Source organism: Phoenix dactylifera, chromosome 4, assembly GCF_051530095.1.
Source record: "Phoenix dactylifera cultivar Ajwa chromosome 4, Ajwa_hap1_PhDact_Kaust_v1.1, whole genome shotgun sequence".
Taxonomy (NCBI): Eukaryota; Viridiplantae; Streptophyta; class Magnoliopsida; order Arecales; family Arecaceae; genus Phoenix; species Phoenix dactylifera.
The window spans coordinates 1379562-1451036 of NC_143193.1; the positions used below are offsets into that span (position 1 = coordinate 1379562).

General features: G+C 37.6%; 4 protein-coding genes and 1 long non-coding RNA gene across 35 annotated transcripts; 3 read left to right on the plus strand and 2 right to left on the minus strand.

Moving 5' to 3' along the window:
- Positions 1–3804: 3804 nt before the first annotated feature.
- On the minus strand, positions 3805–10434 carry CPL3 (C-terminal domain phosphatase-like 3). 2 transcript variants are annotated; one of them, XM_088719482.1, is made up of 12 exons: positions 9475–10434; positions 9158–9296; positions 9002–9057; positions 8836–8896; positions 7312–8751; positions 5931–6518; positions 5688–5834; positions 5300–5568; positions 5108–5219; positions 4750–5007; positions 4560–4606; positions 3805–4331 (listed from the first exon to the last, which is right to left on the minus strand). In XM_088719482.1, the coding sequence occupies exons 1-12, from the start codon at positions 10104–10106 to the stop codon at positions 4271–4273; spliced, it is 3810 nt and encodes a 1269-aa protein (XP_088575608.1). In that variant the 5' UTR covers positions 10107–10434; the 3' UTR covers positions 3805–4270. The 2 variants fall into 2 exon arrangements, with proteins under 2 accessions (XP_088575608.1, XP_088575609.1); XM_088719483.1 differs by having other exon boundaries at positions 9400–10430.
- Positions 10435–19023: 8589 nt separating this feature from the next.
- On the plus strand, positions 19024–21071 carry LOC120113016 (uncharacterized). Of its 2 annotated transcripts, none has more exons than XR_005514753.3 (2): positions 19024–19857; positions 20801–21071. It is a non-coding gene; the product is annotated as an uncharacterized LOC120113016 (long non-coding RNA). The 2 variants fall into 2 exon arrangements; XR_015976955.2 differs by having other exon boundaries at positions 20913–21071.
- A 1580-nt stretch (positions 21072–22651) lies between these two features.
- On the minus strand, positions 22652–25992 carry LOC103708065 (acyl carrier protein 1, chloroplastic-like). Its single transcript, XM_008792828.6, has 4 exons — positions 25772–25992; positions 23241–23339; positions 22982–23104; positions 22652–22911 (listed from the first exon to the last, which is right to left on the minus strand). The coding sequence occupies exons 1-4, from the start codon at positions 25841–25843 to the stop codon at positions 22780–22782; spliced, it is 426 nt and encodes a 141-aa protein (XP_008791050.1). The 5' UTR covers positions 25844–25992; the 3' UTR covers positions 22652–22779.
- A 1188-nt stretch (positions 25993–27180) lies between these two features.
- On the plus strand, positions 27181–30020 carry LOC103708124 (GDSL esterase/lipase At5g03980-like). The gene is made up of 5 exons (XM_008792903.5): positions 27181–27822; positions 28497–28709; positions 28798–28946; positions 29220–29493; positions 29664–30020. Exons 1-5 carry the CDS (start codon positions 27564–27566, stop codon positions 29897–29899), a joined length of 1131 nt encoding a protein of 376 aa, XP_008791125.1. The 5' UTR covers positions 27181–27563; the 3' UTR covers positions 29900–30020.
- Positions 30021–32959: 2939 nt separating this feature from the next.
- Positions 32960–54892, plus strand: LOC103708067 (Tetratricopeptide repeat (TPR)-like superfamily protein). 29 transcript variants are annotated; one of them, XM_088719495.2, is made up of 8 exons: positions 32968–35901; positions 38101–47495; positions 50361–50461; positions 50670–50722; positions 52309–52569; positions 52788–52868; positions 53888–54002; positions 54653–54892. In XM_088719495.2, exon 1 carries the CDS (start codon positions 33151–33153, stop codon positions 35644–35646), a length of 2496 nt encoding a protein of 831 aa, XP_088575621.1. In that variant the 5' UTR covers positions 32968–33150; the 3' UTR covers positions 35647–35901; positions 38101–47495; positions 50361–50461; positions 50670–50722; positions 52309–52569; positions 52788–52868; positions 53888–54002; positions 54653–54892. The 29 variants fall into 29 exon arrangements, with proteins under 29 accessions (XP_088575633.1, XP_088575621.1, XP_088575628.1 ...); XM_088719502.2 differs by having other exon boundaries at positions 38101–38391; XM_088719504.2 differs by having other exon boundaries at positions 38101–38374.
- Positions 54893–71475: the final 16583 nt, after the last annotated feature.

Consider the following 71475-nt stretch of genomic DNA (forward strand, 5'->3'; position numbering starts at 1 on the left):
GAATAACCCTCACTAGCATGATGTCGATATACCAGCGAATAACCTCCACTGCCAGGGTGTCGATATACCAACAAATAACCCCACGGGCAGGGTATCGATATATCCGTGAATAATCCCTACTAGCAAGGTGTCGATATACCAGCGAATAAACCTCATTGGCAGGGTATCTACATAGTCTAGCTGCGAGTCCAAAACCGTTTCAAAGTAAAAACTCATTTACTCAAAGTATATTCAGTGTTCCAAATCATAAGATACATAAAATCATACGATATTGAAATTAATCGAATATACCCATATTGAAATCAATACATTTAATTAAGAATCATACAATATTCTAGAAAGAAGTATATATAACACCATGTATCAAATTCATAAATCAAGAATAATTCGATTTAGAAAATATTTATAACCTGCCGATAAATCTAAAAACGAGTTACATTACTTACTTTGTGAAGGCAATCCAATTTTAGGTCCAATTAATTCCAAAAATCTTTCTCAAAGCCTAATATTCAAAAGTTATATTTTTTTCTTAAAATTGCATAATAATTATTTTAAAAATAAAAATCCTAAATTCTAACACCTTCATAGGGTTGACCAAGCAGTAGTGCCCGATATCCGGGTTGGTTCGATCAAGGTGATTACATCGAACCATGCTTGCACTAGGGCATAGATGGTTCAACAGAGATCGAAGGTGATCAAATCTAATAGTACTTACAAAGGCCAGGATGGGGGTTGATACACTATCCGACGACTCTGAATTAGGACCCTTTGCCTAGGTCGGTCCAAAAATCATTGAGAGCCATACTTACGAGGTCTAATCAGCCCTAGAGAGCGAAAGTATACATAAAGAGAGAAACTTTGCAGAGAGATAAATAAGAGGGGTGGATTCTCTCTCCTCATCCTCTTCTTCTTTTTTCTTTTTTTCTTTCATTCTTTTTTTCTCTTTGGTAGCATAGGGGAAGAAAGGAGTGGATGATGGCTGGCCAGAGGTAGTGCACGGCCGGCAGATGAGAAAATCCAAGAAAATGGCATGAAAAATAGGGGAACCAAAGCCCTTCCCTTGATTTTGGTCGTTGGCCACTCATTGGCGGCCATGGCTCTACCAGAGAAGAGAGTAAGGAGGCCATTGGACTCAACTAGAGGTCCGGTGCCAAGAGGTGGCAGTGCCGATAGTCGAAAAGAAGAAGAAGAAATTGGTTAAAACAGGGAATGGTGAACAAGGAAGTTCTTTTATTGATTTTCAGTTGATTTCTCGGCTGGTGGCAGTGGCTTAAGGCTATGGAAAGAAGAGGAAGAAAGGGAAAGAAGCTTGGGGTTTTACCTCAGTTTCGCTGGCGTCCAACAACCCCCATTCCCGGCAGGCAGAAGATCAGGCAATGGTGAACTCAATGGAAACAAAGTAAAGAGAAGGAAGCTCGATAATCATCGGTGAAGGGCCAAGAGAGGTGGGCAGGAGCTCTAAATAGAGCTCAACTGCGACCGAAATTCGACCCGGAGTCGGATTCCATTTGACCTTCTTGGAGAGGAAGAAGACTCTGATTGGAAGTCTCTTCTCTCTAGGCACATGCGTGGCATGTGCTAAAATTCTTTCTTTTTTTTTTTAAGCTAAAAATGGCTGGGCCGGTCAAATGGACTGGCCCAGTCTATTGGGTTTCACAGAGCGAGCAAGCAAGCGAGAGAGAGAGAGAGAGAGAGAGAGAGAGAGAGAGAGAGAGAGAGACTAATGCTAGATATTCTGGTATATCTTCTATTTAATATTGCGCATTTTGGATAGACACCGTATTAGCAGGCTTTGTTCTGATGATTAAGTTGAACATGATCTTATGGATAGAAATCATGCTGTTTCTATCTTTGATAAAAAGAGAAAAGAAAGAAATTGCGATAGCTAGGGCTAGAAATAGCATTATTTTCTATTGTTCTCTTTCTTTTAATTCAAAATATTATTGATAGAGCCCAACGATTCTACCTAAGATCGTTATAGCTTGGTATCAGCGCATGGGTCCTGTGCATGCCCTGACATGCAAGCAAAAGGAGAAGTTTGGCATCACCAATCTCGCATTCTACACTACGACTTCAAGGGATTTGTCTCAACGTGATCATCAGCTTGAGGTGCAGATTGCTTCAATTCATCAACAGATCATGGAGACCCAATAAGACTGACTTCTTTCTTTAGCCAGTAGGAGGAGACTGGAGGGAGGCTGGGTGGATCTAAAGAGAGGAAGTTGTGAAAACCTGAGTTTGTGGGTAGTAGGCAGATGTTCTTTGTGAGCCCTTGCCAAGAAGGGCACTTCACATGTTACATTCAAGCGACTGATCATTAAGTAAAAGTAAAAGTTGCAGGCCAAAGTAGGGATGAGGTGGATTGAATTCAATTCTCTGATGTCTAGCAGCCTTTGAACAACTGAGATTATTTTTTTTTTCTTTTTGATCAGAAGTAATTACGCATAATAAGAACTAATAATTATGATTTTTTTTTATAGATTATAATTTTTAACATTTTTAAATTGATTCTTTATCTCTAAATGAGAAAGATGATATATGAAAAAAAATTTGACATAGAGAATACAAAAATGCATGTGTGCCCCCAAAAGTATGAAACTTTAATAAATTACCATACTGTAAATAAATATTAGAATCCTTTTTGAGTTATTGGTTTGGAGGGGGACCACAGCTAAACTCAAACCAATAGAGTTTATGGTATCAGCTCTAGATTATTGGGATGTCAAGCTATTAGGTTAGGTTTCAAAATTGTCAAAGAATGAAAATATTTGCTCATGTTCAGTTATCAAACTATAGGGTTTTGTCTACAACCTATGTTAAATATATTTTCATCTACCTGAATCAAATACAATGCCACTGCAAACATGTGGCTGGTAATATTTAGTACAAGCAGCTTCCACAAATGGGCACATGCATGCCTTCCAAACAAAGGTAATATCTGCAAGGGAAATGACACGAAATATGTTAATGCTAAAGATTATTATCATCTTTTTATTATTCTGGACAGTTTATAACTTTTCTAAAGGGACATTATGAGTTTTTAACTGAAAAAATGATTTTTATTAAAGTTGAATCCACCAAATTAGGTGGCATTACTTCTGATGATATTCTAAATAGAAGTCTTATGAAGCAATATGAAGTCAGGCACCTACTTTTCTATAAAAATTATATAAATATTTATTATACTCTTAATAAAGAAAAAAAAACTTATTCTATTCTATTCTAATTTTCAGCCGGTTAAAATTAAACTTTTTCTCCTCCCAATCAAACGAGTCTTTGATATCTTTCATTAGGTATATGTGATGGTTATTGGCAATAAATTCTAATTAACTTAACTTTAGTTAAATCGGCAAATATGATCACTTTTCCTTTCTAGAGGCAAATATTAACCTTTTTTTTCCTTTTGCTAGAATGGTTAGCGTCTCCAACAATTTATTTCTTTTGCAACAAGTTGTCTCAAGTGAAAAGTAAAAAAAAAATCAAACCCCCCCCTTTGACAATTGTTTAAGTACTTTCCTTCAGTTACATAGACTTCAGGAAAATAACACTGGATTTAATAATTTTATGGGTAGGTAGGTTTGGCTGCGGAAAACTTGAACAAGCCGGTCATCTGAAAGCACTTCAACATTTAGAAAGGCAAAGGTCCCATTTAGTCCCCAAGAGATTCACACTCTCTTGCCCAACCTAACCTCAGGTGCCTCATCCTGACACGTGCCGCATCACACTCCACCAAACCCGGCCTGCAATCAATGGTTGCCACCTAGAAAATTTTACTGGTATATTTAATTTCTCTTAGCCTCCTCCTGTTTCAAAATTCAATTCTTTTGATTTCTCTCTCCAGAAGTTCAAAAATTGTTACACTAAAACAAAAAAAAAAAAAAAAGAAGACATCCAATGCAAGAGGCTCCCCCTGTAGAATCTCACAAAAGGTCGGAGGTTACATCGTTTTCAGCTGGCTTAAAAAATTCTAATCTCTTTTGGGCGTTGGTTATGCTATCAAGTATAACCAGCAGACAATTTTTTAGGCCTTCAATTTCTTTCCTCCATTTCAGTCTTGAGGTTCTGCACCATGTTGTTCCTTCCCAAATTACCCTCTTTGGCTTCCAAAGAGGATAAATGGTAATTCCAGGTTTTACTGGTGTTGATATTAAATTTAAATATGTTTGTTGTGGCACCAATCTTCATCATTTGTTATCCACCATATTTCCAAGCTTTTTAATTACCATGGGCTTAGTGGGTTTGAGTGGCGGAAGGGGGGCTGCGTTGGTTATTATTTAACAGCAAAGTCCTGCTCGTTCACCCGGCGATACAGAAGAGCTGAAGCTTCCACCCTGTTAAGAGAGACCTTGGTTTAGTCATATGAAATAGTGATCTAATTAGTGTAGACTATTGAGATAAAAGCTGCACTCAAGCGCCATAAGCTTCTACTGCAATAAACATTGTCCGATGGATGATCAGACCATTCAATCCTCGCAATGCGGTGCTGCGTGCGCACGCGAAATATTATGGTATAATAGAAGCAAATGCTTAATTAAAATACCAAAGGATGCATCTCTCACCAGCTAGGATGGACGACAAATCTTCCTGTGGAAAGAGCCCAATTCACCTGCAAGCCATAATGGATTAGGAAGAAAAAAAGGAAAATAGAGAATTTAAGATATCGACTTCTAAATTTTGTTCAGGGAGATTTAAGTTCTGACTTCAGGGATCAACTTCTAAGTTTCATTGGAGTTTAGAGACGATAAGTACCTTGTCAGTTCCAAGAGAATTGGCAACAACGTGAGTGACCTGTTCATCAATCTGGTTGGTGCACGCAGCACCAAACTGCTCAGCCATCTGCCACAGCGGATGCAAATGGGGATTGGCTTCCCCCACCGGGAAAACCCGGCTGAAAACTATCTTACATCCTGCGAGGATCTTACGCTGCTCGGCTGCAAGTATGTTTCTAACATCCACATCGTTTAGAGAGCGATGAGAGAAGAAGTCGTCGTGAATTCGCTCGATGACCTGTTGTTTCATAGCAAAAGCAAAAGCAAGCATCAGAAGGATGAACTTTCCAACAGAACTTGTGAACGTTACAAAATGTCATTGAGGGAGTCGTCATTACCGTTAACGAAGAAGCAAGGGTCCCATCTTCTGGCCTCTCATCATGATCAATCTCAAGAAGTGAAGGCCCAAATAGTCCAAATTGTCGTCTACTACAGGGAAAGTAAGTATATCTGCAAAAGATTACAAAATTAAGTACCCAAAGCATATGAATTTTACCTGGAGAAAACAGGAACAAGGTAATCGAGGATACCTCTCTACAACAATCAAGTTGAGTTTGTTATGAGGCCAGACCCTCACAGAATCATCAATGATCACGACAGCTGATTCCATACCCAAAACCCCATCTAGATCCTTGCTTTTGGGTACCCTCTCATCACCATCAAAAGGCTCGCTGTCATCTCCTCTTGAGATAACTCGGCCAGCAAACAAAGTTCCTGTTGGATCAAGCACCTTTGCCATTTCGGTAGCATATAACTTGTTTCCCATTGTGTATAGATGCATTTCATAGAGCTTACTAGCCTACACCAAGGAAAGACGAAACATGAGATTGCCATTTGATTGTCATTGCTCACGATAAATTGACACAAAACATAGCATCATATATATATTTAACCGAAAATCTCCACAAAAAAATTAACCTTCTCCAGAAAATTCCAAATTCCTGGCCTCAGCTTGGTCCACATTCCCATGTGCTGGAAGCGGAAAAGATGCCGTTGTGGCTTCTCTCGGTCTTGCTCTTCTTTCTTTCTTAAAATTTCTTCATGAACTGGATCTACTTCTACAAACTACAGAGGCAAGGGAACAAATCAATAATTCTAGTTTATTATGCAGATAAACTGTAGTAACCTGCAAAGTCCAGGATTTACAAACAAATATGATACCTTGGCTGAATTAAGGAGTGTGTGATCCAGATCAAGGACAAGACAAAGCTTCCGAGCAGCAAACATCTTATTTTGTTCTGCTATCCTTCTTGCCCTCTCTCTTTGGATGGCGGCTTTCTGTTGATCATCATACCCATCCAGTAGATGGTCAACATCTCCCCATGCGTTTGTTGATTGTGTAGCAACTGTTGTGCTGCCTTCGGAAGCCACAGTAGATAGAGTCTTTGGATCATTCACCACTGCTGCAGCAGGTCTTAGGTCCACCTTATTTATGTTAAATTGAATTGGTTGGGAGATGATTTGAGGAACTGCTAGGGGAGTAGTGGTCAATTGCAAAGGAGAAGAAATATCCCCTAGATTCTTGGGATTCTTAGCAAGCTGCAGAGTAGGCAAACCAGTGGCCTGCGCCTGCTCTCCCTGCTCTCCAATTGCTAAATGGTCCTTGCTACTCTGAGGATCCGATGAGAGTGTTCCATTTGGTTTTGCTCGTTCTGAAACTATGGTCTCATTCTTCTGGACCATATTATGTAGAATCCGGCGAGGGTCACGAGGTTTCATACGAATTCTTCCTACATCACTCTGAGAATTCTGCAAATTTGAGAAGAATAGCATAATTGATTACCATGAATTATAATGCTTGGGCTCCAAATCAGTAAACAAACCAGATATGCAAAAAAAGTGGAGATAATCACTGCATGATTAATATCTGTACATATCCTTAAAAAATTATATACATATAAAAAGAAAGCACCAAAAAAGTTAATAATGATTAGAAAAGCAAGGATGTAGCTCATTAGGCCCGACATTCAACCAATTTATTCCCCAATAGTTGGGACAAGGCTTGACTGCTAGGGTAGAGGCTACAATGTTTATTCAAGAGGAAGGAGAATTTGATGGATAATTGTGATACCACCAATCGTGATTTTGTTTGGAGTGGATATGATAGTACCCTCCCCTTCAATGTACCTGTTTTCTTCTTTCTTAATCATTTATTAAAAGAGTATTCATTTACGAAAGAGAAGTGTACTAACAGAAGGGGAATGAGATGCACAGCCTCTTATGCAAACATCCAGCTAGCTATGCTGGGCATTTGTTTAGCCTTCTACAAGTTAAAATCACCAACCATTTATTCATTCCAATATTTTTTAAGAAGGTCCATAGATTAATGTCGTTAGGTTATATACGCTAAGCCATGAAATACTGATGTTCAGATCACTTGTGAGCTGTCTGCAGCAAGTATTAAAATCTTCCTTAGTTCTACATAGCAGTAGGATATAGGCAATAAGAACAAGAATATGAGACAGAATAAGGATATTGAGACAACTCAGAGAAGACAGGAAACTTGTACAGCAGAACGAACAATCAATGTGGTGGACCTCACCGTTGAAACTGTTTGGGCAGTCACTTGAGGTCTTCCGGATGGATTGTGACCAACGTCTGCAGACTTCATAGAAGCAACATTTGCTGAAGAAACAGCTCCAGGTAACATATTGAGACTTGAAGCATGTGCCATATTATGCATCAAACCAACAGTTTTCTGCTGTGCCTCTGCTGATAATCTTTGTTGTTCTATTTGAATTAGTTGCATAAGCATTGTAGGGTTTACAGCAATGTCCTTCAATAAAGAAGGAAAAGAAACAGAAGCAGCAGCACTGCTAGATGGAGCAGTGCTACTAGATGGGGCAGTGGTACTAGATGGTATCATGCAAGTTCCAGTATTTGTTACCTGGATGTTAGGGTTAGAATCCGGTCTTCTGTCAGACATGACTACATTTCCTGGATTCTTAATCTCAATTTCCATGTTTTCATTTAATCGAATCTTGTCACTCAGTTGAGAGCGCACCGAACTGCTGTCTTCTAACCACCCACCTCCTCTTCCTGGCGTCATCTGCACATCAGATGAATTTGTAAGCCCATTTTTTTGTCTTTTCAAGGTATGATTCTCAGGAAAAGACTCATCCACAGCCTTATGCTTCCTAGGATTGGTTATTCCTCCAACAAGGTCATTATTTGGAGCACTAGAGTCCAAAGACATCGCTCGTCTGTTAGGATCTGAAGCATTTCCACTTTCAGAGTTAACAAACCTAAGCCTTGGGTCTCTGCTCTTCAAAGCAGGCCTTATAGCAGGGTTTGGTGCTGAACCCAACTGCCCAACTGGTTTAACAGGACCTGGCTGATGTCTACTTGAGCTATCTGTACAAGCAGCACTGTTGGTAGCAACCTGAATCTCACTGGTTGTATTCACACATCCAGCATTACCATTGGCTGAAGAACTAGAGACTTCATCGTGAGCATCATCTTTATCATCACACTCCTCAGAAGGTGTTGGGCTTGGGAGCTTGTTACTTGTGAAAAAATACTTCTGCTGGTAGGATGAAACAGCCTTGAAGGCATCTGTTATGTAGGGATGTGGAGTATCATCTTCAGCTTCGACATTCTTGGTAGTTATTGGCTCAGTGAATACAACTGTCCCAGTTCCAAAACCAATTGGTTTATGTATAGGCAATGGTGGTGCATTCTCGCGTGTGGGCGAGGGAAGGCTTTCTTCATCATATTCTGCATGAAGATCCAGCAATGGACTCACTATTCTACCTCTCGAGATGGTAGGTGTATCTAACTTAGGCAGACCAGCCTGAACATTTTTGCTGCCTATAGAACTGACCACATGTGAGTTCCCAGATGAAACCAAACCAAAAGAAGAGATATCAGGCTTTTCAGGTAGATGAGTTTTATCATTTGTATTGGTGCCACTCCCAGCATGTAACTTGCTCTCTTTGTTGCTATCATCCTCAAAAACCAATGACTGCACTCTGGTATCTATCTGTTACATGAAAAGACTGACTCTAAGTTTCATATAAACTGCCATCAGTGACTCTTAAAAAAACTATCTGAAATCATAACCGACCTCTTTCACCTGCTCAGGTGATAAAATATTAGAGTATTGGTTCTTTATGTGGATTAACAACCTACAAAATATCCAGCAAGAGAGTTTATTGTTCAGAATATTTCCTACTAAAAAAACCAACAGGATGATATTTCAATGAATGTTTTGAATAAGAAACAGAACTAACCTCAGAAGAAAATCTTTATTCTGCTCCTTTTTCTTTAAATTCTCGGACCTAAGCACCTGTTGCATTAGGATGATTACGAGATTTTTATGTTGAAACACAAGATAAAGAACAAACCAAGCCAGCCACAACCAATGTGAAGAGTTCAGATCATCTTACAGAATGGACTGTTTTAATTCCTTCAAATGCCTGCTGAACAAGAGCATCTAGCACCGGAACAGGGCTCTCTGTCTCCGCAAACATTGGCTTCAACATTTCAAAAGACTGACGCAGTCGCAAACAGACACCGTCAAATGATCTACATGGAAGAACAAAACCAACAAAGTCTTAAAAAACCTCTCCAAAAACATACTTTTGTCATCATAACAAAAACAAGATATCATCTTTTTGTTTTAACATACTCAAAATTAAGCTTTTATTTCAAATTAGAGTTCTTTCTTCTTCTTCTTTAGGGTCCTTTCAAGGTTTAAACTTACTTCTCCGCCTCTTCTTCAGTTACAGTCTCTAACTCCTCTAGAATTAAGCTTACACGCCTATCAAATTCCCCAATCTCTTCTGTTTCTTTCCCACCCAATAGCTTCTTCTCTTCTGATTCCGAGCCGTCCTCCTGTTTATCAGACGAAAGATCGATAATTTCGCCGCCTACCGGCTCTGACCCGAACCCAATCTCCCCTTCCTCCAATTCACCTTCCTCCTTCTCCGTTCCCCCGCCAGACTCCTCGCTGCTATCTACCACATTGTAAGCCTCCTCCTTCACCGGCTTGCCGCCGGCGCTCTTCGCCGGGGGATCGGCCGAGCCCACCGGCTTCAAATCCAAACCAAGAGGCTTGTTCTGCACGGCCTGCGCCCACGCGAAGCTATAGAGATTTGGGGCGTAGTTCCTCGACATGGGGTAACCCACCCAGACCTTGGATCCCGGGGGATCCCGGGCGTCCTGCTTGAAGTCCTCTGCAGAGATCTCCTCCAGCGACGCCGACGAGTCACCGTCGGAGATCTCACCCTCCCCCGCCCGGTTCGCGCCGCCGCGGGGCCGGTCCCTCGCCATCCAAGTTAGGGTTTCCTTCTCGCTAGGATTCAAGAAAAATCGACTAGATCCGGCGACGCGCATAAGGGCCGTCGGCCGCGGCTCCGGCGATCCCAGGGGAGCAATTCTCGGCGGATCCGGCGATCTCAGTCCTTCTAGGGTTAGCTTTTTAGGGATTGAGACCTTCTAGGGTTCGAATCGGGGCGCAGAGAGCGCCGGTTGGAGCAAAATAGAGCTCGTTATGGAGAGCTCGGCGAGAGGAATCAATCGAGAGGGGTTTCTATCCTTGGAAATCGGAGGTTTTGAGGACAAATTCGTGAGAGGATCGCCTCGATCAAGCTCGAGAGGAGGAGAAAAACGAAGATTTACGGACGGTAGGTGATGATTAGGGAAAGGAAGAGAGCTCGTGGGTTCGGGACTTCGTGGGCATTTGGTTTAATAGCGATTGCTTTAAATCTCGGCCGTACACGTCACCGGTGACCGCAGCTCTCCGCCGCGGAGTCTTTGATTGTAGGAAGGAGGACCTTGTCCGAATTAGTTCGAGGATTATTATTATTTATTATTATTATTATTATTATTATTATTACTATTATTAATTTCGGATATATAATGATTGTTTAAAAAAAATATGTACATTTTAATTAAACTATTAATGAGTGGGTTGAACCAATTGAATTGGGCTTGCTTAGGCCCTGTTTGGGGGAGCTGTTGGCAGTAGAGCTGTTGGAAGTAGAGCTGTCTGAAGTAGAGCTTTTATAAAAAGCTGTTTGCTGTTTGGTAACTACAATTCTAAAATGCTGTGGCACTTTAACATGTGTTTGGTAAATAAACTGAAAAAGTACTTTTGTATGCAAAATTACCATAAAGGACATTGCATAGTATTATACAATAGAGCCTAATAAAACATAACATATATTAATACATAATACACGATATAGTATAATATTACTGTAATGTAAAATAATATTATTATAGAGTAATATGACATTGCATAGCTAGCATAATAGTAATATAATTATTAGAGTAAATTAATTTCCCATAATATAACATAATATTAAATTATTTAATATAATATATTAATATATTATGATATAATGTAATATATATTATATTTATAGTATAATACAATAATAAAGATATAAAATAATATAATTATTAGTATAAATTAATTTCTCATAATATAACATAATATTAAATTATTTAACATAACATATTAATGTATTATGATATAATATATTATAATATTATATTTATAGTATAATACAATAATAAAGATATAAAATATTATAATTATTAGTGTAAATAATTAATAATGTAAATTTTTTTATTTATTATTTTATTCATTGAAATATATTAATTTGTTATCTTATTTATTCATTCATTCATTCATTCATTCATTTATATAAATATTTATTTATGCATTTATTTATTTATTTATTCTTTTTTTCTTTTCTTTTCTTTTCTTTTTTTTTTCTCTTTTTTTTCTTTCCTTTTCTTCTTTTTTTTCCTTTTCTTTTCCTTTTCTTTTTTTCTTCTCTTCTTCTCCTTCCTTCCTCTACCCCGTTCTCCTTTCTTCTCCTCCCGCGGCCGGCGATGCCGGAAGGGGGCCACGCCGCGGCGGCCGCGGGAGGGGGCCACGTCGCGGCGGCCGCGGGAGGGGGCCGGGCCGTGGCCGGCGGCGGCTGTGGCAGTCTCGGCGGCCACGGCTGGCCCCTTGGGAAGAGCTCTCCTCCCGCGAGGCCGACGGCGCCGGAAAGAGGCCGGGCCGTGGCGGATGCGGGAGGGGGTGGGTCGTAACCGGCGGCGGCCGCAGGAAGGGGGAGGGCGCCCCCTTCTTCTTCCTCTTCTTCGGCACCTCCCCACCGTGGGACCTCCTTGTTCGGCGCCTCCCCTTTCCATGACGGGGAAATCGTGGCCGGCGGCCGCCGCGGGAAGGGGAAGACTATCCGTCTTCCTCTTCTTCGGCAACTCCGCACCGTGGGAGAGGGAGGGGGTGCGGCGCCGGGGGAGAAGGAGGGGGTGCGGCAGCGGGGGAGAGGGAGTGGGGTTCGGTGGAAGAGGAACAGGCAGCGAGAGAGAGGTTTTTGGGAGGAATTTTTTTTTTGAATGGGGGTATTTTGGTCAAAATTACAGCTTCCCGACAAAGCTGAAAACAGCGTTTTCGGAAAGCTCCAAAATGGAGCTTCTGCCAAAAAGCTGTTTTCAGCTTTCCGCAAAAGCTGAAACAGCTTTTCTAAAATTTTACCAAACACTGTTTTTTACTTAAAAGTACTTTTGGATGGCCAGAAAGTGCTTTTTAGCCCTCCAAAAGCTCCCCCAAACAGGGCCTTAGTGTCCAAGATTAAGAGAATTATGTAATTGGCCGCGGGTAGTGCCTCGGACTCGGACGGTGTTGGTGTTTTTTTACCTAGGAGCTTCTGCCTCCGAGTTTTCTCAAGATCAATTTCGATAGATGCATATGCTAGATAGCGGCAGAAGAGGAGGTGCTGACTTCGTCATCAGAGGCTCGGACTGCATGGTGGTTGTTACTGGTGGTTGCTAGATTTTTGACACTTTGGTGCCGAGGATTGAGTTAAAGGCGGCATGGGTCGGGCTAGGCCATGCTCGGCGTGTGTTGCAGGTTAGAGTAGCTATACTTAAGGGTGACTCGGCCATGATTATCGGCTAGATCTAGGAAGGCACTGACGGTGTGTATGGGCGTCATCCTCTACTTTGAGATATCCGGGCCATAGTTAGTGGCGGCGTGGAGTTTCAGGCCAGATATGTTTACAGAGACGCCAATGGGGCTGCGGATTTGGTGGCCTCGTACATGGCCAATCACTTTAGAGATACTCAGTAGGTCGGACTGAGGGAGCTGCCTAGAGCGCTCTGAATTTTTTTTTTACCTTTTTAGATATGCCCGTACTAGAATAGTATTAATTACACGTCTTAGCGGAAAAAAAAAAAACTATTACCAAGGGTACATATCTGCCTGGAGTTTAATTTTTTATTTTTTTTGGCTTTTCTGAGAATATTCTCGCATACCTTTTTTTTTTTAACTTCTTGAGTGCACTACTCGCTCCTTGTACGACTACTTGCTTATATTACATACTTGCACATCACTCTATACGGAATTCCTCTTAGCTTTTCTTTTTACCTTTCTAAAAGTACTCCCCACACTGCTTATTTCTTGTCATATAGCAAAGATCCTTCGTTTATCTTCTCAATTGCAGAACTTACTCAGTGTACAACTTCACAAGTGCACATCACATGTAAGGTTCCAGTAGGAATTAACTGAAGATTGGATAAAATATAGTTTTTTTTGACTAATATTGTAGTAATTTTAATTTTAAATTAAATATCTTTCAGAAGTATTTATTCTTGTATCAATCAAATACCAGCTAGGAGTTCCAACTCACAGTGGTCTCAACAAGAGAGGCAAACTCAATAAGGATGGGTTTGATCAACCATATTGGATTCTATTAAATATTTTATCTTACTAGGTTTTAATTTCAAGATCTTTGTACCTAGCAACCAGCCAAGCAGAGGTGCTCGGTTTAAATGGCTCATTTCCAATTATTGAAACCTAAATCCTCCCTTACTCTCTAGCCAAAGAAAAAAAAAAATCAAATGATTGTCTTTTTTCTATTGGTGATTCCCTTTTTTTTCTTTTCATATGGTTGGACCAAGGAATTAGTCCAAGTAATTCCTTCAAAACAAAAAAAAAAAAAAGTCTAAGAAAATGAATGACTATTCTAAAGTCCAAGGAATGCTGCCAATACTGAAATGCTGATGCAGTGAATGTCGGCTTTCGGATTTAATTGTTTGTCTTTGTAGAACTATGTATGGGCTATGCTCATTTCTCCCAATTAGAAGCATCCACATTTATAGTTGGGGACTTGGGATGGTAGATGATAGGAACTTCTTGAGGATAAGAACTGAGTACTTAGGTTAGATATGGTTTCAGCATTGTCTTGCTAGATGTTAGTTCTAAAGGCTAGTTCTGCTCCAAAACCAATCCCACATTTTTGGAACACTATCTAAGATTGGCATGAATTTGGTAATCAGTTTTTTTGAACCCTGCTAAGAGGGTTCCCTCTTTCTAATTTCTCCTTTAATTGAACCAATGGATCAATTAAGGTTTTGTTTTTTTTTTTTGCTAAAGTAGATATTGCATATAGTACATGTACGAATATACCCAATAAAGTCAGAAAATAAAAGATCACAGAGTGCCCGGAATAACTCTCTCTCTATCCAGCCCACATGGTACTCCCGGAATGGTTGGCCACGTAAGCAACTACCCAATCTGCAGTCCTATTAGCTTCTCTTAGTATATGCCTGGCCTGAAAGGCCCCGCCATCCCTAATCATCACCCAGATATCTCGGAGTAAGGGGTGATCCATGCTAACACCTCTCGGGACCCCTGGATCCAACTGATCACCATGGTCGAGTCATTCTCTAAGATGACTGAGCTGGCTCGTAGCACTTGCCACGTATGTCGAAAGCTCGCCCAGGCAGCCCTCAGCTCCATGCTAGGGATCGAGATGCCAAATAGCTAGCAGTCGCCCGTTGCCATCACCCTGGAGTTTGGGTCCCTGATGACAAAATCCGCACTTCCCCTCATGCCGACCTTGAGGAAGCTCAGGGGTGGGGGCTCCCAGGTGAAGAACATCATACAGGCAGCTACATAAGCAATATGGGAACCCCAGATATTCCTAGTTGTCAAAGGCCTGTCTGAACTAATGTCATGACTGATCTCTACAGCCTACGCCCAGGCGCGCTCTGCTACGAACCTCGGTGACATGTTGCGCTCTTCAAAAACTCGAGCGTTCAAGTCGCTCTAATAGCTTCCCGGCGCGTCCGTGGACTACTCACTCACTGACGGATGGCCTGTAAGAACTGATCCTTTTGACTCCAAGCATCCGGTGGAGTCTTTGTGATCCGCCAAGTTCCTCTCGCCCTCGCACAGTGGTATAGTACATGGTGTACTGTCTCATCAACACCACATATCTTGCACTCTAGAAAAATCCTCAAGCCACATCTACTGAGTACCAAACTCGTCGGAAGGCACTCCCAGACCACCTATCATAAAAATAATGCAAGCCTCATTCAATTAAGTTTGAATGAATAAAATGATTTCTAAAGTGTTACTCCTGTTATATGGATGTCTGCAAATCCAACATGTGATACTTAAAACACAAAACTAGTAGTGAACTTGAAGATCCTGTGCTCAGTGACATCATACAGAGGTTAATGCACTAAAATAGGGTGGTCTTTTATCTTTTTAATTTCTAACAATTAGTTGAGTTGTAAGCAAACCTTAAGGGAGTGAGCCACAATATGTCATATTGGATAGCTAACTGAATGGCTGCATTAATGGAGCTATCGAGGCACTTCATTTAGGGTATTTTTGGTTGTTCCAAGAAACTTTGGAAAAGAAAAAGAAAAAAAACATTTAGAAAAAGAAAACATATAGCCAAATATTCCTGAAATATTTACCTATATTCTTGGGCAAGTCCTTTTCCTAGGTATTGAAAGGTATATTGAAGTTCTTTTTTAGGTGTTTTAGCATAGGGTCATAGCATTTGACTTTGCGAAACCACGTGCTTATTAAGATAAGTTGTTTAGGTATATGTTGGATCGTGAAATTCATGATTAAAGAAAATTTTCAAATTGTAGAATCTTAAAAGAAGGCAACTACATAAACGGGACATGCTTATACTAACGTAAATTGACATAAAAAATATTATTAATAATACTAATAATAGTAATAATACTAATAAGAGTAATAATAATAGTAATACTAATAATACTTATAACACTAATAGTACTAATAATAGTAATAATACTAATAATATTAATAGTACTAATAATATTAATAATATTAATAAAAATAAAAATTGTAATAATGCTACTAATAGTAATAATACTAATAATAACAATAACACTAATAATAATACATATAAGACTTATAATACTAATAATAGTAATAATTTTAATAATAGAAATAATATAATATTATTATTTTAACTATAATGTAATGTAATATATATAGTATATATAATAATATAATATTAAAAGATATGATAAGTTTTCGAGCAGCAAACATCTTATTTTGTGCAGCTATCCTTCTTGCCCTCTCTCTTTGGACGGTGGCTTTCTGCCTTATTTTAGAACAGACCCTAATAAGAGAGTTTGTTTTTTTTTAATTTCACCTTCAATTGAACCAATGGATCAATTGAGTTTGAATGAGTAAAATGATTTCTAAAGTGTTACTCGTGATATATGGATGTGTGCAAATCCAACATGTGATAATTAAAATGCAAAACTAGTAGTGAACTTAAAGATCATGTGTTCAGTGACATTATACAGAGGTTAATGCACTAAAACATGATGGTCTTTCATCTTTTTAATGTCTAACAGTTAGTTGAGTTGTAAGCAAACCTTAAGAGAGTGAGCCACAACTATGTCATATTGGATTGCTAACTGAATGGCTGCATTAATGGAGCTATTAAGGCACTTCATTTAGGGTATTTTCGGTTGTTCCAAGAAATTTTGGAAAATAAAAAGAAAAAAAATCTAGAAAAAGAAAACATGTAGCCAAATATTCTTGAATATTTATCTATAGTCTTGAGAATAACAGTTATTTTTTTGTATATTTGGTTGACGATGAAAAAGTGGTACATCTTAGAGTAACTTATGTTTGGTGACATCTATTTTTCTGAAAAAAGTTGTGTAAAATAACTGATATGCTCTCAATAAAAAAAAAATACCTTATCTCATTCTATCTAAAAGCTTGAGGACATATTTAACAAAAAAAATTATCCTAATTTCTAGCCGGTGGGATTCAAACTTTTTCATATTCAACATGAATTTTTCTTTTCCATGAATCTTATTCTTATAGAAAACTTAAACTAAATATATACCTTAATTTCTTCAATTTTTTTCATTGACCACCCTCTTTTTCATGTGAACTAACCTAGTGCTAAAACTATTTTAAGATTTATTTCCTGTTAGGACTCGGTCCTCCAGGCACGAATCCTAAGACACCTGGATTTTGAGGGAATGTAGGTTTATTGAGAACCCTCTCCATTTCCGTTTCCTATTCTACTTGGTAGTTATAAAGGAACGTCAAAGCTCGGATAATTAATTTGGAACAAGATATCCAATGTACGGTTGCTATCCACAGTTTGGAGTGAAAAATCTGATATTCCTGTTAGGAGTTTGCTGGAATTTGGAGGGGTAGGCGTTGATCGTGATTAGTATACCCTCGACATGGATCTTGCTGCATGAAATCCACTTCGATAAGAGAAGTAACATGCTCCTCGGATAACATACCCAGGGTAGAGAGTATTGCTCGTCTCTCTTGTCCATCTTTTCCTCATTGGATAACTTGGACATATAGTATTTTTGTGGAAAAAATGGGACACAGCTTGATTAATTATAAATTATGGAGGCTGTTTTTTTTCCCTTTCTTCAAGTACATCAGTAGTTGTTGGAATAAAAAATGCACCTGAAGTCTAACATGTACATATCGCTCTAATTAAAAAAAAAAAAAAAAAATCTACTCTTATGGTTGCCATAGAGAACTATGATTTTTGAACATCCTCTCTCAGATACCATACTAAGATCATATCTAAAAACTCAAGCATTTAGATAGCTGAGCCCAAGAGTATATTAGCACTATAAGAGTTTTTAACTTATCCGGTATGGGGCTATTATTCCTCGATAATTCAAAGACCTAGCCATCTGATGCCAATAATGGGATATTCTATCTCTATATACAATGGTGATGTGATACCTAATCCTGCAACCACTTCATTTGGAGGATTCTTATGCAATAAGTGATCCAGAGTTGGCGAGCTTTTGCTTGATCAGTTCCTATTGTCATGTTATACACTGCCAAGAATTGTTTCTCAAGCTGCCAATGTGTGAGTTTAGCTGCAAAGTATGTCGATGGACTAACCTGTAGATAATCCGGGCTTGAGCCCACAAAATAAGCTAGTGGGCAAAGTCCGGCCCTAAAGATGTTCAAGCTCAAATTTTTATTAAACCCGGCTTTAACCTAGTTAGAGAAATCTAGCTAAGATAGAAGTCCGCAAGACTTCTATTCATCGGTTCGAAACCGATTTGTTCCTACAGCTCCATTCCATCCATCCTTTTGTTATATTATAAGTAATTAAAATGCTTTATTAGACGATTATCTAAAAATTTATGGAAGTAGAGAACTCTTTCTGATTTCAATTTGATTCATATTTCTATGTTAGGAACCCTAACGAGCTCGATATACTTTTACAACTTGATGACTCCACTAGGGAAAATGGATTCAAGCCTTAGTTAAAGGCAGTTTGTCCTAGTTGGATATATATACTAAGCTTTCATAAATAAACTATATTAGATTCTAGGTGGATGGTGGGTCCTAGGTCCAGACCTACCATCCCACCGACGCTCTCTCATATTTTCCCATGTCTTCCTTTCCACTTGTTGATGATAAGACCCGAATTACCTCTTAGGGATTAAGAAAGAAGGAAAAGTCCAATAAAATGGACAGCATTCATCAACCTCACCACTTTCATTAGAAACTGATGTGTCCTCCAAAATAGATAAAAGAGAGAGGAAAAAAAGAGATTGATGTGATATTGTGATACTCATAGCCTAACCCCACATTGCATCAAGCTCTCATGTTAATCCTTGCCAGGAAACACAACCACTTCTTAAGGTAATTCAGTTCTTGATTCGTATACAAAATGAATCTTTTGTTCTTAGTCTTTTCCTTGATATCAATATCGATCGACATGATATTCATCGACTTTTTCGACTTATTAGGATGGCTTATCATGCAAAAGGTAATAATTAAAAGGTGGAGCAATATCAATATGGATATTAAGCAAAGATCGCAGTAATTAAAATGCATCGATATTAATATCGACATCATAATAATTACTTAGGATGGCTCTAACTGCTTTTGCTCGACATGCAAAAGGTCATAATTAAAAGGTGCACGCATGAGATAATTCATCAAATATCATGGAATTCTATGGCTTTCTCACTAGGAAAGGCTCAACAGGATGGAACCTAAAATAGAAAATTTATTCAGAGTGAAGGAAATCATGATACAACAAATTGAACTTAATAACATCCTAAGTAATTATTATTGCACCATGTCATTTTCCAGCAAAAACTAATTATTTTGGATGACAAAACAGTAGAGCATGGGAATCTAGTAAAATGTGAATCATATTTCTTGCTTTGTTGTCTGCCACCCCAAGATTATTTGTAATAAAACAACAGCAAGTTCCACTTTCCAAGTGGCCCGCAAGAAAACAATACTGTATTCTTTCAACTATTCCTTTAGCCCCTCTAAGGCTGGACTCACTAGGCATCTTTTCTTTATAAAAGAGGAAGGGAGAAGTGGCTCACAGATCATTGCTTGGCTTATATAACTTTAGATATCTGATTGCCTGCGAGCTAAGACCAAGGCAATGAAGTTCTTGGTTCAATGCCCATGTTGCTCATGCTTCTGCTTCATGAAGACCAAGAAGAACAAGCCCAAGGGAAAGGAAGCCAAAGGTGATTGAAAGCATCAACATAATGCATTCATTTTTGCTTTGATAACGCGACAAGCTTTCCTAGATTATTTGAAGTTTCCCTGGATTGAATGCTTCAAATGTACTTCATCAAGTGAATGTAAAATGATCTGAGATCTTCTCTCGGATGTAATGTATGGCTTGTTAGTTATTTGTTTCTTAGCCCCTTGATAAATTGTCCATCTTCGCCTCTTATTGTTTGATCAATAACCAGACTGAGCTGCAAAAGAAAATTTCAGGAGGAATTGAGGTCAAAAATCTCAGAAGAGGTAATCTTTTTGCAATTCTATACAATGGTTGGATGCTGTTTACAGTTCTGGTTTTGCTTAGTTAGCTCGCAGTCTGAAATGGTTTCTAAAAGCCAAAAGCATGATCTATGGGATATTACAATGAAGAAGGGAGAAGATAGCTATTTTCAGCTAAATTCTTTTTGCCAAATACATAGAGCTGCATCTCTGATATTAGATTAGACAGTTCATATACCAAGATTTTTAGCGTGAAAATTCTGTGTAATTCGCGCGATTTCGTCTTTCCCAAAAGCTTAGAAGACTTTGAGTTTTGTTTTGGGCACGACATGTCATGAATACCATTGCCCCGTGTTTTCAGTTTGTTATGATCACTAGTATGAGATGAAATGAGAATAAGATCATAAAAATCTAAAAACTTTGCGCCAATTTCTCCAGTTTCAACACAAGGACAGCAAATTATGCAAACAACTCCTATTCCAGCCAAATTTTCTTTTTCCAAGAGCCAGTGAAGATAAGATGAAAAGGCAAGCAAGGAATAGAGCAGATGCAAGATCATCAAATACAATGATTGGAATAAATTCCTTTCACTAATCTAACAACAACAACAGGAAAGAAAGGAAAAAAAACTCTTTTCACAGATTGGCAAAATGCTATGTACACAAGGAGAACTTCATGCAAGCCTGAATTCACAACTGCAAACTATTAGCATATTTTAGAACATGCAGCACCAGATAATGATGCTAAAGAATGTCGTTCAAGTACAATTATAGCATTTAATTACTTTCAAGCAATTTAACAGAACCTTTTTTCTTTTGTAAGGGAAAAAAGATTGGACAGTGTCCAATCTGCCTCTAATCCTTTTTTTCCATTACTGAAACTCCCAGAACCTTGATTTACCTCTATGGTTGACTGGAAGCTACAACTACCATGTTTACTATGTTCTTATTTGATTGGGATCTTACAGTGGTTTTTGAAGTGGAAGGAGAAGCTTTGGCATTCTTTGTCTTTAGAGACACAGGGAATGTCTCATCCACCCACACCAGACAATAAAATGACAACTACCTTTCCTCCAGCAGAAAGCAAGAAGGAAGATAGGGGACAGAGCAAAAGCATGGCAGGCCTTAAAATCAACAACTTCAGGGATAAGGAATATAAGCACAAGCACCCTATCCCACATACTGTGAGTTGTGAACACTGAAAAATATTTAAAAGGAAAATAAACAAGAAATTATCTATGCATGCGGATGCGCATGGAACCCCAATTTTTCATGGATTAGCATATTTGGTCGCATGTCACAGGACCACCTGCAAGTCAGATTACTAAAATTGTCTCCTATATGGAGTTTATTTTTTTGCTGTAACTAGAGAATCACATGTAACTCCACCTTCAAAGAGTAAACTAGATGCTGCAACCTAAGACTCGAGCCGAAAAGCTGGTGGTTGAGTTTCGCTTGGGGCAACCTGTAGCATTCTTTAGAGATTGCTTCAGGTAAAGTTCAATGTAGTTCCAATATCCCATTTGTCTCCAGTTACAAAGCATCTTTAGTCACGACCGCCGAACAAGCCTGAAGAAGTACAGTTCAGAAATATAAGTTTCATTTCAATTGTCAGTTGTGTTCTCATATGATATGCTAAAACATCTTCAAAGATCTTCATGAAGAAAGGATTGTCTCGTTGATAGTTTCCACAAGGGCCTCAAATATAATTTCCTTAGTACAGACTAATAATCTAAATCAGAAGGCATTGCACTGATCCAAATAAGCAAGCAAAATAATTAGCTGATGCCTAAAAAATGATCCAATAGGAGCAATGGAAAGAATAATATATAATTTTATTAAGAAGCAAAATTTTCTACCATACTGTGAATGGTAAAAAAGACGATTCCAAGAACAAAGAGAAAAAGAAGCACGATTGTCAATAGCTCTATTTCTGAATCCACAGTTACACCTATAATAAGCTCCTGGCTTTGGGAAAAGTTATGATTCAAAATTCTTAACCAGCTTCAGATACAATGCAAATCAAGATGTTGTCAGATACTTGATTAAGTGTTCCCTGCTTCCAAATTCGTGCTTCATTTTTGAAACTCATCTCTCCATTCTGACAATGAAACTCCATTGTTGTATCCCCCCGCAAAGGGGTGTTTTACATGCATTATTCAAGTCTTTATCCCCCTTTGTAAAAGATGTTGCAAATCAACCAACAAATAGCCAAGACAAGATTTTCAGCCTTTTATTCAGGACCACAGGTTGATGTAAGCTGTCTGTTAATTTCAACTGCAGATCGTCAAATCCAGCACCACATGTTATTGAATTGTTCATTCATCCTCAGTGGTCCTTCATGGTTTATTGAAGACATATGGATCCACCACAAAGATCCATAACAAGAATCATACTCTGAACAGAGGATTTTGTTTACCTTCGCCGACACCAAGAATAGGGTCCAAAGTGGGCAGCAAGAAGAACAAGCCAACTCATATTACAGCCCCACACAAAAATATCAGCCAGACAGTTGTCAATAATGCCTTCCACTCATGCAATAGAAGAAAATCTGTCCCTAGTGTCCGGTAGCAACACATGATGCTTGTTCATATGAACAGGCAGTGCCTACCATCACTACCATGACCCTCTATCCTTCAAAAGCCATTTGAACTTCTGTGTAACTATTGCAATACTGGGTGACAAAACATTCAGTAGTTAGCACAAAAAGGAGTTAAGCAGATGACATTTGCATGAAATAGGTTTAGTTCCCCCTATACTAGCAGCACTCACCAAGCAATCATAGTTTTCCGATAAAGACTGAGGGCCGACAACTCTCAGACACAAAAGAATTGTTTAAATTCCAGAAGAATGTATGAATGGTTAATAATGTAACATGTCTATGAATCACCATGAAACTAATCCAAAATTTCCACTATAACCCTCTCTACAAATTTTATATAATTCTCTATGCCTCGGCTTTCTGCTGAACCAACTTCTCTATTAGGTCAGCTGCTTCCTGGATTGTAGTGATGTTCTGGGAATTATCTTCCTCCACAGTGATGCCAAATTCCTCTTCCAGACCCATCACAATCTCTACCTGCAATCCGTTATATGGTGTGTCACAGAGGGTGGATATATGTAAAGAAATTGAGATGCAAATGAGATACCGTGTCCAGAGAATCTGCACCGAGGGCAGAAAATTTGGAGTCAGGAGTAAGAACTATCTCATCTTTCAACGCCAACTGCTTTTTCACGATCTCACAAACTTTCTCCACAGTTTTGGGCTTAGCCTGTAAACACCCCAATCCAGCAATTACATATGGCATTCCTTTTCCCACTTTCTCATCAATATTTGTTCACCAGTAGTCTGAAGGAAAAGAAATATGCTGAATGTGGAAACAACCAAGCTAGGAGAGAAGAGGATACCGCACAGCAAATGTGGAAGTGTGAGGACCTCAAGGAGGGTAAGATCCTCTTTGATATGCCCATAGAGACCAACTTCACATTTGAAATCCTTCCACCTGTCTGCATTAGTTAGATTGGTGAGTGACAAAAGATTTAGGAGCTTAAAAATGTGAAGTATGAATTTTAATTCTCATCCTGCTAGAACATGCAGCACGTGTCAGCTGCTAAATTGCCGCTAGCTACAATTTCTTTCCTTCCCCTTTGTATAAGATTCATTCAAACCAAGGTTTTAGGGTGCCTGATTTAATGAGACGAAGAAAATGGAACTTCCAGAGGAAAGAAAATAAAAATCACGAGCTATGTCCTTCAGTATATAAAACATTTCAATAATAATAAAAATAAACAAGAAATAACAGATGGGGATATCCTGCCAATTCTTTTCATGAGAAAATGAAAAGAAGAACACCTTTGTCGCCACTAGTTCTTGTGGAGGACCACATCCTTTGTTTCCGCAAAGCTATCAACTTCCATTCCACTGCTTCTGTCCATGATAACCTCCAGCATTGTCGTCATCTTTCCTATCCTTTACATAAACTCGAACAACAGTAATTATCAGGATTTCCAAATCTCCACTACTTTATCTTCAATTATAGCAATTTGTATGCTTCTTAAAGTACACATTTATAAAACTATGCATGTTGTTCTACCATACACGTATGTCGTCAATACTCTTTGTCTTTTTTCTCTTGAGTGGCTCAACCTTCTTCATTTCCCAGCAATATGATCCATGGTATAGGCCCTACAATTTTTTATAGAATTCTTTTAAGTCTCAAATGTACATAATGATCACTTAACTCTCCAAAAACACCTCTTCACTTCGACACCATCATATTCTAGTTCCTCTTGAGTCTTCATATGCCTTTGTTTATTTACCCATTATTCAGTCACAGATCCAAGATGACATATATCATCACATTATAGTGTCTCTGAGCCATCTTAGCCATCAATGAAACATTTGAAATCAATTCAATTTTTTTGACAAATACAGTGGGGATGCCACCACCATGGTTTGAACCCTAGACCTCTCCGAAGTGGAGGGAGAAGCCAACCATCTGAACTAAGGGTCGATTATTGAGCATAGTTCAAATTTAAAAGCACACAATAAAGCTCTGCCTATCTGTTTAGACTTTTCTGGTTTGGATTTATTAGTGCCAAAACAATGATATACTTAAATACATAACCAAACAGAAGCAGGATCCTGGTGCATCAACCCCTTACAAAAGGATTCATTAAATTTTGGAAATGAAAAAAAGTTCAAACAAAAAGAAGGGAAAAAAGTCTGGAAAGGAAAATGAATTATGAGACAAAGCCCAGGGTTTCAAGAAGCAATATATTATCAAGAAGAGATATAAACTAAGGGTTCAAATAAAGCAGGAGAAGATGAGATCAGGTACAGTAATTTTGAGAGGCTGCTTGAGACTCGAATAGACATGAATATCAATATTAAATCTTTTTTATCGCCAAGTGTTCAATCACAAAAAACATAAATTTTAAAGGTAAAAGACACACAAATGGCTTAAACACACATTAAAAGAAATGCAGAGTTACTAAAAGATTATGGCCTTTAAAGCTTCTATCTTTTAACCTTTCACAGTAAAGAAATATATTCATATTTTCATCTCGAACTGAAGATAACAGTCTTTATAACGCTACCAAATACATGACAGACATTATAAATCTCTTCACCCACCGATTTTATCTTTACCATATAAAAATTTGACAGCACAGAAAATGTACAAAACTGGAAAGCTGGATAAGCAGGAGCATTTACACTAGAATTTCAATTTGAATTCTGCAGACCCACTTTTTTGATACATATCCGGATCCTCTATATTGGCTCTGCTGAATATACTTCACATTTTGTATCTCTAACATTTTTCATTCAATTCAACTATGTTCTACCTCAATTGTGCAATTGTTTACGCATCAGAATAGAATTCCGTCTGTACAGTTCTTTCTTTTTCATTTATTTATTTTGCTACAACAGTCAATCGAGTTTTAGAATTCATCCTAGACTATCTACCATAATCAACCATCAACTCCCTCCGTTAGCATTAGCAATCACTTGCTAAAATGCCAGACGAAGTAAGAAAAAGACTGAGAATAGAGTCATCTTATGGAAGCAAGAAACCCTTAATTCCAGGAGAGAGAAATGAAGCCAGCTTTAACACACTGAGTGGGTAAAAAAAAGCCAAGTTTTTTCAATTGGGAAAACGTTTCCCTGATGAGAGTTTACTTTCATTGCATCTTGTAACACAGACACGGTAGATTCTACTCAACAATCAGAAAAAAGAGCCATAAACAAGCCTAAAATTCAAAAAGTTCCCTTAAAATTCGAATCTTTAGCTCTCCACGACGCTAAAAATCACACAAAGGATCATATCACAATCAGATTAAACGATTAAAATGTCACAAACTCCCTGAAACCTTCTGGAAAATATATCTCCAAACTGAAAAATCCCATCTTTTTCGTCATAAAAGTAAAATTTCACCTGGTTACTGCTCCAGCTCGCGGGCTTGAAGGTGGATCCAAACCTGATCGAGGTGGCAGAGACGGCAGCCATTGGGTTCAATGCAGAGAGTGGAGAAGCCTCCAGAATTGGGGAACGGAGAAAACCCTAAACCTAGATTTTGGAGGGAGTGGATTAGATTCTGTGGGGATCACGTTTGAAGTACGAGCGGCGGGTGTCCGCCCGCTGTGTCGGAAAGTTTATCCACCCGATCTCAACCTTTATCCCCGGCTGGGTCCCGTTCTATGTCGATCATCCAGTGGTTGTAATCTGCTCCAAATTTTATTTCGCCTAAAAGTAGTTTTAACTTTGATTTCAGAAAATTTTGAGAAAAATCTAGTTTATCTTTGTTTATGTGAATACGTCGCATTTATGTTTTTACATGGAGGACCGGTTTAGATTTTTCCTTCTAATTTTAAATTTTAGGTTCTATTTCTCTTTACTTTTTCTTATAATAAATTTTCTGCTTGATTTTTAATTACTTTTAATTTTATTGTAAAATTAATATTTTATTTTTAACTTTTTTTGTGGACAAATTAGCATTTAGCTTTGTGGAGTTGTTCTTATGCTGCTCTTTTTCAAATTTGTAAAGCTTTAGCAACTTAGAGCAATGAGCATTTGGATGATCAATTGAAGATTTTATTTATTTATTTATTGATATTTTTAGAATTGATTTTCTGCATTATTTTTGGGGTACATATTTAACTTTTTATTTTATCTTTTGAATATTGATATATCCTTTTGATTCACAAGTCTTGTCGGGCTTTGATCGTATTCTTTAAATATTGTAAGCACTAGATATGATTTAGGTGGAGACAAACAAAAATTATTATTGGATTGAGAACGGTAAGATTTTTTCCCTTAATAGTGAAGTTAGATGATTATAGGGGTCATTACTTAATGTAATGATAAAGGCTCGGATTGACAAACGCAGTGGCCCGAGTTCAAGTCATGAAAGAACAGTCTCTTTGTGCAAGAAAGAATATGCCAAAGAGTATGCCTTTTCTTAGTTTGTCTCTCCTAGGATTACGGATTGCTGAGATCATAACTGGATAATAATCTTTTATGAGCCAAATTAGGTGATGGTATAAAATTTGACTCTGCATGGAAGTTCTTGTTTCTTTCTTTGGTGCTCAAGTTTTAACGTGCTTAAGTTTTAAGTTTTAAAGCTGCAGAAGATATTGATAACTGAGTCCAGAATGCAGGGAAACCAATGTGCTGACCTTATCCATCCTTTGTCATGGAAAATGCATTGCATCTTAATCTCATCCATAGTTTTGAAAAGTTTCCAAACTCATTAATTTATGAGATGTTGGTGAACCGTACACTACCTTTGCTATCTGGTTACTACAAAGTTAGCCTACCCTTTCAATTATTGCAGCCATTTTCTTATCTCTAACTCCAAAGTCTACGGCCAGTATGCCCACTTCAGTGTGATTAAGTGAAACCTTGGAGAAAACCATCTGATTTCTAATGTTGGCCTCATCAAGAACAGGTGGACTGGAATGTTTGAGGAGGGCCCCTAAAGCAGATGAAAGTACCATACAGATAATGTTGTAGGCACCAAGCATATCTATCAACTCTTTCTAGAATCAATAAGCCTGTTTCAGTTCATTTCCAAGGACATGGGTCCTTAATATAGGGCTGTTCTTTGGTTTGTTTCCTGTTGACTGCCTGCAAGTCATGACATAAGGAGAGTGAAGTTTCCCACCAAATTTGAAACACCCCACTTATAAGAGTTCCTCAGTCTTCCACTCATCAGTACTACAAGCAAATGGCCTCTCTCAGCATCTACTTTTCTTTCCTGCTATCTGTGTTGGTAGTGTTCCAAGGTTTCTCAAACCTTGCAGAATCAAAAGAGTGCTTCATCAATGCCATATACAGCTTTGGTGACTCCATAGCCGACACGGGCAACCTTCTACGCGAGGGACCGGCTGGGTTCTTCGCTCCCATTGGCAGCCTTCCCTATGGAAAGACCTTCAAGAAACCCACAGGCCGCTGCTCCGACGGTCTTCTCATGATCGACTACTTTGGTCTGTCATCACTTCTCTCCTGCAACTCTTCTCTCAGTGTTTGATGCCTCCTGACTGTCTAGACTTGCATGATTTCCTTGTTCTTTTGCTATATAGATATGAGAACTGATAACTGAATAGCATATGCTAGATGCTATTTAGAGTTTTTCATAAAAAGCTCTGTTTTTTTTCATCTTCTAGCCTACCTTTTAGTTTATTGATGGACCAACCCTGTCTAAGGCACCTTATTGCCACATATTTAGACTAGAGGAAGGGAGAAGAAATTTGGTTCTCTTTGTTTGTAATCTTGAGATTAACAAATGCAAAAGAAATTAGAGAAAGGGTCAAGTGAGGAGGCTGCCTAACCTAGAAAGGAAACAATTGCAGTTCTGAAATAGCTTCAGAAGTTCTACTACATCAAAGATTGTATGGTACTGTGGAAGCTAACAATTCAATGTCCACTAGAGTTAAACCCGTAATGGTTAAGGACTTATCCCTTCAATAAATTATGATAAAAAGCTTTCATTTCAACCTAATTAAATGCCATAAGAATAACTTCTTGATATTAATTTTGATCACAAAGGAGGAAAAGCAATGAAGTCGATTCCAGTCATATTCTTTTAGAATATTTATGCCTGATTAATCTTAATCTCATATGACTTACTGTGTTCTCTTTGTTACTATTGGCATCTCAGCCTTGGCCCTCAACCTCTCATTCATAAGCCCTTACCTTGATAGGACTGCAAACTTTGATAATGGAGTTAATTTTGCTGTTGCTGGAGCTACGGCACTGGACAATTCCTTTTTCCTGAAGAGGGCTACTTTTCCAACCGTTACTAATAGCCCTCTCAGTGTTCAGCTTGAATGGTTCAAGACACATCTCAACTCAACATGCTCCTCGCAAACAAGTAAGTCGATATATATTAAAACCATATCCATGCATACTTGTTATTAGCATGAGATCATTTCATGATTGTCTAAATATTTTTCCTGTAGAGTGTGCTAAACTTCTTAAAAGGGCACTCTTCCTTGTTGGGGAGATTGGAGGCAATGATTATAATTATGCTTTTACCCAAGGAACATCTATAAAGAAGGTGATGACCTATGTGCCACAAGTTGTGCAAAGCATAATAAAGACTGCTAAGGTATGTTTCTCTCTCTTTTTTTAATTAAAGCATTTATGGAAACCTCTTCCTCCTCTTCTTTCTCCAATGTAGAATTTGGAACCTTTATGGAGAGCAAGCATGAGGAGGTAGATGTCCCACAATTATATAATTAATTCGTTCTTCTCTTAGCTGCAAATAGAAAGAGTTTAATTAGTGCTCGACTCGCAGTCTGAAAATATAATCAAGACAACCATAGTTCTATGAGACAGTGATAACTCATGAGTTTTATAACTTGGTGGATATTTTGTTTAGGAAGTCATTGATGTGGGAGCTGTTCAACTAGTTGTTCCTGGAAATTTTCCAATTGGATGCATGCCAAGCTACCTCACAATGTTCTTCTCCCTGGATCCCGGGGCTTACGATGAAAAAAAGTGCTTGAAAGAATATAATGCATTCGCCATGCATCATAACAAACAACTTCAGGCAGCACTTGAAGACCTCAGACATGCATACCCTCATGTTACAATCATGTATGCAGATTACTACCAAGCTTTCCTTCATCTCCTTGACAAGGCCCCAGAATTGGGTGAGTTCAATCACTAAACACTATTTGTAAACTCTAACAAAGAAGATGCTTCATATATTTTGTTAGTTAGTATACCCTATTCTTGAGAGGAAGCTACTTTGATCTCACTAGCAACCATTTTAAAGATTGTGAACTCTTCCTAATGCTCATACGAAATATTCTTCGACCAGGGTTCGACAAGGATTCATTACTACAAGCATGTTGTGGAGTAGGTGGTGAGCACAACTTCAACATGAATATCATGTGTGGCATGCCTGGGGCTTCAACATGCTCTAACCCAAGCAAACACATCAGCTGGGATGGCATTCATCTTACACAGGAGGCATATAAGGTCATGGCACAATCACTGATAATGGAGGGATTTGCTTACCCAAATTACAGAGTCCAGGAGGAATGGGGGTGCTAGGAACCCATCAAAATGTGATTGAGTGTGTCCTGCATCTCACATAATATCATGTGCAAACATGAGCATATGTATGCTAAGAGCAAGTAAACAATTCACTGGTGGTTGCACATTTGGGACTAAATTGAATGGTCACTGTTGCTGCATATCGGTCAACTTTATTTTGAACTTCATTTTCATCTTTCTATTATTAAACTCCTTAGAGAATATCACACTAGGGAGAACAAAAACATGGGACCATTGCAACCAGTCATCATATGCTTAAGGCCTATTTGGATAATACAGTAGGATTAGATTAGATTTTCTATTGGATTCATGGATTAGGCAGTCCATTTAGGCATAGCCCCATATCGACCCACCACGCCTGGCCCGAATCATGCGAGAGAAAAAGAAAAAAAAACATTATGATTTTTTTTTCTTTCTATATTTTCTAATGTCTTCTCATTGTCGCCGATCTTCCACCCTTGTTCCCTTTCCCTTGTGCCTTCTCTCTGCAAGATATTCCTATGGGAATACCTATACAAGCTCTTAATGATCCAGTTTACCTAGTCCTTGCAAATGTAAAGACTAGCCAGTCTAATTAGTTAGGATGTTTATGCTCATTGTTCTTCGATTTTTTTTTACCAAAAATTAATAAATAATAAATTCAATTATGTATATGCATGTCGTTATTCAAAAAGTTTTTTTACCCAAATTAGTATATAATAAATTCAATTATGTTATTGTTATATAATAAATTCAATTAATTCCAAAAGTGGTAGCATCATACTTAATCTCCACCAAATCGGTGGCATTTGTGTTTCATAAAATTTAGATGCATGACATGTACATATTGACTTAGATCAAAAAAGGCATGTACATATTGACAAGTAACTACTACATATCTAGTGCTGTATAATAAGCCTCGAGAGTAATTAGAGCTACAAGACAATCGGTTCCCACTTTCTAACAAGAATAAAAAAATACTTCATCATAAATTTATCTCTCTTAATTTATTCATCTCTAATCAGGCTTAGCTCAAAGCCTGAAAGGAACATTGTGCACCATTTCATCCCCATTTTCTTACCGCTCCTACCTTTTTTCTACGGCTGGTATAAGAGTTGATCCCGACCGTTTCCTTTCAAATAGTTTTTAAGGTCGCCCCGCCTGACATTGTGATGGCGAGTTGATTGCTTTAGAGTTGGAGAAACAAAAAAAAAAGGGATGGAATATAATGATTTCCGCCATTTTGATTCTTCCATTGTGTTAGCATAATTTTAGAGATCACGTCACAATCTGTATCAATTTGATAATATTTTTCTTTGTTAGCATATCAGTCAGTATTATTTTTCTTTGTTAGCATTATCTTATTGGAATAATTTTAGGAATTACATAACAACTTGTATCAGCAAATATTATTTTTCTTTATTAGCATGATCCTATATCAACCTATATTATTTTTCTTGTATGGAGTTTATAAACGATTATATATAACTCTTGAGATATGTCGAATGTGATGGAATAGAGAAATAAAATTACTTTTCTCTTTCTTTCTCTTATTTTCCTCTTCTTCTACAAATATTTTGATATGGTATCAAAGCCACCGATCACCAAATCTGCCTCCACCATCCCTTCCATCTTTGCTATGGCCATCATTGCCATGTCCAAAAGCTTTGAAAATCCCCATTGTTGATCTATCGATCTTTGTTCTTGGGTGAATCAACACCCAAAGATCTTCTATTCTTTGGTGGATACACAGATTCTCTATTTCCCCACAGATCCTCTGTTTTTTAGTGGATCAACATTTGAAGATCTCATTAGTAAATCTGTATGTTCTCTATTTCTAGTAAATTAATACCTGATAATTCTTTGTTTTCTAATGAATCAGCAACTCCTCTCCACCGTTTTTCTCCTCAACTTTAGATCTTTTGTCGTCTCTCCTCACCGTCACTTAGCCCCTTTCTCTCCATCCCCAGTTTTATTTGCTGATTCTAGCTCTTTCACAATCCAGTTTGAGGTCTCTTGCTCCTCTTCCATGATGCCTCCGCCTACGAGATTGTCGACCTTCAGTTGTCTTTTCTTTAAGCTCTGTCCTCACTGCAACTATTATCTTCTATGTGTTTTCTCACTGCCATATCAACAGACAAGTCAATTAACCAATTGCTCCTCTTCTATGGTGCCTCCATCTACGAAGATTGTTAACCTTTGGTTGCCTTCTCTCTGAGCTCCTTCTTCACTGCAACTATCATCTTCTATTTGTCTTCTTGCTGCCACATCATCAAACAAGTCAATCAGCTAAATTGGCAAACACGTCAGTTTGTCACATTAATCAGACACATTGATAGATACACCAGCTTGCCATGTTAGTCAGTCATGTTAGTGGAACTTTAGTCTACCACGTCAGTTAGCTACGTCGGCATTGCTAAACATACTAGTTGGCCGCATTAGCTTCCTAATTTGTCACATTAGTTTTAAGCTACTATATCAGCTTCTGTTCTGCAATATCAAATTTTATATTGTCATATCAGTTTACCATATCGGCTTCTAAGTTGTCATGTTAACTCTTAATCTGTTACATCGGTTTTTGAGCTGCTATAATAGTTCATATTCTGCCACATCATGCTTTGTGCTGTCATGACAACTCTTGATCTACCACTGCATCATCCTTTGAGATGCTATGTTAGCTCCTAGTCCATCACGTTGGCTTCTGAGCTACTACATCAGCTCCAAGTCTATCATGTCAGTTTTTGAGTTGTTACTTTAGCTCTTAATCTCTTACGTCAGTTTTTAGGTACATTTGTGATCTAGTTTTCAAACTCAAGTTGGCACCTATAATATCATTTTAAGTCTGAGGGATATTAGCATAATTTTAGAGATCACATAACAATGTGTATCAGCCTATAATATTTTTATTTGTTAGCGCGATTCTGTATTGGTCGGTATTATTTTTTTCATTAGTATAATTTTGTTAGAATAATTTTAGGAATTATATAATAATTTATGTCAACGAGTATTATTTTTTATTATGCTACATAAGCATATATATATATATATATATATATATATATATATATATATATATATATAAACCTGTGATCTTTCAAATGCGATAGAATAGGGAAATAAAATTATTTTTCTCTTTCTTCCATTGTTTTCTTCTTCTACTGCAGATATTTTAACACGTTAGTTTCTGTTTCCTTTCAAATGCCTCAAAAATTGATTGGATTCCTGTAAAGGTGAGAGCTTGAGTGCATTCTCGTTGTCTTTCCGAAGTTATGGTTAGATTTTCGCTGTTTAGAATATCCAAATGGCCAATTTTTACGCTCACCCACCAATTTCATCCTTTGGCCTGCTTCCCTCGATGCGGTTTTCTGGCAAACGCTGCTGAATCGGTGATAGAAGAGGAGTATTACGTTAGCCGATCGCCCAGGTTCGATTCTTATGCCTACGCCCGAGCCTTGCAGGCTTGCATTGCCAACGGGGATCAATTCAGAGGCAAAGCAGTTCACTGCCATGCCCTTAAGAATGGTGGATGTTTGGATTTGTTCTGTTGGAACATTCTACTCAATTTGTATGTAAAATTCGATCTTGTAGATGATGCCTGTAAGTTGTTTGGGGAAATGCGTGAGAGAAATATGGTTTCTTTTGTCACCGTAATGCAGGGTCATGCTCAGTGTGGCCAATTCTTAGAAGCAGCTCAGCTTTTTCTCAGGCTTCATAGAGAAGGCCATGAGCTTAATCATTTTGTGTTCACAACGATCCTGAAACTCTTTGTGCTTATGGAGCTGCCGGAGCTTAGTCGGTGTGTTCATGCTTGCATTTGTAAGCTCGGCCATGACTCAAATGCTTTTGTGGGGGCAGCTGTAATTGATGCTTATTCACTTTGTGGTCTTGTTGGTGATGCAAGGAAGGTGTTTGATGGAATCAAAGGGAAGGACATTGTTGCTTGGACCGGGATGGTATCCTGTTATGCCGAGAATGATTGCCCCAAGAGTGCCTTGCGAATCTTCTCTAGGATGAGGAAAGCTGGCTTGAAGCCAAACAACTTTACACTAACTAGTTTGCTCAAGGCTGTCGTTTCCTTGCTGTCACTAGAGTTAGGCAAAAGTATACATGGTTGCTCGATAAAAACTTCTTATGGATCGGATGCTTATGTGGGTGGTGCTTTGCTTGATATGTATGCGAAGTGTGGGGATGTTGAGGATGCCCGATCAGTTTTTGAGGTGGTTCCCCATCATGATGTTATTCTTTGGAGTTTCATGATTGCTCGGTATGCTCAAAGCAGTCAGAATGAGAAGGCATTGGAGCTTTTCCGTCAAATGAGGCAAGCTTCAGTAGTTCCAAATGAATTTAGTTTTTCTAGTGTTTTACAAGCTTGTGCAAATATGGGAGGCTTGAACTTGGGCAAGCAGGTCCACAGTCATGTTGTCAAGATAGGTTTTGACTTGGAGATTTTTGTGGCAAACACGCTCATTGATGTTTATGCTAAGTGTGGAGATATGGAGGCCTCAATGGACCTTTTTTCTCGATTGCCCCATAGTAATGATGTGAGTTGGAATACAGTGATTGTTGGTTATGTTCAAGTAGGTTTCGGAGAGGATGCTCTGAGGCTTTTTCATCTGATGCAATTTGCTCAAGTACCGGGGACCCAAGTCACCTACTCTAGTGCGCTTCGGGCTTGTGCAAGCATAGCAGCCATTGAATTGGCAAGTCAGATTCACTCCTTGGTTGCCAAGACCCCATTTTACAATGATATTGTGGTAAGTAACTCTCTTATCGATACATATGCTAAGTGTGGGAGCATCAAAGATGCTTGTAGGGTCTTTGACATGATGAGAGAGCATGACGTGATTTCTTGGAATGCTATGATCTCAGGATATGCTATACATGGTTTAGGTCTGGATGCTTTAAGTTTGTTTAGGAAGATGAGGGAAATGAAGGTTGAGGCCAATGATGTGACTTTTGTTGGTGTTCTATCAGCATGTAGCAATATAGGTTTAGTGAATGAGGGCTTGTCTTATTTTGAATCTATGGATAGGGAATATGGCGTTGAACCTTGTATGGAGCACTACACTTGCATGGTTAGGCTTTTGGGACGTTCGGGTCGTCTTAATGATGCCATGAAATTTATTGAAGAAATCCCAATGAAACCTAGTCCTATGGTTTGGCGTGCATTGCTTGGTGCTTGTTTGGTCCACAAAAATGTCAAGCTAGGGAGAATTTGTGCACAAAGGGTGCTTGAGATGGAACCGCAGGATAAGACAACATATGTCTTGTTGTCAAATTTGTATGCTGCAGGAGGAAGTTGGGACGACGTGGCCCTCATCAGGAAATCCATGAGGAGTAAAGGAGTGAAAAAGGAGCCTGGCCTCAGCTGGATTGAGATTCAGGGTGAAATCCATTCTTTTTCTGTTGGAGATGCATCCCACCAAGATATGAGGGTGATCAATGCAATGCTGGAATGGCTACAAATGAAGACCAAGAAAGCAGGCTATGTTCCAGATAGTAATGTAGTATTGCATGATATAGCAATGGACCAAAAAGAACGTTTAGTATGGGTACATAGTGAGAGGCTGGCCTTGGCATATGCACTTATAAGGGTACCATCTGGAAGTCCAATCCGTATTATCAAGAATCTTCGTTTTTGCTCAGACTGTCATTCTGCATTCAAGATAATATCTAAGGTTGTTCAACGTGAAATCATTGTGAGAGATATGAACCGCTTTCATCATTTTGTGGATGGAATTTGCTCCTGTGATGATTATTGGTGATGCCTTTTTTTTCCTGAGGGATGTTATAAGTGCACGTCATCTGCAGCCCACCTAAACTGATGCCTCTGAGCCTTGTCCCAGGAGCTGCCACACCCTGTCTATGGGCAGTTGTGGGACGTATAGCCTCCATCGATTGTTGATTGGCTGAAGTTTCAACGCATTCCAAAATGGAAAGTCTAAGCCTGCAGTGATTGTTGCGAGAAAAGTGAGCTTTTTACATCCACATGCAAGTGAGAAGTCTTCTTAATGTCCAAGGTAACATGAATACTATGTACTATGATCTCACATGACATATTGTTTGTTTATTTCAAAACAGAGCATATGTTTGTTGTAACTATTATAAGTGGTTGCTTTTGTTTTCTCCGTGCGACATAGTTTTCACATAGGTTTGGCTGTAATTACACATGTCAAGCATGACATCACTTATGATTTGTACTTGATAACTATCTTGCTGATCTAAATATTTAATCTAACCTGCAACATTATATTTGCTGACCATGCTCGAGTCTTCACTTTGGTTTTTGTGGTCCATTTTCACTTTTCTAAACATGCTTTCTCCATTTTCCAACTTCATGTTCGACTTTGGCTTACTGTTGGACTAATGTTTTTACTTTTAACTGTTAATCAATAAAAGCAGCCATGGCATTGGAGATAGTTGATGCCCAAGAGGGAAGATATCTGTATGTTGCTGGTGGTTAAGTGCGCTTAGATCCTTTGATTTAGACTAAGAAAAAAGCTGACTGTATTTGTTGCTACTAGGTCCTTGCCAATTTTTCTATCATGAAATCCAATGAGAGGTTTTATTATCTATATGTTGTATGCGTGCATGATGAGTTTAAATGAGATTGCATTCATTTGCATGTATGTACTACTTTTCTACCCTCGAATTGGCTGCATGACTTTTTAAAGGCCTCTTTCGCTCTTACACTGCTTTTTTGATATTGCAAGAATTTTAAACGTGCAATCTGCGTAACCTTCTCCCGATATCTGTTAGTGCAACCTGTTAATGTGCATGTGCCTATGGGGCTGAAGTGGTAGAACTGAAAATGGTTTCTAGAAATAATATATGTTTAGCAGGTAGATGATCATAGTAGTCTAGGGCATTAGAGTAGGAGGGGAAACTTGTTTCTTCTCAGGAAGGATATGCACTAGATGTTAAAGTTTTTGAAAATATTTATGACGTTTTTAATTTTAATCTGCTGTTGTACTTGATGTTATTGGGCCCATTATACTTTTCTCGCTTATTGGGCCTTCAGTGAGGCCCAAATAGGTGGTCGGCTCCCTTATCTATTATATATAACTAAAATGGAGGCTCAGCTTGTGCTGAGCTTTCCATGCTGAGCCTCCATTTGCCACATGGACACCCATATTAATGATATCGTTAATACGGTTCTTTATTTCGGATAATAAGTAGCACTCTTACATATATTTTATTTTATTATATATATCTAATAAGTAGCACTCTTATATCTCATTAATATAGTCCTTTATTTTGGATAATATGTAGGGCTCTTATAACTGATACAAGAGGAAGACGTGCTTATAATGATCAATTTTTAGCAGATATCTATTGTAAATAAGTATTATATTTCGGTTTCTTTTATGATAAGTGATAGATATTATAGTATCTTACTATTATCAATATTAAGCATTAATTATCCTTATATAATTGATATAAGTGTAATTGATACTCAAGAATATTATCTATCAAAAATAAATAAGTATTATATTCTCTAAACCAATAATACTATATCAATTTCGATATTAGATGGAGTTCTGCTTGGCCATCATTAAAATTTATTGCTTAATATGCAACAGAAATTTGGCTATTAAAGTCTTCTATTTATTATACTTTGCTATATTGTTATATTGCATTTCAACAACAGTTAGAAAAATGAGAAAATTGTGTGATGCCATTATTAGTGATGCTAGTAAATGATGAAAGCTTTTCACGAAGGCTCAACTTGTGCAGAGTTCTCTGTTTGCTATGTAAATGCAGGTATTAATGCTGCTGATATTATTGAAGGAAGTTTCTGCTTGACCATCATCAAAGTTAATTGTTTGATGTATAATAAAAATTTGGTTATTGAAACCTTCTTCTTATTATAATTTATTACATTGCTATATTGCATTTCAAGAATAGACAGGAGATGAAGAAAAAACTGTACCCAGCATATCGCGCGGATTACATCCTAGTTTTAATAAATCTGATGCTGCCACACTAATCCCTCTGTTCTTCTCATCTCATCTACTTTCTCCCTTCTCTTCCTTTTATCTTATTCTCTCGTCTCCAATCTTTTATGCTTTCATGCTTTTCTGGTTTTTCCCTTAACCTGAATCTGTTACATGGTATGAGAGCCGGGTTAGGGTCTATTCTGTGTTTGTTTTGCTGCTTGAAATCAGAAGTGAGGAGGAAAATCTAGTTGAAAATAAAGTACTCCTTTTTATCTGCAGGAATGTTTCTTATCTTAGTTTGTGGGGTGTGCATTAATCCCACAATTTGTAGCAATGCCCTCCTTCTTCAAACAAAGCATGTGATACTGTGGTAGAGGGCTTTTGAGGACTGATGGTATTCTATTTCATGTTAGTCTCTGTCAAGGAGTGATTCTACATGTACCTCGTGATCCCAGGATTGCTGGATGTCAGTAAGAGCCTTCACTTCATTTCTCAATCAGCAGTCGGCATTTCTGCTGTCTAGAAGTTCAGAAAGGATGATGCTTTTGATTCAGTTACTGTCCTGTTAAGGTTTTCTTATTCTTTGCTGGTCCTGAGTGTAGCTAAATTGTTTGCAGTGATTCCTAAATTGCTTCTTTGCTGAAAGTTGCTGTCTGTTGTTATTACAACTTTCACCATGGCAGGTGGAGAAGTTGGTATGAAAGGTGGAGTTTCCATGGGAGATTTACTTGCTATACAAATTGTTGCCCAGTAGATACAACCAAGAGGGGGGGTGAATTGGGTCTTTTAATACTTTTAACCTACTTCTAAAAGTTTTTGATTAATTATGCTAAGTTGTATAGATGCACAGTGAAAGTTAAACTTAGCAACAGTTTGATGTATAGAATGTGACTTGATTGAATATGCTTGCTACTAAAGAATTCGCGGATAATAGTTAAGCATGCTATTTATCTAAGTGAGTAAGTGTGTACGTTAGACAATAACAAGAAGCATTACAAACACAACAAACATATAGTGGTTCGGTGCACCCCAGCACCTACATCCACTCCCCAAGACCTCTTGGGAATTTCACTATAATCCTACAGATTACAGCCGGTTGTTTTACAAGCTCACAACCCAACTTGTTGTTTTACGAGCGCACAACGAACTCGGTCGGTTTTCCCAGGCTCACCGACTAGAACCACTCCGATTGTTTTTCCGGGATCACAATCGAACCCTTACACGTTGGTTTTACCCTCGGCTCACCAACAAACCTAACACCGTTGGTTTTCCCTTTGGCTTGCCAACAAACCTTAACCCCTTGATTCAATTCCTTAATTGAATCAAATTACAGGATATTAAAACAAAGTGTAAAACAAATCAAAGCTTCTTAAATAAGCAAATATAACAATATAAACAAAGAGAGTAAAGAGAAGCCCTCAAACGAGTTTTGAAGATGAAGGAGCTCGGCTTCTTCTTTACTTGACCCTCTTCTGATTTGGCACGAAGTAGAGGATTTCCGAGGCAGCACACGGATGAAGAGGAAGCTTTGTGATTCACTTGGATGCTCTTCTTCTCTCTATTTTGCTTTGAATGGCCCTTTTGTGCTTATGGGAGATTTCCCTTGTAATCTCTTTGAAATCTCTTTCCTAAATGTTCTCTCCCACTTCCATAAGTTCTCCCCTAGCTCTCTTCTTGTTTTTATAGCTTTAGATGGTGTGGAAACAAGAATCTAGCCGTTAGAGACAAAAATAGAGCCGTTGGACACAGTCTGTACCTCCTGACAATATTTCCGTTGGGATCGGAGTCGACTCGCGCGATCAGGAGTCGACTCGCCTGTTGCAGGAGTCGACTCGTGCTTTACTGGAGACGACTCGGCCACTGTTCCAAATTTGAATTAAAGTCGCCTCTTCGACTGGGAGTCGACTCGACTTGACCCGGAGTCGACTCGCCAACTTCTGGAGCTGACTTGGCATTTTCGGAGTCGGCTCATCCCATGGAGTCCGGAGGACATATTTTCTGATTTTCTTCCTCGAGTCGACTCGGATTCTCTTGGAGTCGACTCGGCTCTCAGAGCCCGAAAACTGATCCTCTGTATTTTGGGGTCGCGCTGCCTTGGAGTCGACTCGAACTGTCTTGGAGTCGACTCGCCTCTCAGAGACGAAAATACCGTCTTCTGTCTTTGGGGTTGCGCTGCCTCGGAGTCGACTCGGATTTTGCGGGAGTCGACTCGGCTCTCAGTGTCCGAAAGTTGCTCTCTGACTTTTGCTTTGTATCACACTGGGAGTCGACTCTCGCTTCCTTTGGAGTCGACCTGCCAACCATCGGAGTCGACTCGAGTTCCTCCGGAGTCGACTCGGCTCTCAGGGTCCAAAATAACTTCTCTGTCTTTCTGTCTGTGACTCCCTGGAGTCGACTCGTACTACCCTGGAGTCGACTCGGCAAGCATCGGAGTCGACTCGCGCTCTTCAGGAGTCGACTCGTTGACATGTTCTGAGATGAATCTTTCTGTCCGGCTGTCTGTTGCTCCTTGGAGTCGACTCGGAACTGTAGGAGTCGACTCGAGTGCCTTTCCTTTGAATTTTTCTTAAAACTTGCTCTTCTAAATTGAAGCCTTTGAACTTGAATCTTGGGCCAATGAGGTGTGGCTTTCTTCTAACTTTTCTTGAGAGCTTTGGAGGCCTTCTTGTGTTCTTCCAGCTTGCTATGTTCCTTGCAAAATGAATATTTTTCTCCTTGCAACACAAACATTAGTATTTATACTTCAAGGTTTTTGTGATCATCAAAATCAATCTTTAAATCAATCTTTGGGTCATCAGTCTCCCCCTTTTTGATGATGACAAAACTTGGAGTATATGCAATATAAAATATATTGTGTTCTAGAAGTAATACATAGCTAAGTTGCATGAAGTAGAAAACATATATATTTAAAAACATACTTCATGATAATGCTTTAGATTTAATCAGCTTAACACAATCAACATATTTCAATTTAAGCTGAGTTGGTGTTCAATGCAAAACACAAAGCATTATGAGCATATACTTAGATATTTCTCCCCCTTTTTGACAACATCAAAAAGATAGTGAAACATGAAGCACAAAGATAAGAATACTCAAATATTTCTTTTCCTTATTGTACTCTGATTTGCATGTCAAATTATTGCAAGGATATGAATCATAAAACTCAAGGCAATAATATTAGAATCAGATTAATGAGCATAGATCAGAGCCAATTAAGATAATTTCAGAGCAGAACACATCGAATGTGATTTCAAGAAGTTTTCTAATTTGATACCACAGATAGTTTTCTAATCAAGTATAGGTGGAATCTTCCTTAGGTTAATACAAGAAGTACCACAAATGATATTCAAGGAAACACATGAGTGGAAATCTAACCTCTCTTTAATAATAAGTATGAAAGTTTGTTCATTTAAGATCTTTTGCCCAATCTATTAAGTATTTTATCAACATGAGAGCAATTTAATTAATTTTCAGAGTATAAGATCAAAACTCATATACTTGAAAAACATATCATCATGTTGGATCATTAATTCTTAATGACTTCAAAGTTCTTTAATGATAATAAGAGCATTGGGGCGCAAATACCAAAATATGAATTCATGCAATTTATGATTCATCTCAGAGCTCTTTTAAAGACTTTCTTTTGTTCTTTTAGAAAATAAGCACAATTTGATACATAAAAAAAAATATGAATTGGCACACAATTTAAGTTCTAAAGAGCAAGCCAATTTGGACTCATTAGTGAATTTCAAAATAGATTTTCTAAGAGATACTCAAAAAAAAAAAAATTCAACACGTTATTCTCCTCCTTTTTCATTAAGTTAGAGGCTCTTAAGATCAACTGTTTGACTTGCAATTTGGTTCATGATGTATGCATAAGAAATATTAACCAAATAACAATCCTCAAGGTGTATCATAAAGATTTTTGCGATTAAGTTCCATAATACCTCTCCTTCTGAAATTTTCTTTCTCCCCCTCAATTGATTATTCCATTTAACAGTTTAGAGTTTGAAGATAATGTTCAATAAAATTGTCAATCTCAAAAATATATTTTCCATAAGTTTCAGCTTATTTTCATAAGACTCAAGGTATGAGATAAGACAACCTTTATAGAACTCTTCTCAAGGCATAAACTTATAATTAAAGCAAGTATTGCATTATAAGGAGGTTCATCAAAATCAATCCATAAAAATCAAGGTATGCTTCAAATTGAAGTAACTTTAGGATAAGATATCTAAAGCTCCCCCTCAAAAGATGCATACTTCTTTAATCATTCTTTTCTTTTGTTGAATTTCAGATTTTAATGTTAAACGTGAATAAACCTGAAACTTTATGATATCAAGAATGTAGAGTGATCTAGAATTATTCAAAATTTATAGTAATCACTCTTTCTAATCCTTTAAGAACAAGTTATGCTTTCTCCTAATCTTAGAGAAAAATGTATAGAAATATTAATCAGAAAATGATTCATTTGAAGCTCAGTTTCTTTCAAAGGCATTTACATTTTCTTTCTTTTAGAATCATTCGAGTGAGCTGAAATATTTCTTGCTTTAAGATCATTCACTCTATTCTGTCTTTAATAATGTAGGAGAGAAAAACATATAGATGATCATTGAAATATATATATTTATAGAACTCAATTTCTTAATCACAGTTTTTCAGCAATGTATACATGAAGCCCAATAGATTTTTTTTTTTAATATCAAAGTAAAATCATATATTTAAAAATATTTGCTTGCAATCAAGATCATTGATCATTTAGACCAATATTAGTAGATTTTAATGATAAGAAAAGATATGTTTCGGATGCGTATCGGAGCAATCAACCAAGGCATCAAAATTAATTCTGTTTTTCTTAAATTAAGATTTTATTTAGAAATCATATTGAGTTTAAGCTTTTATACAAAATCAGATTCTGAATTTTCATAAGAATTTCCAAGAAGGCTCTCAAAATTTGAGATATGTATCTTCTACTTTGTAGCTCATCTTAAATTACTAAGATTGAAAACACATATTTCAATAACATTAGAGCACTTTCAGAATCTTTGTATTTAGTATTGAGTTTCGATACAAAATGGAGGATATTTTAACAAGTATTAGGATATTATGTATCAAAGTTAGGCAAGTAGAAAGATAGATCAAGATCAATTCATTTGCCTAAATAGAGATATCTTTCTTTTCTCATTTCAACTTTTACATTTTAACGATGATTGTGAATGACAAATCTGAATTTTCTTACCAAACAAAAATTTTATGTAGTATTTCAAACAATCAATCAAATTGTCCAAGCATGAAGCATTACAAAATATTGAGAATCCATAATTTAAAGCATCATGCCATATGCAAAATATATCATGTGTTAAGTCATGCATTAAAATATTAAGAAAAAAGAATGTCAAGGATCAAAATCAATTCTTTTCAAATAAACTCCCCCTATTTAAATATAATTTTGCACTGATTTCATCCTTAAAGTGTGTTTTCAAGTGATTAATAAATTTGACTTGATTCTTCTTATATAATTTCATTAACTTTGTCTTTTATTTTTACTTTCTTATGCTCTATACTCTATTTGCTCCCTATCCGGTGGAGTTGGGAAGGGGCACGAGGTACTACCACTAGCCTCCCTCTTGTGCCGTCCCTAATATGCCCTACACCGAATAGTTGGGTCAAATAGTGCCGGGTACTACCACTAGCCTCCCCATTGGCACCATCCCTATGATGAGCAATATAGAAAGGTTAAAATGTTTACTTCAAACTCTCCCTGTTTAAGTGTAATTAATTATGGATTTTATTCCTTCCAAATGTGCCGAATATATTATGCTTGTTTTGCTTTTCCTTAAGATTGAATTATTTGCCTTTACTTAGATTTTACTTCTCTTGAATAATTTCCATTTTCTTTTCTTTATCTCTCTCTCTTTTTGTTATTCTCAAGTAATTTACATGAAAGAGTATAATAAAGAATTAATCTTATGTATCATATAGATGTATATCATGCAAACAACATTTTCATTATGCTCAAGGATTCATCATTCCTCACAAGTTATTTTAAATCAAAAGTTCAAGCATAAACTTGTGTATTTCATGGTTATGACATAGGCAAAGATATATTTTAGTTTGGGCAAACCATGAAACAATTTCTAAGAGTATAAGTCAATCAATATATATAGAGACATGATATCAAAAATTAATAATTAAAGACCTTAATCATGCCATAATAAGATTTAAGTTATTGACTTTGCTCAATTAATTCATGAGAGAAGTATCTAGAATTACCAATTCATTCTGCATTCTTCAGTCAAATACCTACTAGATTTCTTATGTATGAACTTTTGGCTGAAGAAGGTCTTCTCTCTTGTTTGCATGTGAATGTTTGTTGTATCTTACATGGACATATTCTTCAAGTTGAGATCTTTCATTTTCTTGCTCAAGGATCCTGCATTATTAACAAACTCCTTTTCTTTCTTGAAAGAAAGTCTTTAGTTTCTTTGAGATACAAAATATTCATTCAATATATAATTTTTTTTAATTAGATGACTCAACATAAGATATGACAATAATTAAATATTGAATCACTTTACTCAAGAGATTGCCTAAATATAAGCAAGCACATATCACTTGAACTAAAGAGATAGTTTCATTAACCAAGATAGTTCAAGGACAAGCATGTGAGGCAATAGGAAGATTTATCAAGGTCAAATCAAATTTTTTTTTTTATTTTCAGAATCAATGGAGCTTAGATTCTATTTGCTTAAGATAATTATTAATAAGACATGTTAGCTAAGTTTTAATCAGCTTATCTTAAACGGTTGTTTCTATCAAAATTCAGATTATGATTTATTTGTTATCAATGAAATATGATTAAAGTTGGATTGAAGTCTTGCATAAGGGCACATAATAAGCATACATTCAGGTCTACTAGCTGTATGATAAAATAATTATTCTATCATGCTTCAATACAGCTTTAAACAATAGATCTACTTTGCTCATCCTTTTCAAATTCTACAAGATGGGGTCATAGATATACCTTCTTCATGCCAATCTTCTATAGGGGTTTTCTTGTGGACTAACGTTGGTCAATGAAGATCCCCTTTCCTGTTTGTCTTAATTTGGAGTTTGAGAGAAGATGTTAATTCATTCATCATACGTATTTCAAACTCTCCTTGCATGAGCTAAGTAAAGTCTTCATATAACTCTTCATTAGTAGAACCAAAAATGATGTCATCAATGTAAACTTTGAGCAAGTAAGATATCACAAATTTTTCTTTTTGATGCAAAGATTCATCACTATTACTTTCTATCAAAAAGGTTGCTTAAGCTTTTGTATCATGCTGTTGATGCTTGTTCCAAATTATATATTGCTTTAACATATTTGTAATGAGTGTTTTCAAATACGGTGGTTATTTAACATAGATCTCCTTTTTAATGAAATAACCACATAGGAGTGCATTCTACACATTCATTTGACAGAATATAAAGCTCATAAAGCAAACAAATGATAATGGTGATCTTTACTTCTAATCATGCAAAAATCTTATCAAGATCTATTTCATCTTTTCTTGATTTAGTCTTTTAGTAGTTATCAATTTTTCTTCATTAAGTGCATATCTGAAAAATCCAATTTTGGTTCTAATTATTAACAAGTTTTTCAGATTGTTATATGTAAAAGATTAACCATATATATATATAATTTGTTTTTAGTATTTTGATAATAAATCATTAGTCTCATAAAGAATAAAATGAATTGATACCTCTACAACTAGAATTTTTCATGAATGTTCTATATGCATTGCTTGATGAATGATATCCAAGGATAGAAGTATCTTTATCAGATTTGGCATTATTTTCATTAGAGCATATCAAGCATAACATGTACGACTGAAAAATATGAAAGATATGCAATGGTTTATTTTCCAGTTTTCAGAAGATCAAAATTTTCATCAAAAATAGATCTAATAGAAATCATATGTATGACAAGCAGTGATGATAGTCTTTTAAAAATTATTTAAGTAGATGACTATCATACATAATTGTCTTTTTCATTTCTTCAAGAATTCTATTAACCCTATTTTACTTATGATGTCCTTGGAGCTGAAATAATTGAATTTAATATTATTTTCTGTATAACCTTAATCAGGATTTTGGTTTTCAACACTGTGCCATGATCTTCACAGTTTGGAAACCTTTTTCATTTGAAACGCTTTTACAAGATTTAGTAAATACAGAAAAATACTTCAGTTTTATTTCCCAAGAACAAATCCAATGTAAGCTTTTGAAAACTTAGAGATGGAAACAACATCTTTAGATTTAGAAATGATTTTTGTTTGTTTCCTTAGTTAGCATGCATAGCAAAACTTTGACCTTTAAGTAGATAATCTAAGTAAGCCTATGGCAAGGTCTTTTGAGATTAAGTACATACTAGCATGAGTTGATTCTATGTGCCAAGGATGGTTTCTTTAATCTTGGTATTCATAGTGCATATATTCAAAAGCATACCAAGTACACATTATCATATCTATGATCAATAAACAATAATGCCATGGATAAAAACTCTCAATCAAGCATATAGAGAATTCATAGAATTAATCTTAATAATGATTAATCATTTAGCAACTTTATCCAATGGTGAGTAAAGTATCCTATAAAATGAAGTGATTTGATTATATTTCCAAAAGTATTTTCTATATCACAAAATTGATCAACACATGCAATTCATACTTTAATCAAATACTAAAACAAAAATAATGATGAGATGCAAGGATTACTGATTTCATTATTATTATTTTTGTTAATAACTTTTTAAGTTTCTTTTTGTTCCATGGGTATCTTGGCACACCTATGTGTACATCCTCATTTTGGGTACCCAAGCTTGCTTGGGTCCTTGAGAGTTAGGACATATGGTTCCTTTTGGAACCCAAATCTGTTTAATAGTAATAACTTTACCATTTGATTTAATTGTGTTAGAACGATAGGTAAAGTTGTTATGCCCATTCTTTTCATGTTTGAAATAAGTTATCTTATTTAATGGTTTGCTTGGTGAATTGATAACCTTTTTCTCTAGAGATTTATGGCTAAGTGGAGGGGTCAAGCTAAATTTTGATTTATCAAAATCAGCATGTTGGCTTTCAAACATCATTTTTAATTTTTCAGAGCTTACGGTGAATTTGTTAATAAAAGATTTTAATTGATTAATTTCTTTACTTAAGTTTTGATTTTCTTTAATTAAGTTATGATTTTTCTGAATCAATTCTTCTGAAAATGACCTTAAGCTTTCATTTTCAGAAGTTAGTTTCTTAAGATTTTTATTCTTCATAGCTAGTTTTCTACATTCACCATACAAATCATGAAAAGCATTCAAAAGTTCATTATAAGAATATTCTTCATGAAATTCATTTGGTGTAAGATTAGATTCAGATTCTACTTTATCTTCTTGTACTATAAGACATAAATTAGTTACCTCTTGTGGTTCATTGTTGCTCCTAACTTTCAATTCCTTGTCTGACTTTCTCTTGGTCAAGGCTTTCTTGCGTTTTACCTCTTTCTTCCTTTCTTCTTGCTTCCTCTTCTTCTTTGTCTTTAGGAAGCTAATTTGCCTCGGAGTCGACTCGGACATAATTGGAGTCGACTCGGTTAACTTGAGGGTCGACTCTGAAATACTTGGAGTCGACTCGACTGAGGTGGGAGATTCAACACCTTTTTCTGCAGTCTCATTGTTAGTATGCAATTGAAGCACATGTGAGCTAATCTGAGATTTATCATAAATATTTTTTAAAGTATTCCAGATTTTCTTAGCAGATAAGCATGCAGAAATTTCATTAAACTTCGTTTCTTGAATAGCACAATATAATATGTTCATAGCATTAGCATTCAATTGTGCTAAGTCCTTTTTATTAATAGTTTGAGAAAGTGTGTGAAGGTCATTTATTATGATTTTCCATAAATAATAGTTTTGTGATTGAATAAAAATGCGCATGCGTATTTTCCAATGTGTATAGTTTATGCCATTAAATAGTGGAGGTGTATCAATTGATTGTCCTTCTCCTAGAAAACTATCTATTTGAGTTGTCATGATCTTTGGCTCTTGATCGTGAGATCAATAATTAAACTTAGAGCACCTGCTCTGATACCACTTGTTGCCCAGTAGATACAACCCAAGAGGGGGGGTGAATTGGGTCTTTTAATACTTTTAACCTACTTCTAAAAGTTTTTGATTAATTATGCTAAGTTGTATAGATGCACAGTGAAAGTTAAACTTAGCAACAGTTTGATGTATAGAATGTGACTTAATTGAATATGCTTGCTACTAAAGAATTCGCGGATAATAGTTAAGCATGCTATTTATCTAAGTGAGTAAGTGTGTACGTTAGACAATAACAAGAAGCATTACAAACACAACAAACATATAGTGGTTCGGTGCACCCCAGCACCTACATCCACTCCCCAAGACCTCTTGGGAATTTCACTATAATCCTACAGATTACAGCCGGTTGTTTTACAAGCTCACAACCCAACTTGTTGTTTTACGAGCGCACAACGAACTCGGTCGGTTTTCCCAGGCTCACCGACTAGAACCACTCCGATTGTTTTCCCGGGATCACAATCGAACCCTTACACGTTGGTTTTACCCTCGGCTCACCAACAAACCTAACACCGTTGGTTTTCCCTTTGGCTTACCAACAAACCTTAACCCCTTGATTCAATCCCTTGATTGAATCAAATTACAGGATATTAAAACAAAGTGTAAAACAAATCAAAGCTTCTTAAATAAGCAAATATAACAATATAAACAAAGAGAGTAAAGAGAAGCCCTCAAACGAGTTTTGAAGATGAAGGAGCTCGGCTTCTTCTTTACTTGACCCTCTTCTGATTTGGCACGAAGTAGAGGATTTCCGAGGCAGCACACGGATGAAGAGGAAGCTTTGTGATTCACTTGGATGCTCTTCTTCTCTCTATTTTGCTTTGAATGGCCCTTTTGTGCTTTGGGAGATTTTTCTTGTAATCTCTTTGAAATCTCTTTCCTAAATGTTCTCTCCCACTTCCATAAGTTCTCCCCTAGCTCTCTTCTTGTTTTTATAGCTTTAGATGGTGTGGAAACAAGAATCTAGCCGTTAGAGACAAAAATAGAGTCGTTGGACACAGTCTGTACCTCCTGACAATATTTCCGTTGGGATCGGAGTCGACTCGCGCGATCAGGAGTCGACTCGCCTGTTGCAGGAGTCGACTCGTGCTTTACTGGAGACGACTCGGCCACTGTTCCAAATTTGAATTAAAGTCGCCTCTTCGACTGGGAGTCGACTCGACTTGACCCGGAGTCGACTCGCCAACTTCTGGAGCTGACTTGGCATTTTCGGAGTCGGCTCATCCCATGGAGTCCGGAGGACATATTTTCTGATTTTCTTCCTCGAGTCGACTCGGATTCTCTTGGAGTCGACTCGGCTCTCAGAGCCCGAAAACTGATCCTCTGTATTTTGGGGTCGCGCTGCCTTGGAGTCGACTCGAACTGTCTTGGAGTCGACTCGCCTCTCAAAGACGAAAATACCGTCTTCTGTCTTTGGGGTTGCGCTGCCTCGGAGTCGACTCGGATTTTGCGGGAGTCGACTCGGCTCTCAGTGTCCGAAAGTTGCTCTCTGACTTTTGCTTTGTATCACACTGGGAGTCGACTCTCGCTTCCTTTGTAGTCGACCTGCCAACCATCGGAGTCGACTCGAGTTCCTCCGGAGTCGACTCGGCTCTCAGGGTCCAAAATAACTTCTCTGTCTTTCTGTCTGTGACTCCCTGGAGTCGACTCGTACTACCCTGGAGTCGACTCGGCAAGCATCGGAGTCGACTCGCGCTCTTCAGGAGTCGACTCGTTGACAGGTTCTGAGATGAATCTTTCTGTCCGGCTGTCTGTTGCTCCTTGGAGTCGACTCGGAACTGTAGGAGTCGACTCGAGTGCCTTTCCTTTGAATTTTTCTTAAAACTTGCTCTTCTAAATTGAAGCCTTTGAACTTGAATCTTGGGCCAATGAGGTGTGGCTTTCTTCTAACTTTTCTTGAGAGCTTTGGAGGCCTTCTTGTGTTCTTCCAGCTTGCTATGTTCCTTGCAAAATGAATATTTTTCTCCTTGCAACACAAACATTAGTATTTATACTTCAAGGTTTTTGTGATCATCAAAATCAATCTTTAAATCAATCTTTGGGTCATCACAAATGACACCTGACAAGCTTTGTGGAGCATGGAACTATCTTCAATGGGCCAAAGCAGTGGAAATTTTCATCAAGCAAAAAGGAAAGCATGATTATATCATTGACAATCCTCCTGCTGATGTTAACAAGATGAAGGAATGGCAGCAACACGACTTCATAGTAATGTAGTAAATTCTAAGCTATGTGCTTTACTTGAATTCTGTAACTATTAAGTGAAATTATTGAATCAAATTTTAACTTATTTTTCCATAAAATATGTAGGTCTCACTTAGAAATCACCACAAGCTTCAATTCAATGATGCATATGATACACACATTTTTTTCCTAAATTAATTATGCAGACCTTGCCATATAGGATGCTGGAACTTAGAGCTAGAAGTCAGACATTATAGCAGGAGCTGGATTTTGGAACACGATGGAATAGAACATTCAAGACCAATCAGTGGCCCCTTTCAGGTTTCAGTTCCCCATTTTCTGGTTGGACTTTGTCGATTATAATATTTATAGTTTGGTCTATTGATGTTTTCTACAATCATTCCTTTTTTTTGCCTTTCCTTTCCATGTTCACTGTTCTACTAGGTGGGCACCAATTATTATTCTTTCTTCCACCAAGGTAAGAGGATGGAATGATGTTTTATATTGACATTGTTTTCGTGATTTGCAGAGTTCAGTGCCAGAGTCTGCTCGGTGAAAATTTTCAAAGGTCAAGCACCCAAGGTAGCATAGATCTTACTTTTATTTAGTCTTTGTTCAGGTGAAAAAATAGTTAGTTTCTGAAATTTTTAACTTTTTTATGTTATCTGAGTGTACACTGCATATTTGTAGACTTGAGTGGAGATTTTCACGAAGACCTTAGTCCACTTTATAGTTAAATCCACCTCAAGTCAGTTCGATCTTTATTAAACTTGGGCTTTCAGCTACAAAGTATCAAAGTCAAAAGTTTGATGATCCAGAACTATGCATATAGATGCAATTGGTTAGGAATTTGTAAAAAATCCAGAAAATTCATTAAAAGCTTGGAAAGAGGTCAACTAACAAAGAATTAGAAAATCATAAAATTAAAAATATAAAATTTGTGAAATATTTTAAAATTTTTGTACTTAAAAATAATATAGGTGAGTCAAAAATAACATATGATAGCAAAAAACATCACCATTGGAAACGATATGTGATTTTATTAATTTGTAACACTAAAATTCTTAAGTTGGTAGGGAATAATTCATGAACAAATCATAAAATTTATGTATAATTTGAGAATAATTGAATAGATATTTGGAGAATAATTCTGAGAATCATTAGGTCAAGAAAGAAACTGAGAGTAATTCGAAAATATCTCTCTAATTTAGAGAACATTGTAACCATGCAAAGTATATGTGAATTAATGAGAATTCTTTGCCACTAATAAAAATTGTTTACTAAAGCTTGTAAGAATTGGTTTTTCCTCTTATTGTTGATCATCGTCTCGATACCGGGTCCTATATCGGTATATTGACAATGTGGTATGCCACAATACAGGATGCCTCGGTATCGAGACATGGTAAAGGTGCTAAATCGGCACAACACCTATACCATTTATGGTAATGTATCGAGCCTCGATATTATATGGGTTCCTCACTAATATGGTTTGATACACACAATACGGACCGATATGGTATGATATGTAAAAACTCTGAATCCTATAATATAAATCTTTTCGGATTTGCCATTATTAACCAAGGTGCTTTGACCTAGCTTGTTTTAGACATGGTTTTAGAGCGCTAGCATGGAGGCTTACAAAATTTTTTGCCTAGAGGCAAGGCAATAACAAAATGCTTTGAGCCTTGTGCCTTGAGGTTACAACTTACTCTTTTCAAAGTTAGATATACATCTTAAAATGGTCTTTTAGGTAGATAAAAGGCACATACCCTGTCATGTTCTTATATGCTATCCCTTTATGACTTAAAGCAAACAAAATCTTTCTTTAACTAAAAACAAATGTAAATATGATGATCGTGTCGTTCTGATATTTATAACTGTTTGATTTATTTGCTCTTCTCTATACTTTTAATTTTAAAGTTTTGGTAGTATTAACCATATTCTTGCGGTCTTCCGCTCCCTAATCCTCTGGAATTGCCCCAAGGATACATGCCATCTTTTTAGAATGAACCACCTCACTTTCACCTTTAGCCTTTTAAAAACATTGGTCTTAGGTGAAGTTTTGTTAATTTGGTGCCTGAATAGACAACTTTGTTGGTTTGTGCAAGATCTGAGCATCACAACAAAGAGTATGTTTGACATGCTGACTCTCTTTTCTCCTTTGACAGGGACTCAGGCACTGTAAAATTTGATTCTGCAGAAGGACGATTTCTCAGAAATAAGAACCGCTCAACTAAGAAATAAGAACCGCTCAACTATTACTACAAAACATCAGTTTTTTTTTTTTTTTGGTTTGCTGGTTACTTAAAAGTCCTTTTCTATTATAAAGTGGCTGTGAATTTTATTTCATGCCTTATGTTTATTTGGCTTTGAAAATTGAAACCAATCAGGTCAACTCATGTGGAACCTTTTACCATCGGCACTTGCTTGTGAGCCATCTGATAACACATTGTATATGTAGACAACTTCTGCTTCGTTCTTCTTTCCACATCTACTTCTCGAATTAGTCTCATGCAACCTACATGTCAATCTTCAAAAATGCTAGGATTGTCACAATCCCATCAGACATATTTAATTCTATTATGTATACATCTTTGATCTTAGAATTATGTGGTTCACCAAAGTTTTCTTTTCTGTCTACTACAAGTTTTGCGTGAATCAAACAAATATCTAGAAGGAAAAATGAAGGAGGAATTCGAGCAGGCCTTTGGCGTACACTGTTGTTCAGGTTTCTCCTTGTACTTATTTGACTACTCATGAATCTGCTCGAAAACTCTCTTGAAGTGGTTTGTTCTTGTTTTGAGTGTCTTGAAATGGTTTGTTTTTTCCTTGAGTAAGGAGTAAGACAGTTTCTTATTTTTTGGTTGGTCATTCTCTCGTTATCTTTGTCATATTTTCATGTTTTCTATTCCTTTGGTTAATTTCTAACATCAAAACTTTATTCTTTTCTGTTTTCTTTTGAAATGGATCATTCGCTTGATCTAATTAGATAGGATAGTTTTTTTACTATTTCAATCTTATGAACTTCTTGTAAAGAATAATGTCTTTCAAGTGCTTATAGCATGGTGGAAAAACAAGTGAAGAATTAGTGCCTGATCCTTTACATGCAACATCATGTCAGCAGTTAATATTGATATTCTTACTACCGGCGTTCTGATCCAAATGTAATTGCACCCTTTTCTGACGTGACTTATTTAAGACCTGAAAGATTCCATATATAAACAATTCTCCAGTTTTAAGCATAAGCCTATTATCAAATCCTTGTCTGACGGCACTGTGCATCAATTACCAGCAAAAGACATTCTAATCATGTTTACACATTCCTCGTTCTTTAGCCTGTCTATTTACTTTGCATGTAATGGCTTTAGAGACCTAGTTAAACAAGTAGGGCTTTTCAATATGGTTCATCACAACCTGAGAGGTCCATTTACCATCAAACTCAACATCTAATTATGAAACCAAGATCTTTGATATCTTGATTTGAATCTTTTTTTACTATTATTTTGAATGTGACACTGTGGTCATAGAAAAAGTTTTCTTTTGTTAGCCATTTTGGTTCCTTTTCTGTACATTGCAGTGTTCATGATACCACAGCGAATTGTTTATGATGGAAAAATTCAGGAGCAAAGATAACATGCTCACCTACGTATCTTTCACAAGGAAAAAGCTTTTGAAAATATTGATTGCACCATTAATCAACATATCGTTGCTTGAAAGTCATAACTGTTATTCTGTCTCTTTCAATAGCTACGTGCCAAGATGTTTTAACCACGTCTGAGTCTGAAGTCATTATTGAGACCAAAGGTGCAAGAACAATGGCAAGTAATATTGACCTGAGAACTACACAGGCGTTATTCAATAAGTTATGAACGTTCTGCTCTCTGTTGCTTTTTCTTCTTTTCTACTTCCCTTTTTTCTTTATTTGCAGGGTTGCTGATTGGAAAACCTAGATGCTTCGTAACAGTAGTTGCACAGATAAAGATTTCTCTAATAGTCACGCATCCTTGCGAAGCACTCTTTTACCTACCCTTAGTCAGTGGAAATGAATCTCAAGTTGTATATTTGAAGCATTTGCAATCCAAGAGCTTAGCCTAAAGTTTCAGCTTCACATACGTGATATCTTTAGATCTACTTTAAAAGCCATCTACTTGATGACTGTTTATATGTCAGTATCATTTGTTTGGTTGAAGTTCTTTGTCATGAATAATCAAAAGCAGCAAGTCGAAGTTAAACTTCTACACGATCATACAGAGAGATTAGACTTGAGATTTGCATTTAACTAAATGACTTGGCTGTTCATCATGGGGACATTCTTTTAATCTTTTTATCGTTCGAGATTTCTTGGAATTGCCTATCATTTCACATGAACATGCCCAGATTTTTATGCCTAACTAGTAGTTGCTGATATTAGTACATGAACTTGTCTCCAGTCTTCATATAGTGGGTAGGTAATATAGCTGATGGCACTTTGGTTTCAAGAGCTTAACTTTTCTATCTTATTTGTTTGTCTAGGTTGTCGGTTGCAGGAATCAAGACCCACCATCTTGAAACTATGGCAACAGGAAAAGTGCCACATACTCATGGATCGATGTGATGTGTCTGATTAGCAAAATGGATGGCTGATCCATCATCCAGATATCAAATTGTGCCATCTGAAACATACCATTGTCCACAAATTTTCTATCCCAAGAGGAAGTTAATCGATTTTCTGAAAATAAATTCATATTTGGCAATGGATGCATCTACCTTAAATATTGCTACTTGGATTAAATTAGAATAAATATGGTTATTTTTTTCTTAGGAAAAGATGGTTAGATTCATACTTGAAAATTCTCCCCAGTTAATGTGCCGAGGAGGGACCCAAGTCCTGTAAGCATCTGTTCTGTTCATTGTAATTGTTTTGCCCTACATTTGGGGAGTGCAGATACAGCCCGAATCACTGGCTTTGGTCGAGCGCAAAAGGTTATACCGAAACTTGGGAGTTCCAATATGGTAAAGAATTTCGATTAGAAGATGCATGGTTTGCATTCCAGTCATAGCTTGGTTTTAGGAGCAGTAACAAGAGTGAGGAAGGAAGAATGGAATGTTAATATTCTACAGCAATAATTCAGAAATGACCTGAGGACTGCAAACATATGTTATTCTCCAAAGTGGTTTTTGTGACAAATTTTAAGTTGTTGATCCTTGTTTCTAAGGTCCAAAATTTGTTGACTATAGAGCAATCAGAATATTTGTTTCTCTTGGTTTTACAATCAGATAAATCCATAGATGATGGAGAAGATATAAATTGAAGCCCTTTTACTTAGGTTTGTGTTGGGACATTTTACTTTCACATAGCCCTAGTGAAGACCCAACTCTAGATATGGGCCTATTAATGGAAAAGAGCCAGTAGTGGACGTGTTCACTGGCCCGTTCAGGCCCAAAGACCACGTGTTATGGCTTATATTTTAAGCTCAGCGGGCTGGGCTGGGCTGGGTTGGGCTGGGCTTGAAATATGATCCCTCGTGTTAATCAGGCCTGACTCGGGATTAGGCCTTGAAGCTTGGCCGAGCCCAGCTTGAACCGGCCCAGATAAACAAGTAACCCTAGGTAACCGTCGCTGCCTCCTCCGTCGTCCTCCTCCTCCTCCTCCCTCTCCTTTGCTAGTCATTTTTTTTTGAATTAAAAAAAAAAAAATAAGGAAGCCCAAAATCTGGCTTGAAGCTCGAAGTCAGGAAGGCTTGGCTAGGTTGGGTCTGGGTTAACTAATTATAGTTATACCTTGGATGGAGCCTGGCTCGGCCCCTTGATACTAAGTCTAGTTATGAGGCACACACGCCTTGAAGACCTTTACTTAGTGGACTTCTATTGTAAATAGATGCTAACAAAATAAATTTGTTATAAATGATTAGTATTGGATCCATATTGGCAAATCACAAACTAGGGTAGCCATGCATCCTTATCTTAGTTGTTTGGCACCTCACTCCACTTGAAAATCAGATTTAAGCCGACTCAAATTCGATTAGATCCTATTGAGTGTCTAGATCCATCACTCACGACCTTAATTTTCATGTCAGGCATGGCCACAAAGGGGTAGAATAGTTGGTCTCATATGGAAGTAATGGGAGCAACCCAGGTCAAGGTATAAGATCCAAATGTTGGCTCAGTTAGTTGACCATTCTTCAAAGCCTAGACTAATACTGGTGCATAATTTTCAGCTCTATTCCCCATTGACATCCTACATTGCATTGCTGAAAATATAAATCTATGACCCTTGCTCAACAGCCACTTAAGTTGTTACACCCAGCCTTAATGTTGTCATTATGTACAATCTGGATGACCTACAATTTCAACTATACCCTTATAACATTGTTGATGTGCTTTGTGCCATTCACCCAACAAAAGCAAAGCAGCAATAAATGTGTGTGTGAATGAGTAAGTGAGTGAGAGAGAGATAGAGAGAGAGAGAGAGAGAGAGAGAGAGAGAGAGAGAGAGAGAGAGAGATAGTGCAGAAATGGTTAGAGTTCTATGCTTGGACTTTAACAGGAAGTTTCTTTGAATATTGCACACTTGAAGATTTAGTATGGTATGGTAGATATAAACAATGGAACTCACTGCTTCAATATAAGAATATTTGTTCTGCTTTAATTTGAAATGAAGCAAGACAACTATGTACATGTACTCTTCTTCAGTTCCAAGTGGATTAACACTAGCTAGTAATTGCTAAGTCCCTCTCTCTCTCTCTCTCAATCTCTCTCTCTCAGCCCCTCCCCCACCCTTGCTCCTTTTGCAATCCTGGGAAAGTGAGTGATCTTTTAGGAAATTATGTATATATTTGTCTCTCAAACTATGATGTAATGGATAGTGGATGGTAAGATACCTTTTGGGGGCATGTTGGGGAGTCTCAGCATGGCTACTGACTAGTGGGCGGTGACAAAGGTGGTGGAAAGAAGAAAGATGTGATCATTCCAAAGCTCCTATTAAAAAGAAAAGGAAGCCAAACTTTCCCTCGGGATAGGTTTCCTCCCCTTTGTGCAGTCCTGCATTGCATGTGTCGTTCCAATAGGTTCAACATTTATTAATACTTGTAGCACCAGAAAAAAGCTCTCTTCCCTCACGTCCACACCTCCTTGTTTTCACCATGACAGGCCATGGGCTCATACACCCACATTCCCATCAAAAGAATAACTCATTTTCAAAGTATTTTTGTACCTAAAATGTCAGCTACTATACTATATAAACCTGCGTCCGTAGTGTATATAAAATAGTCACACATATGTAGATGAATAAACAAACAGAAGAAACATGCATGAGGTCCCTTTGCATGCCACTGCCCCCCAAATATTCCCTGCCTTTTCTTCCTTTCCATGCTTCTAACTCAAAACATCACCACCCCCCCATCATGACCAAGCCAAATAATACTTTTGGGGAATCCATACACAGTCCCTTTTTTCTCCCTTAGGTGCATGCATACCCTAGAACACACTTGAGAGAGAGAGAGAGAGAGAGAGTTCATGAAACCTAGCTCTCTTTATTGTTTTTGTTATATGTATAAATGTGCATGCTATGATTAATTAACCTAAAAAAGACAAATAAATGAGAAAGGTGCTCCTAATTTACTCGGCTAGACTTCTTTGTACTGGTTATGATTGGATCCTTTGGTTCTACTTGCCTTAGAGCTAAATTAAGTAATAATTATCAAAAAGACTAGAGTTGCAATTGTAAAGTGATCCACCAAAAGTCTGCACTTTAGCTGCAATTAGATCCACCATAACAACCAATCCATAAGCTTTGATTTGGCATCAAAGACAACAGCATCAAGAAGAAAAAGAAAGAGCCCATCATGTGCACCAACAAGCCAATTAATCTCCTCTTTCCAAAAAGTGAGAAAAGCCATCAAATTACTGATCTAATCAAATGTACTTGCATATATAATTACTTGCTTAGAGATCAGAACCAGTAGCATAACAACTAGTACGCACAAGGAAACATGGATGCAGTTGAAGGATAACTAGTTTTGATTAGAAGTATAAGTTTACTACTACCAAGGTAAGCATGAGGTACACCTCTCAAGGAAAGCCCTAGCTTTTACTCATTTTTAACTTGGTCTGAAAAGGTCTGAGTTGAAGGGATGACACATTAAGGGAATCATGAGAGAGCCCATTAAAGTGAAACCTTTGATTCTACGGCGACATGACAAAGAAACCATCATACGTGACCCAACTCCAACGAGCACTATTCAAGTGAAGCTGTAAATGGGCCGGGTTGTTCCGTGACCCAACCCTACCCGACTCCCTTAGGTCCGACCCGATCTATTTTGGAGGATTCGTGAGGTAGGATCGGGTCCCAAAATTAAACTCGTTCTATTTTCTGGGTCGGTCTAGGTTTACTGGATTCAGATCCGATCTGATCCGATCCATTTGAAATTTGGATAATTTTAGATTTCCAATCCTACGACCCAACTCGATCCGATTCGAATCAGTAAAATTATTTATTGAAGTTATACATTGGTTGACCCGAACCGGGCCTGAATTTTTGGGTCGGGTCCGAATTATACATGGATCTGATCCAATCTAAATAATCAGTTGGGTTAAAAATTGTAGCGATGAACCCGATCCGACCCGATCTTCTATCGAGTTAGGTCTGCATCCAAAATTAAAACTCGAGCAAAAAACAAGATTGGGTCGAAGTTCCTCACGACCCAATCCAACTCAATTCGACCCAATCTATTTGCACCTCTACACCCAAGCAAGTAATCGGCGGGACTCACTGGCATTCCAGATGTGTGTATTATAATTATTTTTATTTTTTTATTTTTATTTTTATTTTTATTTTTATTTGGCTGGTCCTATGGTGGTGGCGGCCCACGGTGAGGGTTGCGTACGTCCGTGGGCATAATTCCCGACAGGGGCGGGCCCACGGAATTCCACGCTTTGCATGGATGTAGGCGAGGGGTAGTTTGCGGGACCCGCGGCCAACTCCTGACCGCGCGTGCAAAGCCGGGCTTCATGGGAGGTAGGCCTTCTGCCTCCGATGGGACCCACCAACAAAATAACAATAAATTATTCTGAACGAAAGGAACCTGCTAACGTATTCCCAAACTGTACAGCTTTTCTGTTTCGCCCATCATGACCTTTTCCTCGTTCAATATTATATTCTCATTCTTATTAAACTCAAATTTATTATTATTATTATTATTATTATTATTATTATTATTATTATTATTAGTGATGTTGCTGTTATCATGAACTTAAGATTATAATATACATGGTGAAAATTTTGAAGTTATCTACTTTGTCTAGCATGTATGAGAAATTCTTGAAGGCAATTGCCAAAAGAGTTGAAGCAATCCTTCCAGTGTGGTTTGGGGTTTGGATTTCTTTTTTATAGCTAAATTTTACTATCGATTGTGCCAAGAAAAGTTATTTGCATAGATTGTGCTTGTATTGTTTGCATAGATTGGTTGTGCAAGAAGAAGCCCTTGATTTTTTATTTTTTATTTTTTTGCAAATTGTAATGGTTGCAATATTCTATTTGGAGGAGGTTCCTTAATCAAAATTTTAAGTGATGCATTTTCAAATTATTAATTATATTACATAAATTTTTTGAAATGACTGATAGTACATAAGAATTAAAGAACGAAAGTAATTGCCTTTTTTTTTTTAGTAACTTGGATAAATTAAACCGAATGAGAATAAGTACATATGTGAGAATCAGCAAATAAAATATCTAACAAAGAAACAGAAAGATGTGGTTTAGAATCCCATAATGTTGATTTTGTATAATTGGCCACATAAGTTGCCATACAATCAGCTATACTGTTAGCTTCCTCATTTATATATATATATATATATATATATATATATATATGAGTAACCTCAAATATATATAAGTGAAGAATGTAACAATCGCCAACAATTCAAAAGAAGAGAATGAAATTTGATGATGGAAAGCAAAAACCCTTAAAATCATTAGAAGTTGTCAAAAGATTTTATTTGTTTTTAGGCTTATGTACATTTTTTTTAACAAAATGGTGCTTAGTGACATTTTCAAATTATGAAATTTTTTTTATGAATGTTAACTTTTATGCCAATGGCAATACATATGGATGCCTATTGATTATGGATTGAATAACTCCTACAATCTTTAGTTCCGAAGGATTGCAGCACCAACAATTTCAAATGTAAATTTGTGTACTTATAGAGAGAGAGAGAGAGAGAGAGAGAGAGAGAGGGACTCTTACTTACACATTCTTTTGTTTATTCTCAAAAAGAAACACCACTCGTTTTGGTGATTCAGTGGTTAACAAATTCCTTTCTAAATCAGCATCAACTACAAACTATGACATGCAAGGCGCAATAGACAATTGTAATCGAGCAATTTAAAGCATCACCATCAAATTTACCCTACACCACTAGCAAAAGTGCGAGTCGCGAGAAATTGAAGATGAAAAAGATTCCAGGACAAGCAAAGATGGGGCCTAAGCTTAATTTAAAATCCTCATAGTTATGCTTTGTTAAGATTTTATAAATAAAAAAGTTAAAACTTATTCTCCATCTTAAACCATTACCCAAATCCATATAGAGACCAATAAGTCAATGATCCAATTGTCACTAGGCAAACATTAATTGTACAAGACCATGACAAGAGACCAAGTTGGGAAGCCCATCAAAGTGAATATTGTGTCCAAAATAAGTAGTTAGTCATGAATTCCAAAATGCTTAAGAGCCCATTTTTTTTCCTGAAAAAAAGAGAGAAAAAGTTTTAAAAAAGACAGAGATGCATTTCTTATTTCATGAAAGGCTGGTGCTTTATACCCCAAGCTCATCATGCAGTGCACCAACCCTGGGAACTGCACCAATCTCCTCATCTCTCATGTAGCAGAGAGTTATTTTTGGTACCATGGTTGGGCCTCGTGACATTGGCGTTTTAAATTTTCTAGACACATAGGGAACTGAATCATTTTTGGTTATAAACTGATCATAGACTGCATGGGATCAAAGCATGCTTGACCATTCGTTCCTCTAGAGTATCTGCTGCAAAAACAGTTTTTTTTTTTTTTAATTATCTTCAAAGACATGATGTGGCTCTTTCCTATTAAGAATTAGACCTTCAGAGTCTTCATGCACTAAATTCGGTGCGGTACTTTAATTAGTTCATATATACATCATTACATGAGTAAGAAAAATATGACTATGACCACTAAGAAAAATACTATTTTACTTGTACTTTTGAGGTGAAGAGTACTTCTATGGCTTAGCAATATAAAGTCAGCGAAAAAAAAGTACTCTTGGAACCTCGCATACAAACAAACACTAACCGCTCCTTAGCATTCATGATAACCTACTATAGACACCAATGCGAGGCACTGAGAATTGAGTGTGCTACGAACATATAAGCCTCTGGGGCAATCAAACATTTGGTATATCTTATTGCTTAAGCATTCCTCGGCAGATTGATCATAGCTAAGCTACGTCTTGTCACTGCTCTCTCTCAATCTCTGTGTCTTTGTTTGAGGTCAGGGAGACTTGTATGCTATCTAGAATTGATTCCAAGCAATCATTATAACAACTGGAGAAGAAGATGGAAGAAGAAACCTCTTTAGACTAAGCATTATAAATGACCTTGAGCATAGCCAATAGCAAGGACATCATTCTCATGTGAGGATGGTCAGTAGTACTACTGCTTCCAGTCTGCTTAGGAGCCACTTGCGCACATGTATATAATAATCAGAGAGGAAGAGGAAGAGTCAAGGAGGAGAGACCAAAGAAAAAGTCAGTGACAGAAAGTACTCCTAAAACATATTATGCTATAGTCCTCATATGATCAATAAAGGGGATTTATACCTACAAGAAAGAAAAGAAGCTAGAGACCCACTAAATAGTTAATGATGTATCGTTTAGAGAGCATGCTTGATGAGAACGGTGGGAGATGTGGTCCACAAGATCTTCTATGATATGTTATGGTCTGCAGAGAAATATGATCAGTAGCTCTGACCTCAAACATCTTATCATGTCTTTGTTTCTTCTTTTCATTTTTTTCTTTGTGGTGGTGGGAATTGAGGTGTGTTGTCGTGTGGGAGGCCACATGCTGACAAGAAGAAGTATGGAGAAAGAAAGGAGCGAGACTTTTCTTGTTGGCATTTGGTGGCATGGAATGGTGTGATCGAAGGGTCAGAGACAAGGCTCTAACATGGTTGGAAAGTACCAGCAAAAGGGTGCGAAGTGAAACAAGGAATGCCATACTTAACAAAGTGCAGACCATATAGGCATATCAAGCCCAAAGCTGGTGTAGAACCTAAATGTGTGGGTCCACCCATCATTACCACCAAAGAAAGTTGTACTGCAACACTAGCAGGGTGACTGCCGCCTGATCTTTGATTAAGATACTCTGTGTGTCTTGCGGGTGATGATAATGCTGAACTTTTAGATTTGTGACAGAAGTTTGATAATTGCTATGGATATAGCATTTGGTCTTACCGAGTGCTATAGTCCAATGCCTAGCTGTAACTATCTTTTCCGCAATACGTACGTATAGGCACATAAAGGCGCATGTATACAAGCTGGTGGATGTTAGGGTTTCTGTACGTACGCATGCATGCAGGCGTGCATGTAGAGGGGTACGTAGGCAGCTGGTAGCAGAGATGCTCCAGTTTTAGGGTAGTAATTATTGACTTTTTTCTTGCTTGGAATAGTTAGCTTGAAATAGAATGGGTTTCTGGATGCATCTCCTTTGGTGTTCATGAGCAATGATGGTGCCCTATCTGCGTAGGTTCAATCAGAAAGAGAGAGAGAAAAAAGGGCTTTGGTGTTCTTGAGTTCCTTTTCCCCAAGTCCATATGGGAATTCTCAGATGGTGGTGGGTCTCTGGTAGGGCGGTTTATTAGATGAGATCGATGGAGGTTCAAGTCAAAAACAATCAGGTCAAGTCCCATCACTGGTCATTCAGAAGAGGTGCCCCGGCTTGGGCTCGTGCTTACTGCTTAGTGCTTTCCGAGCTTTCACCATTCAGACGCTCAAGAAAACACTCGGATCCAAAAGCCCAAGTGAGTGAGGGTTTTGAATGCGTTCGGCGCCTCATGCTTTCTACTCATGAGGTGTTTGCCCTTGCCAAAAATACGAGAATGGAAGGAAGAGGGTCTTTGCTCATCCTTTGCACCTCGTCCCTCTTTATATTCCCTAGAAAGATGGGATAAAGTGCATTAGAATATCCACTTGAAATATCACATGGGAAGGGGCATTCCTTCAATGTTTTCCATGGAGGTACAAAGAGCTGAAATGGATGAGGTCCCATCACCTTTAGCTTAAGACCATTCTGCAGTCCTCATATTTGGAAGTTGTGGTTAATAGCATTTACTTGGTCCATCCATGTCTGTACTGGTAGAGTTGTTACCATCCTTTTGATTTTACGATTCCTGCAGCACTTTCTAGCCATTTTCTATTATTACAAGAGTAATATTATTCATTGGCCATACGCATTCATCACTTTTCTTTCAGACAATATCAGAACACTTGTTACTGGCTAAGAACTCTCTCTCTCTCTCTCTCTCTCTCTCTCTCTCTCTCTCTCTGACTCTGAGGGGAATCCATTAAATGGTGTGCCATAAATATATGGGAGTAATATCGGGTTTAGGAGGAACAGGTTAAAATTTTTTCTTTGATGCAAGGGGCACACTTCAAGGAGAATATGGAGAGAGTTATAATGAGACCTCGTCCTGTCTCTGCTGAGTACTTTCTTTGTTTATTTATTCTGCTTGAAGTGTGCTCTCTTTTTCCGGTCTGAAAAGGCCTCTCACGACGGTCCCGTGCTTTTTTAACTGCCCAATTAATGAGAAAGGAATGGAATGTAACTAAAAGAAATGGCTTTCCAGCCAACTTGACTGTATCAACCTAGTTCTGCTTCCAGAAGTACATGCCTTCAATGCTTTCATAAGGAAAAGTAGAAGGTCAAGTGGCTAGCAACCTTGATTGAGGCTGCAAATAGATCAGATGGGACTCGGCGCATGATCCATATCCAACCTAATTTTATATTTCGATCATAATTTTAGATCAGATCCAATCTATTAACTAATGGTATTTAGGCCCATGAAAAAGATTTTAAGCTCACCATATCATTTGAATCGGTTAAGTATAACTAAACCCGAGTACAAAATATTCGAGTTCAGATCGAGATTGCAGCAGTTCAAGCCAAGTATCTAACTATTCTTTTAAAGATAAAATATAATAGTTAATAGTTAGATATAAAATTATTAAATATTTTATATAAAATTAAAAAATCCAATTTGAACTTTATCCAAATACTTTTAATTACTGGTCATTCTTATATAAGTTTATAAACTACGATTTTATTTAGTTATTTATATATTTGACGGCATTATAAATAAGAATCCACCAAAACAAATAATGAAATATGAGTATTTAAATATAATTAAGTGAAAAAATAGAGAAGATGTGGTCGCCGAGATGAAAAATAAGAATTAGTTTAAATCAGAGTTTATTCAATGAATCAGAAAGGATATTTAGACTCAAGAAGAAGGGGCTTTATATGATTCAGATTTTTGGGTGGGTTGGATTAGGTTCTAATTGGATCTTGAATCAAACTGAAAAGTAAAAATCAAATCCAACTTGGATTTTAGATCAGGTCCAATTCTTTAATCATACCTAACTCACAAATCCTTAGACACAAATAAAGCTGGGTCTAATCAGATCAGAACCAAATCGGATCACGAGTCAACTTAACCCATTATGCAATCGTGATGTTGATGCATTGTCCCCATTGCACTATGCTCTACTCGCTTCACCCATTTTGGTTTAGAGTTTGGACCCAAGAGGTGTTATCCTACTCATTTTGATTATCAAAGTTTGAAACAATATTCAATTTTATAAGCTACAATTGTATTGTGGTTCAAATCTGGCCCAAGGGTGACCACGCCGGAAGAGTCGAAGGAGCTGCCGAAGTGCAGAGGACGACAAGGGGAGACACCTCCCGCGATCGACCGGGGTATCTGCACAAAGTCTTACCGGTGTTTCCAGTGAGGACCCTCCGACGATCAAGTTAAAGTGGAGCTTAGTAAGTCCAGCCAAAAATCTCCTCAATATTACCTGTCGAAGGTTTTTATAGTCCCGGTAGGGGTACTCAAGTAGCGGAGGTATAACCTGTTTCCATCATGAGGGGGAGTGGCGCGCAGCCAGAGCTTGCTTGTGGTGCACGGTGGAGTTCGTTCTCGAAAACGGTAAGGTGTTGACAGTCGTAGCAGGGTATGTTCGGAGTAGTATGGCGCTGTCCTTAGATTGATGTGGGCCAACTAGCAAGGCGTGGCGTAATGGCGTTGCGATGTACGACCATGTAAGAGGGCGTGAGCACGCACATGGGTACGGCCATCGGCAAGGCCGAACTCGTTGAGAGGTCGCATCATGTATTTGGCGAGGTCGGCTTCACAGGTGCCGAGATGTGTTCGGCGAAGTGCATCGAGCTCAAAAGTCGGTATGTGCATATAATTAGAGAGGGTGTCCCGAGCTTGGCTGCGGTGCGTCGACGAACAAGGAGGGCATCTCGAGCTTGGCCGAGGCGCGTCGGAGGGCGCCTCGATCTTGGCTGGGGCGCGTCGGTGAATATATGAGGTTGGAGAAGCTTTCGGCGAAACATCGGTGAATATCTGAGGTTGGAGAAGCTTTCGGCGAAATTTGAGGACGGATTGACTCTGAACCAAATCAAGAACACGTCTAGTCGGCGTTGGTGTATGTTGGGCCGAAGTTGGGTGGCCCTTTTGGTATGGGCTAGACGATCCATTTTACCCTCTATCAAATTGTTTTCAATGTTTTTTTTTTTTTTTTGATAGAAGGTTGCAGGCAATATGCTACATAACTGAGAATAGCTCACTCCCAAATTCTTCTAATTCTCTAAACCCTGGTGGAGGCAGATTATATTCCAAATCACTTGGTCCAACTATCGACAGCTTTACCATTTCTATGACTATCTTAGGTTGCTTGCGCAAGGTCAAATTTAACATAGCTTCATTACATATTTATCTACTTGTCCTAAATTCATGTTCTAATTTAGGATCAGGGGAATTGAGGTCCTTTTGGATTGACTAGTTCTATAGGCTCAAAATTTTATTTCCCTTCTTGATTTCTTTGCCCATTCTATATTTAAATCCTGGCCCATTCATAAAAAGTGTGTCCAATACCAAGTATAATTTGATGCAAAATATAAGCCCCAACCATAGACATGAACTAAATATAAAAAGCCAATGTGAGCAAGCTAAACATAAAATAGCAGCCAAATAAATTAAGAACATGATGTCAAGCCCAAGGCCCATTCATCACTCATCAGCGGCCCATTAATTTACGGATCTGACGGCCGAGATGGAAGGGGATTGTGGGCCCTCATGCAAGGGCAGCATGGCCACCTTCTTGGGTTATTCACTTTGAATAGGAATCAGAAGACAATCTCGTGATGAATGCACTCAGCCTGACAGCCTCCCTCCACACACAAACTCATGCATGCATTCACAACCATCAACCCACATATATATATATATATAAAACCTCATCTCCTTCCTCTCTGCGTGTGTGTTTCGATTTCTACACACACTCACATGCGAGCACTGACATCTTACTCATTAGTCCACATGGAACTCTCTCTCTTTCTTGTCTTTCTTTTCTCCTGTTGTTTGGTTCTCTCTCTCTCTCTTATTGGTTTTGTTCATGTATTGATGACGATGATGATGATGGCATGATGACGACTGGATGGACACTGTGGGCAAATAGATCTCAGATGGCCGGACATAGTTGGATGCATGAGAAAAAAGTTGGGTGCATGGCCATGAATGTGTGCTTTTTTTTTTTTTTTTATGAACATGGTGGGGAAGGGTCTCCACTTCCCATGCCCATGCCCATTAAAAGCCCTGCATGTGGTTTGGTGCCCTCGCGGCACAGTATTAAATCCCTTCTCCTGTCAGCCTATTCCATTGGAACAGGTTAAGCTGCACCATTACTCATATAAATCCAAGTTAAGGAATGTGCTTATAACTAACTATACATTGTTTTTACTCTTCCCATTCAAGCAAATACATGCATATTATATCCACTTGTTTACTTAATTATTATTTAAGATTCTACAGCTAAAATAGTGGAATCGGATAGTGGAGATTGGCGATTAACCATGATTTCGTTGTCATGAATATATAAAGGTATCCTCGTTGTTGTCTCGTCCCTTACCAATCAAAAATTTAAATCAGTAAATTGGCTTGGATATGTTAGAATTCATATTGTCAACAACTATGCTAGCTGCAAGCATGAAATGTTGCTTTTATAATTAGCAACCACCTATTTCTATAAAATCAGAAAATAAAAGACTACATAAGGACTCTAGCACAGACCTGCGGTCCGTCCAGGTGAAACCTCCAGAGTGGTTAGCCGCGAAGAAAGCAATTCAGTTTGCAACACCGTTAACCTTCCAGTAGACGTGCGTAGCTTAGTGGGAGTCGAAGTGTTCCAACAATCTATGAATGTCGTGCAGTAGTGGTCGATCCTCAACTGAGCATCCCCAACCCTAGATCTACTCAATTACCGTGACCAAGTCCCCCTCTAGGAATAGGTTGCACGCAAATTTGGATTTTTTCTATCACCAGATTCTTTGTTGGACCATTTGAAAATGGTGTCAATGTGAAATTTTACAATTCCTCGACTCAAAACAGTTTCATGTGTGAGATTGATGGAAATTAACAGGGAGGGAGCACCCTGAGGAGTATTATAACATGGCCTTCTTTTATGTAATGAATGCTCCTGTTCACCATGGTCCATGGTCACCACATGTGGACCATGGGCGGCTCATGCCTATAGGTCATGGACATGCGTGCATGGATATTACGTGTGCCGAAGACACACATGAGGAAGCCCTTTGGGTCTTTCACTTTTGTTGGATTGCTGCTCCTCGTTGTTGGCTCCATTTATTTCATACAAAGAGGCCCCCCCCCCCCCCAAGAAATTTGATTCAAATGAACCCCACCATTATCCCCATTTTGGAACGATGATGATCATGATGATGATAGTCATCACCATGATCATGATCATCGTTTTGAAAACAGTAAATTTCATGAATGTCATGTTATTTTCAGTAAAACCAGGGTTTCCTAGCTCTTCCATCCATTGGCAGGTAGAAAAAGACTAATGCATCAGTCATTTATTATTATCAGGGTAATTCTTTTAGAAATAATTGCTATCAAACATTATAGGTGGTGTTGATGGTGTTGTTATAAAATAGACTCCAAAGAACTCACTTTCTTTTTCAAAAGAAAAGAAAAGAAAAGATTCTATAGCATTACCATATATTGACATTTTTCAGAAAAGATCCTTTCAAAAAAACTGTAGTATGGAGAAAGGGACTTTTGGACTTGATCTTGATTCCTTTTCTTTAAATGAATGGCACATTTTGCTTGTAGACGCACTCATTTATGATATGTGATGAGAACTGGTGTGCCGTATATGCTGAATTGTGAAAATTTTAGCCTTTCTATACATAACTTTACCAATTTATGTGTGCGATATAACATACAAGTAAACATACACATATATGCATTTGCATATATACATCTAAAAATACACACATACACATACATATGCACATATGTATATAAGTCTATATATAGAGTTACAGTATTAGCATTAGCACGTAGATAGTAAAATTATATATGCCGAGAATAATAATTTTCTATGAGATAGATAAAGAATTCTTAAGGTGTTTATATACTCTTGGGCCCATCCATCTAAATATTCGGATTTTTACATAGGATTTTAACATGGTATCAAAGTGCATCAATCTTTTTTGCCCACCAAAACCTCCATGCTCCCACTTACTAATCCACGTTTGCTCCTTGTTCCAGGTTCCATCCCACACCAGATAGGTTAAGGATTTTTGTGTATATACTCCTCAAGCTATCCTTTTGAAGGCTCAGATTTTTAGAAAAGATCTTAGCAATATATAATCTGACAGATTTTTCATACCGAACTTGCGTATAATCTTGATTCTACCGTGCAAAATTTTATTCATTTTCTATAACTCAAAAATTACATTAGTTGCATATGGCATGGAGCAATTGCGTAAAATTTGACAGATAGCCTCCATTTTCTACGTAAAATTTGATCTATTTGGGCATAATTAATAGTTATCTACATAATGGTACAAAAACCCTTTATAAGGTGCTAGATCCATGCATACAAGACATTCAATGAGAGCAGGGACTCAAGAAACGACAGGGATCATACAACAAACCCCGGTTCAACCAAGAGACAAGTACTAATTCCCTTTATAATTAGTGTTTGGTTTTTCCCTTGCAATTATAAGAGTTGGTATCATCCACTACTGATCGAGGGGAAAAAGAGCCTCTCGATGTTAACTTGAGACCATAGGGAACATTAATTGGGTAATGTGAGTCACTTGCTCACGAGAGCGAGAGAAGGATAAGCTTCTGATCATATAGCCACAGAAATGTGAGGCGATGTGAAAGGTTAGCACAAGAATGTATGGCTTGAGACACCATATAGGAGGAAAGAATCTTGGGAAGCACTTTTGGGTGGAAAGATATCACCATCAATCCATTGTTGCCGTAATGCTTTCATTCCAAGCCTAAGTCATCTCATGGCCATGAACACATCACCACCCAACTCCCTTTGGCAAGTGAGACATAATAATTTTTCATGCCATTTCCTCCTTAAGGGACTAGGGATGACTGTGAGCGTAGGACCAAGCTAGTATCTCACCAAAAGAAAAAAGTAATAGCAGTTGGTATCAGTACTCTTTGGTCCGCAGTGCATGAATCACGGTTGTTGTGGTTTGCAAGCACCTACAAGGCACATCATTTTATGGCACAGATGGTAGGTTTTCTTTTTATTCCAAATACTGCAGAACAAGTTAGCTTTGTCTTCATATTGTGTATAAAAATGGTCGCATTGTTTTCCTCCCAAAATGGCCGAGTTTGAACTTTGTGAAATTATATTATGTCCTGTTAGGGGTGTAAAAGGGGGCCGCAAACTTTTAGTCCCATACTGCTTGAATAGTGAAAAAGGATTATGCTTATAGGGAGTCTCCATCCCTTTTTCCTCGTGAGGCACTTTTTGGACAAAGCTGTATCTCCCGTTCTAGAAAGGCGGGAGAACTCTTCAAAGCAGACCATACCTCGTGACGGGATGCAACCCCTTTTTCTGCTCTAGCAAATAGGGCGCCCTGGGTGCTTGGACCTTCACCCGCATAATCCTTTCCACTCAGGGGTAGTGTTAGGGGTGTAAAGAGGAGCCACAAACCTTTAGTCCCATACTACTTGAGTAGTGAAAAGGATTATGCTTATAAGGGGTCTCCATCCTCTTTCCCTCGTGAGGCGCCTTTTGGATAAAGCCGTGAGGGATATCTCCCGTCCTGAAAAGGCAGGAGGACTCCCCAAAGCAGACAATACTTCGTGACAGGACGCAACTCCCTTTTCCTACTCTAACATGTCCCTTGCACTAATCGAATATTTATCTTGATTAATGCACATATATTACAAGTCAATGCATGTCTAAAATTATCCCTATAAATAATGAGGAGGATAGAGATATAATGGTCCAGTAAAATTTAAAATAAATCATTTCTTTAAGACAAATAATGGTTGTGTTTTTGTTAACTTTAATGGTTAAGTAAGTTTTCTGCAAATTCCCCTTTTATATGATATTGATGACATTTCTTGAAAGGAAGTAAAAGTATATACTCCATTTTAAACCAAATGATACTTTATTATTTTTGAATTGGGGTCGGCATCCAAGTTTCTGTTGCTCATTTAAATAGTCAAATAGTTATGATGCAAATTTGATGGATTACCACACCAAGATAGGGAAAAAGCGTAGCTTTGATATGGTAGATGAAGGTCATGGAGGTGTCAGAAAACATAAAAGAGCTAAAGTGCATGAATTGTACTATAAGATAGGATAAAAGGGATATAATTTCGGAGAAAAAGCTAAATGGAAAAGCTAGGACAAATGGTCCCAACCACAGCGGGATGCTACGAGGCTATTCTTATTTTGACTTTCTTTCTCTCGAAAAGAAAGACTAAGATATATTAGGTGTAATAACTTAGAACCTCATCCAAAAAATTTGCCGAAGATATTATTTAGATTCCATAATACTGTCAAGTATCCAAAATTTTTTTGGTGAATAACTGATGTGGGACTAAATATATGCCCGCATGAGTCCTTATATACTCTCCTCATTTAAGCTCTACTAATGATTGAAAACTTATTAATTTAAAAGCATCTAAACAATTAAAAGTAAAACAAAAGATAAAATAAAATCATGAATCACATTTTATGACGCCTTTTGGACATGG

What these genes read in the sequence shown, in the direction of transcription:
- LOC103708124 (XM_008792903.5), top strand. Translation starts at nt 27,564, where the DNA reads ATGGCCTCTCTCAGCATCTACTTTTCTTTCCTGCTATCTGTGTTGGTA. An exon ending in AACATGCTCCTCGCAAACAA is followed by an intron (nt 28,710 to 28,797) that starts GTAAGTCGATAT and finishes TTTTTCCTGTAG; the next exon opens with AGTGTGCTAAACTTCTTAAA. An exon ending in TGACAAGGCCCCAGAATTGG is followed by an intron (nt 29,494 to 29,663) that starts GTGAGTTCAATC and finishes TTCTTCGACCAG; the next exon opens with GGTTCGACAAGGATTCATTA.
- LOC103708065 (XM_008792828.6), bottom strand. Translation starts at nt 25,843, where the DNA reads ATGGCTGCCGTCTCTGCCACCTCGATCAGGTTTGGATCCACCTTCAAG. An exon ending in CGAGCTGGAGCAGTAACCAG is followed by an intron (nt 23,340 to 25,771) that starts GTGAAATTTTAC and finishes TAACTAATGCAG; the next exon opens with ACAGGTGGAAGGATTTCAAA. An exon ending in ACTTCCACATTTGCTGTGCG is followed by an intron (nt 23,105 to 23,240) that starts GTATCCTCTTCT and finishes GGGTGTTTACAG; the next exon opens with GCTAAGCCCAAAACTGTGGA.
- CPL3 (XM_088719482.1), bottom strand. Translation starts at nt 10,106, where the DNA reads ATGCGCGTCGCCGGATCTAGTCGATTTTTCTTGAATCCTAGCGAGAAG. An exon ending in ACTGAAGAAGAGGCGGAGAA is followed by an intron (nt 9,297 to 9,474) that starts GTAAGTTTAAAC and finishes TCTTCCATGTAG; the next exon opens with ATCATTTGACGGTGTCTGTT. An exon ending in GAATTAAAACAGTCCATTCT is followed by an intron (nt 9,058 to 9,157) that starts GTAAGATGATCT and finishes CTAATGCAACAG; the next exon opens with GTGCTTAGGTCCGAGAATTT.
- LOC103708067 (XM_088719507.2), top strand. Translation starts at nt 33,151, where the DNA reads ATGGTTAGATTTTCGCTGTTTAGAATATCCAAATGGCCAATTTTTACG.